The sequence below is a fragment of the Populus nigra genome, chromosome 17 (assembly GCF_951802175.1).
Source record: "Populus nigra chromosome 17, ddPopNigr1.1, whole genome shotgun sequence".
Lineage (NCBI taxonomy): Eukaryota > Viridiplantae > Streptophyta > Magnoliopsida > Malpighiales > Salicaceae > Populus > Populus nigra.
In genome coordinates this window covers 5,759,993-5,832,081 of record NC_084868.1, presented here as the reverse complement: position 1 = coordinate 5,832,081, position 72,089 = coordinate 5,759,993, and the positions used below count along the sequence as shown (strand labels likewise).

General features: G+C 35.0%; 2 protein-coding genes across 9 annotated transcripts; one reads left to right on the top strand and one right to left on the bottom strand.

Annotated features, from left to right (window-relative positions):
* Window positions 1–48,596: 48,596 nt before the first annotated feature.
* LOC133677533 (transcription factor PCF1-like) lies at window positions 48,597–49,199 on the top strand. The gene has a single exon (XM_062099612.1). It carries the CDS (start codon window positions 48,597–48,599, stop codon window positions 49,197–49,199), a length of 603 nt encoding a protein of 200 aa, XP_061955596.1.
* An 819-nt stretch (window positions 49,200–50,018) lies between these two features.
* LOC133676416 (OVARIAN TUMOR DOMAIN-containing deubiquitinating enzyme 10) lies at window positions 50,019–55,575 on the bottom strand. Of its 8 annotated transcripts, none has more exons than XR_009835603.1 (12): window positions 55,188–55,357; window positions 54,605–54,971; window positions 54,353–54,513; window positions 53,070–53,143; window positions 52,804–52,858; window positions 52,370–52,444; window positions 52,176–52,249; window positions 52,022–52,088; window positions 51,663–51,747; window positions 50,836–50,892; window positions 50,434–50,565; window positions 50,019–50,293 (listed from the first exon to the last, which is right to left on the bottom strand). XR_009835603.1 is itself a non-coding variant. In XM_062098059.1 (12 exons), exons 3-12 carry the CDS (start codon window positions 54,930–54,932, stop codon window positions 50,507–50,509), a joined length of 1,035 nt encoding a protein of 344 aa, XP_061954043.1. In that variant the 5' UTR covers window positions 54,933–54,971; window positions 55,188–55,231; window positions 55,364–55,575; the 3' UTR covers window positions 50,019–50,506. The 8 variants fall into 8 exon arrangements, 6 of the variants coding, with proteins under 6 accessions (XP_061954043.1, XP_061954042.1, XP_061954038.1 ...); XR_009835602.1 differs by having other exon boundaries at window positions 50,445–50,565; XM_062098059.1 differs by adding an exon at window positions 55,364–55,575 and having other exon boundaries at window positions 50,019–50,565; window positions 55,188–55,231.
* Between the last annotated feature and the right edge of the window lie 16,514 nt (window positions 55,576–72,089).

The window sequence follows — 72,089 nt, the reverse complement described above, 5'->3', positions numbered from 1 at the left end:
TTGGGTTAAAATTTCAGGTCAATCGATGTTCGGAAAGGTATCGAAACACGGGTCAACAGAGGCTGTATGAATTTTGTTATTTACTTCCTTTTGACTTGTGGACTTCCCTATTTGGCTATGATTCTTTTCCTAAAAGGATGTGGCAGCTTATTTTGGGAATCTCCTAATTCTACAAAGATTTTTAATGGGCTGCAGCATAGTTTCCAAGTGTGGCAAGGATTCATAAATGTTTTAGAATCCTTTTCTTACAAGGATTCCTTGTTCATCCTAGCTACAAAAAAGAAAAGAAGACTTCAGAATAAATTCTACCTTCGTATCAGATTTTCTAGTCTATTTGGGGCTTCTTAATGGTGATAAATCTGATTCTAGCATATTTAGGATATTAATTTCGGATTTATTATTGTTACTATTATTTTCTTCTTAGTTTAGGGTTTATTTATATTATTTGGGTTTAATTGTAAGTGTGCATCATATAAGTCCACTTAAGGGGTCCATTAAAGTTTATTTTTAGTTTGAAGTCACTATAAATAAGGGCATAAGCAAATATGTAAGGGTAGACAATTCAGATTAATAAAACTTCTCGTTTGTCGCACTTTGTGTGTGTGTGTGTGTGTTGGTGAGATAATCTCCCTTCCGTTCTCTAACGAATCGAAAAATGACTTATTGAAGAACAACTGTCTTCGTGGCGTCATCAATATCTCCTTCGCGAATCAATATTCGTTGGGTGGGGGTTTTCCGTTTCCAATAGTGCTGGTGCCTAGGTACAAGTTATCTTTGTGTCACACTCCTATCAAACCTGATTTACTTGGCTTTCCGGGAATTGGTGTCTTTGGGAATTGGGTTGCGTGACCACGTGATTACGAGGTTCGCATCACCAAATATAATTAATCTATCAAATAACTCAAACCCTTCTTTCATTGTATGTCTAGGATGAATAAGGAATCCATATAAGAAAAGGATTCTGGAACATTAATGAATCGTTGCCACTCTTGGAAATTATGTTTCAGCTCATTAAAGATTCTTATGGAACTAAGAAATTCTCAAAACAAGCTGTCACAACCTTTTAGAAAAAAGGATCCTTGCTAAATAGAAAGTCCATAGGTCAACTCAAAACTGACCCAAAATAGTTCTTGAAAAATTAACCCTAATGGACCTCTTATGTGGACTTATATGAGGTCCACTCAAAACTGACCCAAAAATCCTAAACTGAAAAATCTATAACCTGATCCAAATAAGCCTTGGATCCTAGCTAAAAACAAAGCATTAATTAAGCCTAAACAAGTCTTGGGTTGTAGCTAACAAAATAAAATAAAGCCCGTAATATTAAATCTATGTTCTTCCATGAGAAGAAGAGGAGGAAATAAAATATTACAAAATTGATTCAAGGCTTCTATTGATAACCTTTCATGCGGCCCATTAATCATAGAAACAAAAGGAAAAGGTAGCCACCCATGCTGTTTCCAAGTTGTAGTAGCATTCTTTTGTTTCCTTTGTTGTCCTCACCTCATAACTCAAATAAAGTTGTATTGCGCCACTTTTACACATGGATAAGATGTACAAGGGCCTCCTCTTGATACTCCAATGGACCATTCAATTCTGACTTGGTCGAAACCTTAAAAATCAATGCATTCAATGTCTTTTTCAATGCCTTTGTCATGGACCGACTCATTGGACCATTTGGAAAATGTAATGGGTCCTTGCTGGTGTTTCTGGGCTAGTTCACATCATCCTCTCTCTCCTCAAAATTTTTTGACCTTGAATCAAAACCTGTGCCAAACAACGTAAGATCAGCAACATTGAAGTAACACTAACACTATACTCACTTGAAAGATCAATTTTGTATGTGTTTTCATTGATCCTCTCTAAAACCTGAAACGGACCATCACAACAAGGTGGTAATTTTGATTTCCTTTGGTTATAAAATCATTCCTTACACATGTGCACCCAAACCCAATCACCGGGTTGTAAAACATCTTGTTTATGTCCCTTATTTGCTTTAGAAGCGTACAGTCTGTTCTTTTCTCTATTTCATTGGCATGATTATGCTTGGTGTTGGGCTGATCCTCATCACTCCAAGTACGAAATCAATCTGAGGCTCTATCCCTCTCAATGGTGGTAATCCGCTAGGAGTATCGTCGGTGAACACATCATCAAACTCCTACCACAAAGAAATAGCAACACTAGGCACAATATGATCAAGATCATTAGTATTAAAGTAAGCCTCTTTGTACACAAGTAAAATCTTTGGCTTGTTAGTGAAAAATACAAATCTGACCTCACCCTCTCTAATATAAAAATTAGGTTGTTTCTTTAGTTTTTCCACACATTTCTTATCACCTTTCCTGTCTTCTTCACTCCACTTGTCTTACCCCCACTCTTGGCCAGATTTGAGTGTTTTTGAGTAGTGGTTGAATGGTCTGATTTGTTTGAGTGTTGGCCGAATATTTGTTTGTGTTTGGATGGGAGGCTGAATGGGTTGTAATGGTGTTTTGGGTTCCAGCCAAATCTGATGGTCTTCTTTCCCCTTGTTCCTCATCCTGATTTTCTCACCCCATAACCTCATGCTCACTTTTTAGCTTAATTTGATCATCTGAAGCGAACCTCGTGATCACGTGGTCACGCAACTCACAATCAAGATTGAGATCTGATTCTGAAAAGCCAAAATAGGTCTGATAAGAGTGTGACACAATTGAAACCTACCCCAAGGCACCAACACTATTGAATTGAGTAGAATGACGCCACGAAGCCAGTTAATCTTCGATAAGTCAGATTCAGTTCGTTCAAGAACTGAAGAATGCAAGAATCACTCTCACACGTTAAAACTGAAAAATTTAGAAGTAATTATCATCCAAGCTGCCAAAAATTTGGCTTACATGAGTTTAAATAGTTCTTGAAAAGTTAACCCTAATGGACCCCTTATGTAGACTTAAATGAAGTCCACCCAAAACTGACCCAAAACCTTAAACTGAAAAGCCCATAACTTTATCAAAACAAGCCTTGGATCCTAACTGAAAAAAAAAGTATTAATTAAGCCCAAACAAGCCTTGAGCTCTAGCTAACAAAATAAAACAAAGCCCATAATATTAAATCCATGTTCTGTCATGAGAAGAAGAGAAGTAAAATATTATAGAACTACTTACCAAAAAAATAAAATATTATAGAACTGATTCAAGTCTTATTTATACTGAACAAGTCTGGAGAGGAGGACTAAAAAACCCTAAATTAGAGAGAGAGAGAGAGAGAGAGAGAGAGAGAGGAAAGAGAGAGAGTGTGGTGTTGTCGGAGCTACATCTACTCCGTCCACCGTTGGATTGTTCTCATTTCTGACTATGTTGTTCCTTCCAATCTTCTATCAACATTGACCGAACGGATATGTTATCCATTTTATAATCCTAAAATGGGGCAAAAGGATGAGATAGTTTGGTTGGATTCACCAAATCACAGATTCTCGATCAAAGTAGCTTGGGAACAACTAAGACATCATCGTCAGATGGTTGAATGGCATGACATTGTGTGGTTCAAGAATGCTGTTCCAAGACATTCATTTCTTCTATGGATGGCTGTCCAACAGAAACTCACAACTCAAGATAAACTTCATCGGTTTGGTATACATGGTCCCAATAGATGCTCGCTCTGTCTCCGCAACAATGAGGATCACAACCACTTGTTCTTTGAATGCTCCTATACTAAAGCGATCTGGTGGGATGTTTGTGACAGATGCGACATTCCAAGAATGACAAAAGGCTGGGATGAATGGATTCGATGGGCCACTGTCTCTTGGCATGGCAAGAGTTTCGTCAATTTTTCTCGTAAACTGAGTTTTGCAGCTACAGTGTATCATGTATGGCAAGAACGGAATGCAAGGATCTTTGCTGGAATGTCTAGAACTTCGAATTTGGTCTTTAATCAAATCGAATGTATCATTCGTGATAAGCTTGATTTGATGAGGAATGTCGCACCAACAAATGAAAACAAAAGGATCCAACGAGCTTGGAGGGTGAATACCATAGATTCTTAATTTGTTAGTTAGCTGGTTGTATTGGTTTCCCTAACGAATCCAGTGAGGTTTCAGTGTTATGGTCGGTGGCTAGCTTGTAGCCATCTGTTGTTTTATGTTTCTGTTATCATTGTAAATCTGGGGTATGCCCCTTATAATGTTTGTATCTTCTTCTTTTAATACATACGTCAACTTACCAAAAAAAAAAAGATATTGATCTCGCAATATTTCTACTATTCTGCATTTTCAGTTCTGGAACTATGGAGAAGTGGTGAAGTTGCAGCATAGTGAATGGATTTTCTTTATGATTTCTCTTATGGCTGTCATAGACATGAAGGCTTTGCCATATGTGAAGATTAAATCACAGTTCTTTGAAAAAGTTTCATTTTTCTTGCTAGTTTGAAAGTGGTTTGTCGTAGCTTGATCTCATTTGTTCACCGTTGGATCGTTACCATTTTTTAGTATGTTGTTCTTCGTAATCTACTCTATATCTTGACCGAACAGATTATTGTTACAATCAGTGATCTGGGAGATATTGGCCTCGTAATTCTGTAATTCTCTTATTCCTTCATGAACTAATTTGCATCTTGTTGTGTATGAGTTAGGTTGCTGTTATTTCTGAGCTTAGGTTGCTTTTTGGCCTTAGTTTATCTTATTAGAATTTTGCTCTCTCTAGTATTTGTATGCTACCATAATGTCTCTATGTTCTTCTGTGGAAAATGTTCCAATGGTTAGCTCTAACATTGAACAACACAATCAAGTTAAGTCTGGACATACATTAAGATTAGAACTGCAAGATTTGTTGAATAGCCATGGGATGAGGATTTCTCAGTTTCAAGCTGATTCTGATGCTAGTATAGAGAAACACTCTACTGTCCAAGCTTCTAATGTTGTTCCAGAAATGAACCATGTGTTGGGTTCTAAAATTGATGAGGTGAAGGTAGGGTCCATCAACAAGGGTCTTGCTACCCTCATTGTCATCAACATCAGAACCCTTCAAAGCATTTAAAAAATTCAATTTGGGTCTAAGTTTTAGTTGTTCTTGTTGATGAGACCCTACCTTCACCTTATCAACTTTAGAACCCAACACATGGTTCATTTCTGGAACAACATTAGAAGCTTGGACAGTAGAGTGTTTCTCTATGCTAACATCAAAATCAGCTTGAAACTGAGAAATCCTCATCCCATGGCTATTCAACATATCTTGCAGTTCTAATCTTAATGTATGTCCAGACTTAACTTGATTGTGTTGTTCAATGTTACAGCTAACCATTGGAACACTTTCCACAGAAGAAAATAGAGACATTATGGTAGCATACAAATACTACAGAGAACAAAATTCTAAGAAGATAAACTGAGTCCAAGAAGCAACCTAAGCTCAATATAACAACAACCTAATCTCATAAACAACAAGATGCAAATTAGTTCATGAAGAAAGAAGAGAATTACAGAATTACGAGGCCAATATCTCCCAGCACAGTGATTGTAACAATGATCAGTTCGGTCAAGATGTAGAGTAGGTTCCGAAGAACAACATACTCAAAAATGATAACCATCCAACGATGAACAAAGAAGATCAAGCTACGACAAACCAATCTAGAACTAGCAAGAAAAATGAAACTTTTTCCAAAGAACTGTGATTTAATCTTCACATATAGCAAAGGCCTTCATGTCTATGACAGCCATAAGAGAAATCATGAAGAAAATCCATTCACTATGCTACAACTTCACCACTTCTCCATAGTTCCAGAACTAAAAATGCAGAATAGTAAAAATATTGTGAGATTAATATCTCTTAGCCCGTTGATTGGATAACAGATCTGTTCGGTCAATGTTGAGAGAAGGTTGGAAGGAACACCATAGTCAGAAATGAGAAGAATCCAACGGTGCACGGAGTAGATGTAGCTCTGACAGCACCACTCTCTCTCTCTTTCTCTTTTTTTTTTGGTAAGTTGACGTATGTATTAAAAGAAGAAGATACAAACATTATAAGGGGCATACCCCAGATTTACAATGATAACATAAACATAAAACAACATATGGCTACAGGCTAGCCACCGATCAAAAACTGAAACATCACTAGATTCGTTAGGGAAACCAATACAACCAGCTAACTAACAAATTAAGAATCTATGGTATTCACCCTCCAAGCTCGTTGGATCCTTTTGTTTTTATTTGTTGGTGCGACATTCCTCATCAAATCAAGCTTATCACGAATGATACATTCGATTTGATTAAAGACCAAATTCGAAGTTCTAGACATTCCAGCAAAGATCCTTGCATTCCGTTCTTGCCATACATGATACACTGTAGCTGCAAAACTCAGTTTACGAGAAAAATTGACGAAACTCTTGCCATGCCAAGAGACAGTGGCCCATCGAATCCATTCATCCCAGCCTTTTGTCATTCTTGGAATGTCGCATCTGTCACAAACATCCCACCAGATCGCTTTAGTATAGGAGCATTCAAAGAACAAGTGGTTGTGATCCTCATTGTTGCGGAGGCAGAGCGAGCATCTATTGGGACCATGTATACCAAACCGATGAAGTTTATCTTGAGTTGTGAGTTTCTGTTGGACAGCCATCCATAGAAGAAATGAATGTCTTGGAACAGCATTCTTGAACCACACAATGTCATGCCATTCAACCATCTGACGATGACGTCTTAGTTGTTCCCAAGCTACTTTGATCGAGAATCTGTAATTTGGCGAATCCAACCAAACTATCTCATCCTTTTGCCCCATCTTAGGATTAGAATTGGAAGGAATAGCTTCTATAATGGGGTGCCAGCCAATAGCTTGGGTGGTAGGAGTTTTCCATTCTGAGTTATGAATTAGCACATTCACCTTCGCGTTCTTGGCCATACCTGAATCATAGATGAATCTTTCCCCGTAAGAATCCGCGAGTGGGCTGTGAGGATGCCAATTGTCAAACCATAGAGAGGTTGTCATTCCATCTCCTATGATGTACTTCATCTTCGGCCATGCTAAGGATCTGAGCTTTAGAATCTTTCCCCAAGCCCAAGAGCAATTCTGTGGCGTCTTGATTGTCCAGAAATTCCTACCTCACAACAGATTGGATCTGATCCAAGTAGACCATATTGAGCCATCTGAGTCATTGCACAGGTTCCAAATGTGTTTCAACAAAGCAATCTTGTTCCATTCTGTTATCCGTTTTATTCCTAGCCCCCCCTCCTTTTTTGGAAGACATACCTGATCCCAAGCCACTTTAGCCCCAGTAGTTCTCATATCTGAACCTGACCAAAGAAAGGATTTCATAATTTGCTCCACATTTTTAATTACTTGCCCAGGTAAGAGAAAGAGAGATGCCCAATAGACTTGTATGGAAAATAAAACTGAATTAATCAGTTGTACCCGTCCTGCATACGAGAGTGTTCTACAAGTCCAATGTCGAACTTTAGAGGTGATTCGTTCCACGAGGCCCTTACAATAAACAGCCTTTAGTCTGGACGAGAGAAGAGGTACTCCCAAATATTTCATAGGGAGCTCCCCCTCTCTAAACCCAAGAATATGAATAATTTGCTCCTTCTCAGCATTTAACACACCGCTCAAGAAGATGTCACTTTTGTTTGGATTTGGATACAGACCTGATAGGTCTTGAAACTTTGTGAGCACAGTTCTGATCATACAAATTGAGTTTACATCCCCGTTGCTAAAAATCAAGATGCAGAGTAGGTTCCGAAGAACAACATACTCAAATATGGTAACGATCCAACGGTGAACAAAGGAGATCAAGCTACGACAAACCACTCTGAAACTAGCAAGAAAAATGAAACTTTTCCAAAGAACTGTGATTTAATCTTCACATATGGCAAAGGCCTTCATGTCTATGACAGCCATAAGAGAAATCATGAAGAAAATCCATTCAATACGCTGCAATTTCACCACTTCTCTATAGTTCCAGAACTGAAAATGCAGAATATTAGAAATATTACGAGATCAATATCTCTTATCTCGTTGATTGGATAACAAATCCGTTCGGTCAATGTTGAGAGAAGGTTGGAAGGAACAACATAGTAAAAAATGAGAACAATCCAACGGTGGACGGAGTAGATGTAGCTCCGATAGCACCACACACACACTCTCTCTCTTTTCTCTCTCTCTCTCACTCCCATACAGCCCCTTAATCCTAGAAGCAAAAGGAAAAGGTGGACCAAATAAGGTTGTGTTGGACCCCTTTTGAACATGGATAAGATGTACAAGGGTCTCCTTTTAATACTCTAATGGACCTTTCAATTCTGACTTGGCTGAAACATTCAAAACCAATGCATTCAATACCTCTTTCAATGCCTTTGTCTTGGACCGAGTCATTAGACCATTTGGAACATGTAATGGGTCCTTGCTGGTGTTTCTGGGCTAGTCCACACCAGCTTGTTTGGACTTAATTAATACTTTATTTTCATCTAGAATCTAAGGCTTGTTTGGATTAGGTTATGGGTTTTTGAGTTTAGGGTTTTTGAGTTAGTTTTGTATATGGGTTAGTTCGGCCCACAAGGATAGATCCATTAGAGTTAATTTTTCAGAACTATTTAGAAACATGCACCCACAAGGATGAATATTACTTCTAAATTATTTTAGTTTTAACTTGTGAGAGTGATTCTTGCATTCTTCAGTTGTGGGATGAACTGAGTCTGACTTATCGAAGACTAACTAGCTTCGTGGCGTCATTCTACTTCATTCCAAAAATGTTAGTGTCTTAGGACAAGTTTCCATTATGTCACACTCCTATTAAACCAATTTCAGCTTTCAGGGATTAGATCTCAATCTTGGTTGTGGTTTGCATGACCGCGTGATCACGAGGTTCGCATCAGAAAGACAAAAGAATGGGGGGACTAAATTGAAAATGTATGAACAAATGAAGGATAAAAATAAAAAGGGGAAAACCCGTCAATCCTAAGATAAAAATAAGCCAGTCTGAAGTCTTTTTGTCTTATTGTGTTTATTTTATTTTATATGGATAATTAATGAAAAAGATTTTCCTGTTTTATACCTGTCAATTTAGTTTCCTTCAAAGTTGTTTTGCCATCCTTAGTTGGTCCATATCAGACTGCTTTTATCTCAGGACGGCGAATCAGTGACAACATTCTTTTGTCTCAAGAACTAATGAAAGGCTATCATAAATCTACGGGACCTGCTCGTTGTGCTATGAAAGTTGATCTGATGAAGGCTTATGACTCGGTGCGGTGGGATTTCGTTGACGCCATGTTAATAAAAATGGGATTCCCTAGAACAGTCATTGATTGGATCATGGTTTGTGTTACATCATGTCAATTCTCTATCAACGTCAATGGTGAGCTTGCAGGTTACTTTCAAGCGGGAAGAGGGCTGAGACAAGGGGATCCATTGTCGCCATATTTGTTTGTCCTATGTATGGAAATCCTTTCGGGGCTATTCTGCAAGATGAGTGCCAACCAAAAATTCAAGTTCCACTGGAGATGCAAGAAGGACAAAATTTCTCATCTTTGTTTTGCTGACGACTTGATGATTTTTAGCAACGGGGATGTAAAGTCAATTCGTATGATCAGAACGGTGCTCACAAAGTTTCAAGACCTATCAGGTCTGTATCCAAATCCAAACAAAAGTGACATCTTCTTGAGCGGTGTGTTAAATGCTGAGAAGGAGCAAATTATTCATATTCTTGGGTTTAGAGAGGGGGAGCTCCCTATGAAATATTTGGGAGTACCTCTTCTCTCATCCAGACTAAAGGCTGTTTATTGTAAGGGCCTCGTGGATCGAATCACCTCTAAAGTTCGACATTGGACTTGTCGAACACTCTCGTATGCAGGACGGGTACAACTGATTAATTCAGTCTTATTTTCCATACAAGTCTATTGGGCATCTCTCTTTCTCTTACCTGGGCAAGTAATTAAAAATGTGGAGCAAATTATGAAATCCTTTCTTTGGTCAGGTTCAGATATGAGAACTACTGGGGCTAAAGTGGCTTGGGATCAGGTATGTCTTCCAAAAAAGGAGGGGGGGCTAGGAATAAAACGGATAACAGAATGGAACAAGATTACTTTGTTGAAACACATTTGGAACCTATGCAATGACTCAGATGGCTCAATATGGTCTACTTGGATCAGATCCAATCTGTTGCGAGGTAGGAATTTCTGGACAATCAAGACACCACAGAATTGCTCTTGGGCTTGGGGAAAGATTCTAAAGCTCAGATCCTTAGCATGGCCGAAGATGAAGTACATCATAGGAGATGGAATGACAACCTCTCTATGGTTTGACAATTGGCATCCTCACAGCCCACTCGCGGATTCTTACGGGGAAAGATTCATCTATGATTCAGGTATGGCCAAGAACGCGAAGGTGAATGTGCTAATTCATAACTCAGAATGGAAAACTCCTACCACCCAAGCTATTGGCTGGCACCCCATTATAGAAGCTATTCCTTCCAATTCTAATCCTAAAATGGGGCAAAAGGATGAGATAGTTTGGTTGGATTCAACAAATCACAGATTCTCGATCAAAGTAGCTTGGGAACAACTAAGACGTCATCGTCAGATGGTTGAATGGCATGACATTGTGTGGTTCAAGAATGCTGTTCCAAGACATTCATTTCTTCTATGGATGGCTGTCCAACAGAAACTCACAACTCAAGATAAACTTCATCGGTTTGGTATACATGGTCCCAATAGATGCTCGCTCTGTCTCCGCAACAATGAGGATCACAACCACTTGTTCTTTGAATGCTCCTATACTAAAGCGATCTGGTGGGATGTTTGTGACAGATGCGACATTCCAAGAATGACAAAAGGCTGGGATGAATGGATTCGATGGGCCACTGTCTCTTGGCATGGCAAGAGTTTCGTCAATTTTTCTCGTAAACTGAGTTTTGCAGCTACAGTGTATCATGTATGGCAAGAACGGAATGCAAGGATCTTTGCTGGAATGTCTAGAACTTCGAATTTGGTCTTTAATCAAATCGAATGTATCATTCGTGATAAGCTTGATTTGATGAGGAATGTCGCACCAACAAATGAAAACAAAAGGATCCAACGAGCTTGGAGGGTGAATACCATAGATTCTTAATTTGTTAGTTAGCTGGTTGTATTGGTTTCCCTAACGAATCCAGTGAGGTTTCAGTGTTATGGTCGGTGGCTAGCTTGTAGCCATCTGTTGTTTTATGTTTCTGTTATCATTGTAAATCTGGGGTATGCCCCTTATAATGTTTGTATCTTCTTCTTTTAATACATATGTCAACTTACCAAAAAAAAAAAATTTAGTTTCCTTCCTAAACTAGGAGAATCATTAATTAACATTCCTAGCTTCGAAAATCAGATGTAGCAACCCCCCTAACATCCTTTGTTGAGAAGGAAACTTCCTCCTTTGTTGATAAATATTCTCCTAAATAATAGGAAAAATAATGAACGAAATTTCCTTGAATTCTAGGAGAATATTTTGCTGATTTAAGTCCTTGGAGAATTAGGAAATCATCCTCAAACAAATATGATCTAATCCCAACATCTTAATTAACCCAAACCAACTTTGGACCCCATGTGACCTATACCCATATTCATTAGTAGGGACCAAATCAAACACAAAATACACTCCAAATAAACTTTCTTTGCTGCCCAAAAAATATTCCATGCATAGCCTGTCCTGATGTGGTCGAATTACCCACCAAAATAATCGGGTTGAACCCATCATCCATAAGAACCTCAATTTGACCGAATGCATCCCTAGGTTAAAACTCATCATTAAAAACCCAAGGCTGAACCATATACTGAACCGTATCAACAATCAATCTCAAACACATAACAAAATGCTATAAGGAAATCCAATGCTGAACCTGAACTACATCAACTAGGGTAATTAATTTGTGTGGCCGCGATATCTCAACAAGTCATCAACCTTATATTTGAATGTATTATATAATTTGTCATAAGAGAAACATTGAAAGTCACAAATAAAAACTTAGATGCCATATCAGCTAGTGCGTATTTCAATATGTATATGATGTAATCAATGTTAAAAAAATTATGGACAAGCATATTGTTCTCTTTCCTTTTCGGACAAGCATGTATTTTATGGTAGTTCTTAAATTTGTAATGCTATTTTAGTTGCAATGATGAGCACAAGTATTGTCAAATGAGTTGAGGTATTATTGAACTTGAGTTGAATGTTATGAGCAAGGGTATTAAAAGTGCTAATAGATATAATGACTCATTTCCCTCATGAAAAAACATGAGCATAAATTTTCTTGACGACTAATAATTCTTATAATGCTAATATGTTGCAGGTCTATGTCACGAAGTGGGCTAACGTTGATTATGTTGTTTCACTATTTATAATTTTGTTAGGTACGTACCATGAGTACTGGAAATTATGTTAATAACTTCACCTTGAAATGTATTAAATAGTATGATTGTATTTCTAGTATTTGGTTATTGAATCTTTTTTTTTATATGTGTGTGTGTGCGCGCGCGCGCCCATTTCACGTATGCCTTAAGTAAGTGAAAAATGGAAAAAATATAAGATGAATTATAAGAAGTAATGTGAAAAAATCAAATGGAGAAATAATTGAACTGGTGGGTAGCTAAAGGCTACTACGAGTATATAATATAGTTCTTTGATATTGTGTTATTTAGGAGAATAAGAAAAGAATTGAGGAAATGTACAAGTTATAGGGGAAACTCTATTGTAAATCTAGTAAACCATAATGGAATGTATTGTTAGACAAATTGCATAAAAATTTTTTTACCCCATTGTACTCCGACATTATGGTTAGAAACCATGTAAATTTTAGGTCGTTACAGGGACAATGATTAGCAAAAACCATTTGACAAAATCAAAAGGTAAATATTTACAAAACCAGCCATTAATAGTGCCTTCTATACTAGGAAGACCTTTGATCCTATATTTGACCATGATAGAAATGAGCATGAGATGCATGTTGGGCCAACATGACGAGTCAGGGAGGAAAGAGCAAGCTATCTATTACTTGAGAAAGAAGTTCAATGATTATGAATCCCGATATACTGTCATCAACAGGGCTATGTTATGCCTTGGTTTTGAGTGTAAAAAGGCTTAGGAAGAATACGTTATATATACTATATGAGCTGATTGATCTCAAAACAAGATTTGCTCAAATACATATGTGAAAAGCTTTGCTTTTCAAGTCAAATAGTAAGATGACAAGTGTTTTTAACTAGATACAACATTGTTTATATAATAAGAAAGGCTATAAAATGAAGCGTGATGATTGCTGACCATTAGGCAAATCATGTTGTGAATTTTGACCTTCCCTAAATCATGCTGTGGAAGATTATGAGCCACTGAATTTTGACCTTCCCGATGAGGATATTCTAACATTTAAAGATGATAGTGAGATGAACGACTGGTGGACCATGTATTTTGATGGAACAGTGAATATACTAAGAAAAGGGGCCGGAGCAAATGATAATCTACCTAGAAAAAAAGAATTACCTTATTTTAGTAAGGTTGGCATTTGAATGCACCAATAATACGGCCAAGTATGAAACCTGCATCATCGGTCTAGAAGTTGCTTTAGAGCTAAAAGTTAGGAAACTTGATATTTACAGAGATTCACAACTAATTATCTACCAAGTGAAGGGAGAATGACAAACCAAAGATGAGAAGATGAAACCTATCAGGATTATCTCATAAAGTTAGCTAATGAGTTCAAGGGAATAAAACTCACTCACGTGAGTAGAGATAAGAATCAGTTTGCTGACACTTTGGTAACACTAGCTTCAATGACACAAATCAATATTGGGAGTAGGATGCAACTAATATGCATCGAAATTAGAAATCTCCAAGCTCACTATTGTTCACTAGAAGAGTCACCAAATGAAAACCATGGTACGGTGACATCAAAAGGCTTATCCAACACTAGAAATATCCTCTAGGAGCCTCCAAGGTGGATGAAAAGAATTTAAGAAGAATGGTCATGGATTATTACTTGGATGGAGATGACCTGTATAAAAGGTTGTTTGACATGACTTTGCTTAGGTGTCTGAAGCAGAAGGAGGCTATACAAGCATTAGAGGAAATCCATGCCACTCATGCTAATAGGCATGCGATGGCAAGGCAAATGCAAAGATCTAGGTACTTCTGGTGGAACATGGTGAGGGGTTGTGTAGACTATGTCAGAAAATGCCACAAGTTTCAGATACATAGTGACAGGGTAAATGCACCTTAAGCATATTTGTTTGATATGACTTTCCCTTAACCTTTTGACACATGGGGATTAGATATTATTAGACTAATCAATCTGAAGGCCAATAATAGGCATATAGTCATCTTGGTGCCCATCGACTACTTGACTAAATTTGTAGAGGTCATCTCTTACACATATGTGATACAAAAGGTAGTTAAGAGGTTTATTGAGAAAGATATGATTTGTCATTATGGCATTCCAATAAGATTGATAACTAATAACGCTTAGAATATTAATGGGAAGCTGATTGTTGAGCTCTACACTAGGTGAAAAACTAAGCATCTTAATTCTTCTCCCTGCAGACCCAATATGAATGGGGCAGTCGAGACAACCAATAAAAATATCAAGACGATCATCCAGAAGATGGTGGCCACCTATAAGGATTGACATGATATGCTTCCATACATATTTCAAGCATACCATATCGTAGTCAGAACTTCTACGAGTGCAACCCTTTACTCTCTTGTATACAGGATGGAAGCAATGATACATTTAGAAGTGGAGATTTCATTATTAAGGGTTCTAACAGTTGTAGAGCTAGAAGAATCATAATGGCCAAAGCTAAAATTTGAGTAGAATTTGATCAGTGAAAAGAGACTGACAATCATCTTTCACTACCACTAGTTGTACCAAAGCAGAGTGGCTAAAGCATACAACAAGAAGGTTAGGCCAATAGTATTTAAAAAGGGAGACTTGATATTAAAAAAGATCTTGCTGACATCGGGTGAAGATCAGAGTAAATAAGCACCGAACTACGAAGGACCTTAGATGGTAAGAAGGCTTTTTCCAAAAGAGTTCTAATTTAAACTAAGATGGACAGAGATGATCTGTCTAAACTTATAAACTCTGACATTGTAAAGAAGCATTATTCCTGATGTACTTTGCCCATTAAATCAATAAAAATCAATAAGAATTCTCTTTCTTAATTTTTTTTTTGCATGATCTCATAAACTTAAAAGACCTTGTTTTTATGTTTTTACAAAGGTTTTTTGGGAAATCAAACTTATTAGTACAAATACTGAGGTTAAATTGGTGTTTGTTTTTAATAAGTGAGTTTTAGAAATTTAAGTGATCTTCTAGTGACTTGATCATACACTTACAAACCCCCCCCTAAAAAAAATCAAACACCACAAAATGACATTAAAGTTGAGTTTAATTGAATGAATAATGATTTATAATCACAATGAAAAACAATTTTGCATGGCTAAAATAAAGAAAAGTAAAGTTTATCGATCCTAAACGCATGCGTTTAAAATGAGAAAATGTTATTTCTATAATCCTTTCACATCATTCAAAAAATCCTTAGTAGTCTTCTTTGAGCCTAGTAAGTTTTTCTTAATAAATCAACCCTAACTAGGATTACACGCCACACTAGAGGCAAGTAAGAGGGTTAGGAAAGTATTTTGACTGCAAGAGTATACAAAATAATCCTTGATGATCAAAGGTGCCCAAACAAAGTTGGGGGCATAAAGAAATTCGAAGAATTCAGAAAGGTTAAGCATGTCGCAAAAAATAAAGAAAACAAAGATATGAAATCCAAGCTCAACGCCGAGGGCATGACTAGACCATTTTGCAAAACCAATCATAAAGTTTAAGAACCCCTTAATCAAAAGAAGGTTTGAGAACGAGCTCTAGTGATCCTTAGTCTTGAAATCTCTTAAACATCTTTTAAGCTTATAAATATCCTTTTCTTTCATGGCCAAGAGCTAAAGCTACATGCCTAGTAAAGCCTTTTTTTCTAATGAAAGGCAAACAATCTAGATTGGTAAGAAATGCTTTCCCATGCAAAACGAGCTATTCAAGAAACTTCAGTTATGCTTCATTATTCATGCAAGTAAAATGAACACTTTAAAAATCTTTCCTTTCTCTGAAACTCTCAAGTTCAAGCCCAAACCTTTCTAACCAATAAGAAAGATAACAGAAGGTCCACAAAGGAATTCAACTTTAATGAAACCCCGTCCATGGGAATTACTTAAATTCTTTTCAAAATAATTTTGTTTTAAATTAACCTCAAAATTGCTTTCGTGTTTTGATTTGGCTTTGAAATTTCAAAGATTTCTTGTGAAAGCAAGCTCTCGTAAAACAATGAAATACTACACACGACATCATCCCTATGAAAATCCAAGGAAACAAAACAAGATAAAATACTTGGGGGCAAGATCAAACTGGGAGCAACTTAAGAAATACAATAGGGCTAGCTCCATGATTACTCTTTTTAGAAAATGAAGAATAGGAAGCAAAGTTGACAATCTTTGAGATAAAGGTTTTTCAGACAATGAGTATGTTGATATCATTTGAGATCGTCAAATGAGCATCCCTCCCTAGAGGTCAAGATCACAAGTTATGACTCAGGTAAGAGAAATAAAAAAAGCCATGAAAGCTTGCTACAAGAATCAATGCTTTGAAAAAAGAGAAGTCCATTACAAAAAGGGAGTTGTATTTCTCATGTAAGAATACATGCATATTAATCGCAACTTGTATTTTGACTTTTGTAGGAAATCCTAGGAAAATCCTTGATGGACTTGAATTTTTCAACAAAATCCTTGATAGACCCAGCAAAATGATAAGCCCGGCAAGGCTCCAACTATTTAGAAATCAACAAAATTTTTAGAGACAACATCTTTGATATTTTTTTAGAGCGCTTTCTATCCTTTACAACCAGATAATGTGTTTTTAGCCCCCTCTCTTTTCTTCCGAGTGAGCTTTTTAGCCCTCGCGTACTAGATATAGCATTTTCTAGCCCTACCATTTTCTTTCTAAGTACACTTTCAAGCCCTCACTTTTAATGGTTTTGGAAGGATTGATCTATTCATGATCTGGTAAATCAACAATCTCTCATCTTTTCTTCTTTACAAGCTTATTATCAAAAGTTTCTTATAAGACTTAATATTATAAGTATTGTAAAGAGAGGGAAACTATCATATGCAATTTTTTTGTTCTCCTTAAAATTATTCTTTTCTTTGAAAATTAAAAATAAAATAAAAAAGAATTGGCAACTTGGCAAGAACAAGCCGATAAAGGTTTCAAATGCATGCAGAACCAAGCTGGAGTTTTGGACAAAATTGGGTGCCTAATTGTACTCAACACTGAAAAGATGATGCAAATTCAAGATCAAATTAAATTATTATAGGGGATTTAATTATATTTTTTGATGAGGATCAGCCCAACATTAAGCGTAATCATGCCAACGATCCATTGGAGGTGCCAATTGGGCCAATTACAAGAGCCAGGGCAAATAAGCTTAAAGAAGCATTGAATGGGCTTGTTCAGAATATATGGAGCAAAATTCAAGCTAATCAAAGACATCAAAGGGGGCAGCAACACAAATTTTTCAAATCAGATTTCTCCTAGTTTATTTGAGACTTTTTTTTTTGGTAAGTTGACGTATGTATTAAAAGAAGAAGATACAAACATTATAAGGGGCATACCCCAGATTTACAATGATAACAAAAACATAAAACAACAGATGGCTATAGGCTAGCCACCGACCATAAACTGAAACCTCACTAGATTCGTTAGGGAAACCAATACAACCAGCTAACTAACAAATTAAGAATCTATGTTATTCACCCTCCAAGCTCGTTGGATCCTTTTGTTTTCATTTGTTGGTGCAACATTCCTCATCAAATCAAGCTTATCACGAATGATACATTCGATTTGATTAAAGACCAAATTCGAAGTTCTAGACATTCCAGCAAAGATCCTTGCATTCCGTTCTTGCCATACATGATACACTATAGCTGCAAAACTCAGTCTACTAGAAAAATTGACGAAACTCTTGCCATGCCAAGAGACAGTGGCCCATCGAATCCATTCATCCCAGCCTTTTGTCATTCTTGGAATGTCGCATCTGTCACAAACATCCCACCAGATCGCTTTAGTATAGGAGCATTCAAAGAACAAGTGGTTGTGATCCTCATTGTTGCGGAGACAGAGGGAGCATCTATTGGGACCATGTATACCAAACCGATGAAGTTTATCTTGAGTTGTGAGTTTCTGTTGGACAGCCATCCATAGAAGAAATGAATGTCTTGGAACAGCATTCTTGAACCACACAATGTCATGCCATTCAACCATCTGACGATGACGTCTTAGTTGTTCCCAAGCTACTTTGATCGAGAATCTGTGATTTGGCGAATCCAACCAAACTATCTCATCCTTTTGCCCCATCTTAGGATTAGAATTGGAAGGAATAGCTTCTATAATTGGGTGCCAGCCAATAGCTTGGGTGGTAGGAGTTTTGCATTCTGAGTTATGAATTAGCACATTCACCTTCGCGTTCTTAGCCATACCTGAATCATAGATGAATCTTTCCCCGTAAGAATCTGCGAGTGGGCTGTGAGGATGCCAATTGTCAAACCATAGAGAGGTTGTCATTCCATCTCCTATGATGTACTTCATCTTCGGCCATGCTAAGGATCTGAGCTTTAGAATCTTTCCCCAAGCCCAAGAGCAATTCTGTGGCGTCTTGATTGTCCAGAAATTCCTACCTCGCAACAGATTGGATCTGATCCAATTAGACCAGATTGAGCCATCTGAGTCATTGCACAGGTTCCAAATGTGTTTCAACAAAGCAATCTTGTTCCATTCTGTTATCCTTTTTATTCCTAGCCCCCCCTCCTTTTTTGGAAGACATACCTGATCCCAAGCCACTTTAGCCCCAGTAGTTCTCATATCTGAACTTGACCAAAGAAAGGATTTCATAATTTGCTCCACATTTTTAATTACTTGCCCAGGTAAGAGAAAGAGAGATGCCCAATAGACTTGTATGGAAAATAAAACTGAATTAATCAGTTGTACCCGTCCTGCATACGAGAGTGTTCTACAAGTCCAATGTCTAACTTTAGAGGTGATTCGATCCACGAGGCCCTTACAATAAACAGCCTTTAGTCTGGACGAGAGAAGAGGTACTCCCAAATATTTCATAGGGAGCTCCCCCTCTCTAAACCCAAGAATATGAATAATTTGCTCCCTCTCAGCATTTAACACACCGCTCAAGAAGAAGTCATTTTTGTTTGGATTTGGATACAGACCTGATAGGTCTTGAAACTTTGTGAGCACAGTTCTAATCATACGAATTGAGTTTACATCCCCGTTGCTAAAAATCATCAAGTCGTCAGCAAAACAAATGTAACGACTCGGATTTCTAAGCCCAACAATAGTAAATTTTTTTTTTTATATATATATTTAATGCACCTGGTGCCGGTAATCAAAGAACTTGAATCCTTACATCATCAAAATACAACCCATACAATCAACAGTTCATTCAAAAGCGAATCTTACACAAACACATAATATTAGTGTTGCATGATTTGAAATTCATATTAAAAATATATATACATGGACATGAGTTTGCATTCTTATACTACTAATAGCCATCACAAAATTTTAAACAAAAAGGGTCTAATAAAAGTTATACATTCAGTACATTGATCCCTACAAAATACATTGTGAGTTCGAATGCATCTACTTAATTCTTTGCAAAAGTAGGTTCCCATGTATCGGGTATCCTAGACATCTTGTTGGTGTGACGTCCCTGCAGCAGTACAAAACATTTAAGAGAAAACAAATACTTAATAATAATAATAATATTGGTAACTAACGGCCTAGCAATTAAATAAGCATTAACATTTATAATTTCTTCATGTATTTGATGTAACAATTAGTAGTACATATAGATACACAAGTTTTCAAATGCCATTCGCCGAAACTAGTCGTTTATTTGTCCCGGCTATCCATCCGGATTCCATAGCAATAGCTGCGTCACTGCCAATCCTAAAATCGGCAGCCGAAACTACATCGCTGCCGATCAAGGAATCGGCAGCGAAACTGGGTCGCTGCCAAATTCTGTATCGGCAGCGAAGACTGCATCGCTGCCGATCCAATATCGGCAGCGGAAACTGCGTCGCTGCCGATTTCGGTATCGGCAGCGGAAACTAGGTCGCTGCCGATTTCTGTATCGGCAGCGAATACTGTGTCGCTGCCGATCCAGAATCGGCAGCGGAACTGCGTCGCTGCCGATTTCTGTATCGGCAGCGGAAACTAGGTCGCTGCCGATTTCTGTATCGGCAGCGAATACTGTGTCGCTGCCGATCCAGAATCGGCAGCGGAACTGCGTCACTGCCGATTTCTGTATCGGCAGCGGAAACTAGGTCGCTGCCGATTTCTGTATCGGCAGCGAATACTGGGTCGCTGCCGATCCAGAATCAGCAGCGGAACTGCGTCGCTGCCGATCCACAATCGGCAGCGAAATCATCCCTTTTTAACCCGGCCATCCATTCGGACGCCATTAGCCAAAGCTAATCATTCTTTGTCCCGGTCATCCGTTTGGATGCCATTAGCCGAAGCTAATCACTCTTTTGTCCCGGCCATCCGTTTGGATGCCATTAGCCGAAGCTAATCACTCTTTTATCAACAATTAAGCGTTCGACAATTTAATATCGGTTCTAACAATATGGTAGTACTCAAGTTAAAATGTTCTAAGGATCAACGTATGAAAAAGAAAGGTGCAAGTCACCTACCTGTTCCACCTGTGGGTCGTTCCTGTCTTGATGATGGTCCAATCCCGACTGCACCACCTGAGACATCAATGGTCACAAATCAGCACAGTTGTATTTATTTTATTTTTGAATCACATTCATCATCACACTTATTTCAATAGTTCACATGTTCACATTAAAGTGTTCCCTATTTTACACCATCATATCATGAAATTGTTATTAGCATTTAAGTCATTCCTGCCTAGGAGGCTTATTGTAGGAATCGGCAGCGAGAACCGGTTCGCTGCGGGCTGCCCAATTCGGCAGCGAGAACTGGTTCGCTGCGGGCTGCCAGTTCGGCAGCGAGAACTGCACCGCTGTTGGCGCCACAGTTTCGCTGCACAACGCACAACTCGGCAGCGAGAACTGGTTCGCTGCGGGCTGCCAGTTCGGCAGCGAGAACTGCACCGCTGTTGGCGCCACAGTTTCGCTGCACAACGCACAACTCGGCAGCGAATATCACTTCGCTGCAGGAGGTTCAGCTGCGGCAGCGAAACAGAATTTCGCTGCGCAACACACAACTCGGCAGCGAATATTACTTCGCTGCAGGAGGTTCAGCTGCGGCAGCGAAACAGAATTTCGCTGCGCAACACACAACTCGGCAGCGAATATTAATTCGCTGCAGCAGGTTCAGCTGCGGCAGCGAGACAGAATTTCGCTGCGCAACACACAACTCGGTAGCGAATATTAATTCGCTGCAGCGGGTTCAGTTGCGGCAGCGAAACAGAATTTCGCTGCGCAACCCATAATCGGGAGCATCAATTTCAGCACAATCATCACAGCAGAACACATTAATTCCAGCAACAACATCACAGCAGAACACATTAATTCCAGCAACAACATCACAGCAGAACACATTAATTCCAGCAACAATCATCACAGCAGAACACATTAATTCCAGCAACAACATCACAGCAGAACACATTAATTCCCCCTAGTTAAAGCCGGCCCTCTACCATGATTTGTTAGATGTTCTGAAATTGACTTTATTTCACTTTTGTTTGCTTGTTCTCTTGGTTAATTTCAGCTTCCTTCACAGCTGGCTTAGGTCTTAGATCAATTCTTTTCTTAGGGTTTTTTTCTTCTTCTTTATTTTCGTTTTTTGATCTTACGGGGGAGAGGAAGAGAGTTTCATGACCCATACCTTCTGAATTTAACTAAGTTTGAGGAAGGTTTGACACTATTCAGCTGCTGGTTCTCCTTCTTTTTTTTTTTTTCCGGCTCTCCTTTGCCTCTCCTCTATGCAGCTGCCCACTCCTCTCTCAAGGTCTCATCTCTCCCTCACAAGTTCACAAAGTAATCTCTACTGGTCTGATTTACGTTTCTGTTGTGAAAGGGGAAGGGAAGAACGACATGCAGCTGCTGGATTTGGAAGGAGATGGGTCATTCTCTCTCCCCTCTTTGTATTTATACTACCCATCCAATGAAATGGGTTGTTTGGGGGTTGGTTTAGGTGTGTCCTTATCCTTGTTTGGTTTATCTAAAACCAGTTTTACCCCTCCCTCCCAGCTCTGCGTCACTGTTCATTGAGAAATCGGCAGCGAAAACTGCATCGCTGCCGATTTCTGCATCGGCAGCAAAAACTGTGTCGCTGCCGATTTCTGCATCGGCAGCAAAAACTGTGTCGCTGCCGATCCAGAATCGGCAGCGAAACTGCGTCGCTGCCGATTTCTGCATCAGCAGCGAAAACTGCATCCATCATCATCCCTCTCTCTCTCTCTCTCTCTATATATATATATATATATTCCTTTGGGTGTTTACAACAAAGATGAGAAATTTTGTCCTTCTTGCATCTCCAGTGGAACTTGAATTCTTGGTTGGCACTCATCTTGCAGAATAGCCCCGAAAGGATTTCCATACATAGGACAAACAAATATGGGGACAATGGATCCCCTTGTCTCAGCCCTCTTCCCCTTGATTATTTGGGACTTTTTAAGGGTGATGAATCTGATTTTAGCATATTTTAGATGGTAATTTGCAGATTTTTATTATTTTCTCTTCAAGGTCTTTGGGTTATAATTACTTATTTAGGTCACTTGTAAGTGGGCTTCATATAAGTCCACATGAGGGGGGTCAGTTAACGTTTCTTTAAGTGTAGAGTCAATATAAATAAAGGCATAACTAAACATTTAAGGTTTTGCAATTTGCAGACCAATAAACTTTTTTGTCGCACTTGTTGTGTGTTGGTGGGATAATCTCCCTTCCTTGGTTCTCTAAAAAACTAAAATGACTTATCGAATAACAATTGGCTTTGTGGCGTCATACTTATACTTCTCGTTTGTGAATCAATATTCATTGGGTGGGGATTTTTCGTTTTCAATAGTGTTAGTGTCTAGGTACAAGTTATCTTTGCATCACACTCCTATCAAACTTGATTTACTTGGCTTTCTAGGAATTGGTTTGTTTGCGTGACAACGTGATCACAAGGTTCGCGTCATTTTTAATAAGCCAATTTGATTTAATCATGGACCTCATTAAATATTTGATTAAGTTTAAGAATTAATTTGGATAAAATCAAAAGATTTTAATTAGGTGCAAAGAGACTTAATTATACTTTTAATGGGTCAAATTAATTTTATTAGAAACTTAATTGGTGAAAAATTAAGTTTGGAAATTTTTTTTTTGGTAAGTTGACGTATGTATTAAAAGAAGAAGATACAAACATTATAAGGGGCATACCCCAGATTTACAATGATAACAGAAACATAAAACAACATATGGCTACAGGCTAGCCACCGACCATAAAACTGAATCCTCACTAGATTCGTTAGGGAAACCAATACAACCAGCTAACTAACAAATTAAGAATCTATGGTATTCACCCTCCAAGCTCGTTGGATCCTTTTGTTTTCATTTGTTGGTGCGACATTCCTCATCAAATCAAGCTTATCACGAATGATACATTCGATTTGATTAAAGACCAAATTCGAAGTTCTAGACATTCCAGCAAAGATCCTTGCATTCCGTTCTTGCCATACATGATACACTGTAGCTGCAAAACTCAGTTTACGAGAAAAATTCACGAAACTCTTGCCATGACAAGAGACAGTGCCCCATCGAATCCATTCATCCCAGCCTTTTTTCATTCTTGGAATGTCACATCTGTCACAAACATCCCACCAGATCGCTTTAGTATAGGAGCATTCAAAGAACAAGTGGTTGTGATCCTCATTATTGCGGACCAAGGACCAAGTTGAAAAACTCACTTAAACCAGGGGGTATTTTTGAAGCTTTGTAGGGGTGAAATTGAATTGATTATTGAAATTATAATTCAATTAAGGACCAAATTGAATAAATTAGAAGATTAGAGGATAAAATTACAAAGGGGATTAAAAGACCTAATTCAAGCCAAAACACACAAAAAAATATTGTTTCATTTAAATGAAATAGTGTGTTTTGGCTATGTTTTGACAAAAACGGCATCATTTTGGTCAATAAAAAGTCAAAAAATAAAAGTTAGATGATGCGTCATCTAGTCACTACTCATTATCTTCAACCTCCACCTGATGGGAACAAAAAATGGCAACTTGAATGCCACCTTTCAACCTCTCTCATATCTTCACCATCCAAGGAAAAAAATTATACGACCCTCATGACCTGCCATTGCACCCAAACCTAAGCAAAAAAAATTTTCCTTGAAATCCCTAAACCTACTGCAAAGTTAATCCAAAGATGTTAACTCGATCAAGCTTTGCAACCCATGATGGTGCCTTTTGGCCAATTAATGGAATCTTTCCCGTTTGAATCAAGGGCCAAGATTCATGCCCAATAAAGACCAAATGTCTCTCTTTCATCCTCTATAAATAAGGATGAATTTTGTACAAAAATAAAAGAGAAATTGGGAGAGAAAGAGAGCAAAAAAACCAGCCATATAAACATCATTTTTCCAACTACCTAACCAACCATCTTTCTCCACCTCCAGTGACCACCGTGAGCCACCAACAACAAGCCAATATTCCATCCTCGTCTAGGTAATATCATTCTCTTCTGTTGATTTGTGTATGAGCTTAAAAAAAGGAAAGAAAACATTTTAACATGTATGTTAAACCACCACTAGGACAACTCAATGGTGGCAAAAGAATAGGTTGGACCCCATTCCAACCCAACCATGGGTCCAACACACATTATTAAAAAAAGGATTGTTGGGCTATCTATCGGCCTAACAAATCAGGTTGGGTTGGGCCTGAGCTTAGCCCATACTTAAAGGTGTGTTTGGCCCACCTTATTTTTCCTTTAAGAAATAAGGCCTTATTTAGGTTCTTAGGGCGTGTTTTCCAAACACACCATTAAGACATTTTTAATGCCTTTGACTTTAGGCTAATGGTATGCTTGCCAAACACGCTCTAAGCCTTTTCCTTTAGTTTTAATTTGTCTTTATTTGTGTGTCTAGCCAAACAAACCTTTAAAAATTCAAGAAACAATTTAGGACCATTTTGAAATTATTCGTAGGTCCTTCACATGTTTTTCCAATAGTTTTTTTTCCTAATATCATACTATAGATTTACATTGTAAGATATAGATCCGGTATTAGAAATACCCGATTTTTGTCCGTAACTTTCAAAAAATTTCCCTTATTACAGAAAACATAAAAATATGTTTTTTTTTAAGAATTTCATTTAATATTGAATTTTATACTTACATTATAAAATACCGACCAAGTAATAAATATATTTTATTTTCTCCAAAATTCCAAAAAAAATATTTGATTTTCTCTAAAAAATTTAAAATTTCCTCGTTTCAAAAACATAAAAAAATATATTTTATTTTTGTGTAGGTGGCCAAATTCTAAGTATTTTTCATGTATATTTTCTATAAAAACAAAATCGTATTTTTATCATGCAAAATAGATATCGTAACCAGTTTGTGATTATCCATTAGGATTTGATCAAAATACCAAAAATCCCACAACAATTAATTTGTTTAACAATATTCAGAGTATTAGGATTTAGATGTAGACTTCAATATCTGGGGGTATAAATTACATTGTAAAGTATATCCTTAGGTAATAAAGATACAAAAATAGAAAGTAAATGTGATACTAAAAATTAGACTTTAGAATGGATATTATTTAACCCGATAAGATAGAGACTTTCTCACGAAAAGAGATTTGTCTTAAACCTTAGATTAGACCAACAAATAGAAACATGTCTTAGATTAACAATCAATCAGCAATGCGTAGCTTACCATAGGTAGGGTGTATTAGGGGTGATGTGTCTTCCTCTTACACAACAAGTTCCCATACTCAGGGTCTCATGGACTATTAGGTTTTGTAGTGACCACAATAATAGGTAACGACTCATGAATCATCTAAGCATAACTTTATGATTAAACCCAAAAACATCATTCAATTTCAAGAGGCAGCTCCGCCATTCGACATCTTGCATGTCACGACAATAGCCTACATTACATACATTTAAAAGACATTTCTAATCAAGGATAATTTGTTTATTACATTGGTAAATTTTAGATTCTAAATAGAGAAGAAAAATATTTTTCAAGTGAAATCATAACATGTTTGTGTGTTGTATATCATCATTTATGACCTTGAATCATAGCCAAAATCGACACAACAAAATGCAAAATGCCTTCTCTTTTAATAAAATCAAAACTTCTCTTCTAGAATTCAATATTTTTTCTTTACAAAATAACTTCCTATTTGTCAAAAAATCTGTTCAAAGTCATTCCTAAAAAAATAACCAGAAATTTAGGATGACCTTTTTATCACAAACCCATTTTCACATATGCCAATAAAAATATATAAAGTTGCATCTTAACATATGAGTGACATTTTTGGGATTTTAACCAAAGAAACCTACATGTCTATTTGTTGAACGTACTTCCAATTTTATATCGTAATGATTTCATTTTAACGATTGTCCTTACATGAGGACAATCACTAAAATCTTCCATTTGGTCATAAAACAAGAAAGATGATTTCATGAAAAATATTTAACAAAATTCTCTTTGATTGAATTTGTAAAGTTCTTGAAAAAATCGCAATGATGATGCATGCATACCTCAATATTGTTATTGGCTAGATCAGTTGAGGGCGTTTTTGTTTAAAGAAACCCATTACAATAGTAATAGTTAGATGATTATTTGAAGAATTCCATCAAAAAGCTGAAAAATAATAGAGGTGACAACTTCTTCTTGGTGATGTTTAAAAATAAATAATAATAGGAAACTATAATACTTGGGGGCAACAATGATAAATAAAAAAAATTCAATGTGAACCAAACTAGTATGATGGCTAAACCATGCTTATTTAGAAAGATAAACTCATGGCAAACAGTAAAGATATTAGGATCACTTATACAATTCTTCAAGCAAGTCAGAGCCTAGTTATTAACATTTTTAAATTTTAAGGTCTTCAAATATAAAGACAACATAAAAAGGAATATTGGGCTTTCAATATGTGTAAGTTGTGCTTGACAAATAAATCAAAATAAGTTACTATTACAATTAAGTCTGTAATTAGAAAATTTCAAGCTATGTCATCATAAAATTTTCAAGTCTTGCAATTAGGAAGTTCAACTTTGTCATTAGAAAGTTTAACTCTGCCCTCATGAAATGTAAGCCATGCGATTAGAAAATCTCAAGTCATATCATTAGGAAGTTCAAGTTGAGTCTGCAATTAAGATATCTTTTGGGTTGAATCCCATTGGCATGCAAGTAAAACTAAACTCTACAACTAAGTTTATTTCTTTAACTATTTGATAGGAGGGTAGTCACCTCCTAATGAGACTATTTATTTGATTACTTGATATGAGGGTAGTTGTTTCTCAATGAGACTATGTTTTATTTGGTTTTTAGGGTAGTAACCTTCGAAAAAAACTATTTATTTGATTTTTAAGGGTAGTCATCTTTTAATGACACTATTTATTTGATTTTAAGATTGGTCACCTAATAATATGGATCCATTTAGACTTTTCGTCGAAGCTAGTCACCTAATAATTGGTTATCTAATAACATTGACCTAATTTTATGAAAATTGGTCACCTGATAGCATAGATCCATTTAGATTTTTTTATGAAAGTTGGTCACATAATAAAAGCCATTTACATTTTATTAATTATTACTTTTTTGTTAACCACTCTGGTTTGGTCATAAAAAAGCATTTTCCAATATTATCTTTCTTTACAAACTTACCATAAAATTCAAAGAAAAATAAATTTTCCAAAGAGGAGGCAATTTTTATAACCTATTTTTCCAACGTCTTTGTAACATAAATATTGCAAAGAAGAGGCAATTATTATAACCTCTTTTTTTAACCTCCAATTATTCTATGTATAATTTAGTTTTTGAAATTTAGTATAATTAAAAGGAAGGGAATGAAAGATAGAGTTTAGGGAGTGAAACAAGAAGAAAAAAGTATAAGGGACTAAGGTGATTAGGGACTCAAAAAAATAATGGGAGAATATGCAAAAGAGGAAAAGGAAAATAAATTAAGGATAAAAAAAGGGATATTATTGAAAAAGATCATACATATTAAAAAGAAGAAATTTTGTTAATTGAGAATCCATGATAAAAAAAAAAACGATATAATTGCCTAACATTATTTTTCCAATTTAGATTTTCTTGTTTTGCAAATCATCCTAGATAATATCAATAGGAGGCATTCTTAACACAAAGAAGAGGGAGGATGGACACACAAATACTCTTGCAAAATAAACTCGTAAAAAACTTGTTATAAGGAAAAAAACAATATTAATCTATAAAATCCAGCAGCAACAGTGACCTTCTCGATGTTGGATCTCTTAACACAATGAGAGGTGGTTGACACCACCCATACCAACCAGAATAAGAAGAAAAAGAAGTCATGCTCACCACGATCTTTTCCACACGCCACCCTGCCCCTCTAACATGTGGAACATAGCTTCGAAAGCTAGATTGTCTGTGAAACCCCATAAATTTATAATTTAAATATACGGATGACTCAGTGTAAACTATGTAAAACCCTAACAAAAAACTTCACCATGATGAATTGAATAGTAAGAAATAAAATAGAAATGGTGGTAAATTGTAAACCCTAAATCAAATTTATAATATTAATAAAATTATTGATAATTTAGAACAAAAAATGAGATGGGTTAGTTAAAATAAAATAAAATGAAATAGTATTGAACTATTAGAAAAGCAATTTTAGAGATAGATTTTTCGCATTGTATTTTAAAAGTGGATTGAGAAAAGGCATTTGGTTGAACGAAAAATGTACCCAAACTTGATATAAAGGTGTTTTAGTAAACATAGATAGATTTGCTATATAAATAGAAAATTATTTAGAAAATACCTATGATGGGCAAATGAGAGAGAGAGAGAGAGAGTACTTTAAGAGTAGAAACTCAAACGACCATATCTTCGTATTTCATCTTTGGATCAGGTTGGTTTTTGGATATATTATACTCCTCACCACCCTCTAACATCTATCCGTTGGGATCTGAAGGTTCTAGTTTTGTTTGATAGATATAGCCCTCACAACACTTCAAGGAAAACTCGCCTACAGGTCAGTCACGGTTGCTAGCTGTTTCATCCTCCGTCCACCGTTGGATCTTGCTCAATTTTGGATATATTGATCATATTAATGAGCTTTTCATTCTGAATGGTGAAGATCGGGATTACAGATTCCAACAAGTTATTCATCAGTTAACAATAAATTGTTCATTTTTAGATCAGTTTGGTTTGGTTTCGATCTATGAAGATTTATCGGTTAACATGATCTGATGTTTTGGTATGTGGGCAGACATAATGATTGTTAACTTCACCATTTGGATTTTATTAGCTAAAATTGAGTTAGGAGAAACTTTAACCTTACTCAAATGTTTGTTTAAATTAGGTTAGCAAGAATGAAACAAATGGAAAGAGTGGTGGCTTGATTTATGTTTAACCATTAAAAGTATCCTAATTATGATTTAAATTGAAGAATACCTTTGGTGTGTTTTCTTAGGCATGTTCGACCATATTATTGATAGTAGGAAAAGTGAGATATTGGTTATCCAATCCATGTATTGAGACTGAATAGTTTGGTCACCCACCTTTCAGCTGAGGTTAGGGCACCCAAATAATACAATTTTAGATTGGGTTCTTCACAAAGGTTGTAGGTATGAATGTTATCTTTCAAACAAAACTAACCTCGTATAATTTAAAGTTATAGGACTCTAGATTTGGACTGAAAATGGAAGAAGGGTTGAACTGTTTGGTACTGGACAGATTATGTGGAGTATTATAATGGATAATTTCAGGGGTGTTAAGGGCAAAATTGGGCTTTCTATCCTATAGTAGAGTTGTAGAACCGTGTCTTAACTTTCTATGGAGTTAGTCCACACTTAAAACCGAAGTCTATAACTTTACTTATACATAAATGGTAAGCAATGTTCTCCAATGAAAACTGATCTAGGAAGTGTAATGAGGTAGTTGAAGGAAATAATCGGAAAATAAAATTAAAACATAGCGATGAATTTATGTGAATGAGATTGCAATAGTATGAATGCATATTGTGATAAAATTATAAGAGGGTACTGATTATATCTCTTGATTCTCAAACAGAAGAGATGTTTGGAGTAGGGTCATCAGTAGTTGAAGGGACTCGGTCAGTTGGGGAAATAGGTAGGTACATCGCACTGTCTTTTCAATTTATGTACACTTATTGATAAATTTGAAAATTTATTATTTTATTGCTTTTATAATATTGAAATGAATATGAATACCTTGCGTACATTGATGTGTATCAACTAGTTAAGAAATAATTAGAATGAATACTAGTACCTTACGTACGTTGATATGTATCATACTTGTGATGATGTTATTGGAATGAATAAGAGTATATATTGCGTACAACTGTATAAATCGATTAAGTAGGGTGATCAAGGTTATGTGAATGATGCTTAGTGACCGTAGCGTCGGTAACTAAGGTTATATGTGAATGATACTTGGCAACCGTGGTTACAATGTACATGATGTCAATAAGAAAAATGAAAGGGGATCAGTACAAATGAAAGGTTGAGAAGACATTGATTAGCTATTCGAGTTTGAATAACTAATGATATCAATGGGGTTCTATTGATATCGGCATTTCAGATGACATTGATTAGCTATCCAAGTTTGGATAGCTAATGGTATTGATGAGGTTTCATTGGTGCCAACATTCCTTAAATTGATTAGTCGATCCTGAATAATTGGGTGCTTAATGATGTTAGTAAAGATTTCTAACATCGGTATGGATACTCCTGGTTAAGGGAAAAAAGATATAAGTTGATTAACTATTCCGAGTCGGAAATAGAATGATATCAATGGGTCACATTGGTATCGACAACTATTTCTAGTGTGATTAGCTACTCCAAGTAAGAAGGCTAATGATTTCAAGGGTTCTTGACATCGACAACTTTGAAGGTAAACCAGATATGGATAAGAATTGATTAACTATTTCGGGGTATGAATAATTAATGATATCAATCGGTTGTATTGATAACAACATTTGAATAGAATTGATTAGTCTAGCTCAATATTTGGAGACTAATGATTCATTAGTATCGGCAATTACATTTCAAAAAATAGGCGAGAAAGTATTGGTTAGTTATTCTGAAAGAATGAGATAAGCTAATGATACCAAGAGAAATTATCTTGGTATCAAGTGATAATTGATTCATAAGGAGATAGTGTTCGAAACTATTGAGTTATGTTGAGATTTTTAAGATGAAATTATTCTCGGCAAATGGGATAGGATATTAGATGGATATTGATAATAGATGGAAAATGTATGTTGTAAAAGAGGTTTATACTTAATTTTATGTATCAAAAGAAATTCCATGGAAATTATTGTTTGTCATTGTTATTGTTTGTTACTACCTTTTTATATTTATATATAAATATTAATTTCTATTTCCAAGTCTATCAGGGTCGCGCCAGGAGTGATCTTAGTTTAGTTATCTTTTGCTTTCTGACATGTAATTATTTGTAAATTAAGAGACGTATCTCCTAAAACTTGAAATTTAATATTAACTAGTAAATTTAAATGTATGACTTTAATCTAATGTTTGTAATTCTAAGTATCTATTTAACCATGTATGTTTATAGTTGAAATTGAACACTTCACTTAAATTACATTATATGATGTTATTATGTAAGATATAGTTTAGATGATGATATTATGTAAAAATTGAATTATGTATTGTTATTTTATGAACTTGAATTGTATGATGTTATTGAATAAGATGTGTTGTATTGATGGTGATGAATTGAGTTGAGATCTAAGATGATTGGATCGGGTTGTGAAATGAAATTGGAAGTTTAATATAATTTTTTCAATAACTTGGAATCTCCTAATATAAGGGAAACTCTGCCAAAATTTTGGTAGAAATTTCGGTTGAACCTGTTTAAAAAACAAATTTACTGAAATTTCCAATGTATCGTGAAAAAATGATGTAAAAAATCAGGGTTATTACACTGTTATTGCGCATGTACTATATACACGTTGACATTGTTACCTTCCATCACTATTTTTTTTCTTGTACTAGCCTCTCTCATCCAATTTCAATTGACTCTAACAACTCATAACAGTCAATTTCAATCCCTATATATGATTTATTTACTTAATCAAATAATTTTGTGATTTGTTTGTTAAATTTCAAATCATAAATGTGTTTTGATATTGTTTTTTAATAAATTCATGATTTATTCATGATTTTTTTTGTTCTTTTCATGTTAGATTATGCTTGTTTATATTAATTGAGTTGGGTGAAATATTTTTGGTTTTTTATAATGGATATACTTTGACTAATAATTAATTCAAGGTGGTTTAATGTAAATTGGATAATTAAAAATCAAAACTCATGATTCAACTTTGTGATACGACCCAAGCAAGGTCATATTCGGATTTTGACGTAAAATTTTCTATCATCCAGTTTTACACTATTGATCATAACTTCAAATCCAACCGTTAGATCAAACTAAATATTTACTAGAAGATTCCAAAGGTATTTTTCTATGTTGAGGTAAAGTTTTAGGTGAATCAAAGTTCGGAAAAGACTTGAAATATAGGTCAGAACAAGCTATATGAATTTTGTTATTTACTTTCTTTTGACCTGTAGACTTTCTATTTAGCAAGGGTCCTTTTTCTAAAAGGATGTGGCAGCTTGTTTTGGAAATTTTCTAGTTCCAAAAGAATCTTTAATGAGATGAAACATAATTTTCAAGAGTGTCAATGATTCATTAATGTTCCAGAATCCTTTTCTTATAAGGATTCCTTATTCATCCTAGCTACACAAGGAAAGAAGGACTAGAGCTATTTAATGATAAATTAATTATTTTTATTCTTTTCTTTCATGTTTGGGCTTAATTAAAACTTTGTTTTGAGCTGGAATCCAAGGCTTGTTTAGATAAGGTTATGAGCTTTTCAATTTAGGGTTTTTGGGTCAGTTTTGTATGTGGATCACTTTAGCTCACAAGGGTAGATCCATTAGGGTTAATTTTTCAAGAACTACTGAAACTCATGTAACCAAATTTTCAGGAGCCATTGATGAATATTACTTCTAAATTTTTCATTTTTAACATGTGAGAGTGATTCTTGTATTTTTCAGATCTTAAACAAATTGAATGGCTCTATGGGCATCATTTTACTTCATTCTAAAAGTGTTAGTGCCTTGGGGCAGATTTTCATTGTGTCATACTCCTATCACATCTATTTTGGCTTTCCGGGATCAAATGTTAATCTTGATTATGGGTTACGTTACCACATAATCACGATGTTTGCATCAATTCAAGTCTTCGTTAATTATTATTTTGAATATCGTTTCCATAATAATAAGAAACAAAGAGGATTAGGCTTTGTGGTCAAGCCAAAATCCCAAATCAATATCCTAGAAAGTTTTACCTCTAATAAACATATGTATTTAGTTTAGGTGAAATAAATCATGTATGTATAATAGGTATTTTTATCATTAAAATTAAACAACAATATAACTTACCTTAGATGTTTTAGGGTGATTTTTATTTTTCCTTTAGAATAACCAACCACCTTACCCAAAAGTCTTTGATGTCCAGTTAGGGTTCATAGTAATCATGAATCCAGGTGGTGACATGGTTGATGGCTGTCCAACAGAAACTCACAACTCAAGATAAACTTCATCGGTTTGGTATACATGGTCCCAATAGATGCTCACTCTGTCTCCGCAACAATGAGGATCACAACCACTTGTTCTTTGAATGCTCCTATACTAAAGCGATCTGGTGGGATGTTTGTGACAGATACGACATTCCAAGAATGACAAAAGGCTGGGATGAATGGATTCGATGGGGCACTGTCTCTTGGCATGGCAAGAGTTTCGTCAATTTTTCTCGTAAACTGAGTTTTGCAGCTACAGTGTATCATGTATGGCAAGAACGGAATGCAAGGATCTTTGCTGGAATGTCTAGAACTTCGAATTTGGTCTTTAATCAAATCGAATGTATCATTCGTGATAAGCTTGATTTGATGAGGAATGTCGCACCAACAAATAAAAACAAAAGCATCCAACGAGCTTGGAGGGTGAATACCATAGATTCTTAATTTGTTAGTTAGCTGGTTGTATTGGTTTCCCTAACGTGAGTTTTCAGTTTTATGGTCGGTGGCTAGCCTGTAGCCATCTGTTGTTTTATGTTTCTGTTATCATTGTAAATCTAGGGTATGCCCCTTATAATGTTTGTATCTTCTTCTTTTAATACATACGTCAACTTACCAAAAAAAAAATCATATTTGATCAATTCAAACATGATAAGCATATTTTCACATACACAAAATTTATTTTTTAACTTGTTCTCATTAGATACTATACTAAAAACACAATAAATTACTATAGCAGTATGTTTTTCACCTCTAAATTTTATTTTTCAATTCCATCCTTCCATGCCCAATTTTAGAACCAATTTGTCAAAATTTATTAAGGATGAGAAAAATTAAAAGAAAAGGTACCAAAGTGAAAAATAAAGCAAAACACCATGGAAAATATAAAATTTGAAGAATGTTGTAAAAATATGTATCAAGAAGCATATAATAATATAATTAATAAAGAGTAAATAGAATATATAAGAACAATAGAGATTAGGGGGATGAAGAGGGAACACTTTTATTTCATACGAATTTGTAGTTATATGTATGTGTCTACCATTCTCTTAACAATGCTCCTATTTATAGACACATGTACATAAATACTTGTAAACTCAAAGGTCATAAGAAGATGTAGATTCAAATGAATTTGGAGAGATTCAAATGAGCTTTATGATGATGAATGAACATAATAAAGAAGGGTGTATGAAGGCATCTAGACATCCACATATAATGTATGATTTTATAACACTCCCCCTTGGATGTCTATTATACAGCCTTACGCATTGAAAACTGCCTCTTAAAAACCTTACTAGGAAAACCCAATGGGATAAAACCTAGGCCAAGGAAAAAAGAGTGCAGTGCGTATTAACTCCCCCTCATGAATATATCATCTCAAGTCGTTAAGCTGTCAAATTCCAATATTGCACCGCAATCCTTAAAACATTGTAGTTGGTAATGCTTTAGTAAACAAATCTGCTAGATTATCTTTCGAGTAAATTTGTTAAACATCAATGTCACCACACTTTTCAAGGTCATTTGTGAAGAAGAATTTTGGTGAGATGTGTTTTATTCTATCTCCTTTGATGTATCCTTCCTTTAATTGAGTTCATGGATTGCAAGTATTTAAGCATGATTAGATGAAGTGACAACTAATGTTTGCTTTGTAGATCTCCATGTTATAGTAATTTGTTCGAGATTGACCTTTATTTAGATTAGATAAAAATCATGCATCATTACACCCAACTAATTCATGATTAGGATTATTTTAATAAAATAAGCCCATGTCCGTATTACCTCATAGATAACAAAAAAATGTGTTTAATTTCATTTCAATATCTCCAGGTAGGAGAAGAACTATATCTTGCTAGCAAGCTCACAGAGAATGCTATATCAGGTCGCGTATTATTAGCAAGATACATTAGCACACCAATTACAATGAGGTATGGTACTTCAGGACTAAATAATTCTTCGTTATCCTCATAAGGTCTACAAGGGTCCTTTTTCACATCAAGCAACCAAACAACCATTTATATACTTAGTGGATGTGTTTTATCCAAATAAAATCTTTTAAGAACATTCTTTGTGTAAGTTGACTGATGAATGAGAATTTCATCTGTTAAATGCTTGATCTGCAAGCCGAGATAAAATTTTGGTTTTCCCAAATATTTCATCTCATACTCTTTCTTCAAATAATTTATTGTCTTTGGTATCTCTTCATCAGTTCCAATAATATTTAAATCATCAACATACACAACAACAATAATAAAATTAGATTCTGACTTCTTTATAAAAACACATGGGCATATAGGATCATTATTATACCCTTCTCTCAATAAATATTCACTAAGACGATTATATCACATGCGTCCTCATTGCTTTAATCCATATAAGGACCTTTGTAACGTGATTGAGTACTTTTTGGGGATTTGAATTAGCTTCGAGGATTTCAAATCCTTTAGGGATTTTCATATAAACATCATTATCAATTGTCCCAAATAAATAGGTTGTGACTAGTTGCATCTACTACAGGAGAATATGTTTCATTATAATCAATGCCAAGTTTTTATGAAAACCCTTGTGCCACAAGTCGTGCTTTATATCTTACGATTTCATTTTTCTCATTTGTATCCAACTAGCTTTACACCTTCAAGTGTATGAACTACAGGTCCAAAAACTTACAAGTAAATTTAATTATGTTTGGATTGCTTCTTTCTATTTTGGCCAATCATTTTTACGTCGACATTCTTCAACAGATTTAGACTCAAGATCCTCTTTTTCATTAATGATATCAAGCGATATATTATATGAAAAAATATTGTCGATAATTATTTCATTCGATTCCATCTTCTTCTTTTTTTGTAGAGACATAATTTATCGAGATCTCCTTATCTTTACTATTTTCAGGTACTTGAACCTCTTCTAGGGTTTTATGGTAAGTCTATCTCCTCATTTTCTTTCTCAATAATGCCAATTTGATTATTTGCTCATTTTCTTTTTCAAAAATTTAGTCTTTTAAACCAGTTCCTCCACCACGCTTCTAGTGTGCTATACACTCATTTGCTATAATTTTAGTGGATTGTCCTGCTTGGACTTCAATCTGGGCTGGAGCATTTACAGTTGGCATATGAGATTTGGTTACTCTTTCTGAGTCAGTGAATGCATTCGGTATTTGTTTTGCAATGTCTTGTTTTGTACGAGGATACAAAACGAAGCATCTTTTGAACTTCTTGTTCATATTGTTTTGTACGAGGATCAAAATTCAATAATGACAATGCATTCCACGTAATATCTTTCCAGCTGTTTAATTTCTCCCTCTAATACTAGAAACATAGTCTCATTAAAATGACAATCGACAAATCGTGCCATAAATGAATCACTTGTTAAGGGCTCAAGATATTTAATTATTGATGGGGATTCAAACCCAATATATATTCCCAGTCTCCTTTGAGGATCCATCTTTGTATGTTGTGGCATATAAATTAGAACATATACCACACAACCAAATATTATTAGATGGAAAATGTTTGGCTCATGGTCGAAAGCCAATTGTAATAGGAAGAATTTGTGATACGTTGTTGACCTAATGTGTATAAGTGTTGCATGTAAAACAACGTACCTCCAAGCAGAGACAAGAAGTTTTGTTCTCATAAGTAATGGTCTTGCAATTAACTGGAGGCATTTAATAAGTGATTCAGCAAGAACATTCTGAGTATGAACATGGGCAACAAGATGTTCAATGTTTATCCCAAGTAACATGCAATAATCATTAAATGCTTGGGATGTGAATTCACTAGCATTGTCAAGACAAATAGTCTTGATTATATAATCTGGAAATTGTGCTCGTAATCTAATAATTTGAGTAAGTAATCTCGTAAATGTCAGGTTACGAGTTGATATTAAACAATAAAATATCTAAATGATCCACATGTGGGTGAATGGGCCCACAAATATCACCTTGAAATACGTTCTAGAAATCTTGGGGATTTAGTCCCAACTTTAGCTAGTGATGGTTTAATGACCAATTTGCCTTGAGAACAAGCAGCACACAAAAATTCCTTGAATTGAAGAATTTTCTAATTCTTCAATGGATGACTATGTGAATTCTCGATAATTCTTTGCATCATTATTGATCTAGGATAGTCTAATACTTGTGTAATACAAACATGAAGATAAAACGAATAATTTTTCCAATATTTGCTCTCTGGTGGAGACATTTGATACGATGTAAAGATATTTTATATCATTGTCATTGATAGTCTCAATATGGTACCCATTAAGTCGTATATCTTCAAAACTTCGTAGATTTCTCCTTGATTTAGTAGAGAACAAAGCATTATCAATAATAAACCTTGTTTCATTATGAAGCATTACATTAGCTCTTCTGGAGCCTTCAATAAAGTATGTTGAACCTTATATTGTATTCACTTTTGCTTTCATCATTCTCATGTTTGAAAAATATTGCATATGCCTGAGAATGGCATGTGTTGTTGCACTATTTGCTAGGAATATATCTCCACCATTGATATTGGACTTATTTACAGCATGACATGAATCCATGTTTTCTTCATGAAAATAAATAAATATATAATAAGTTCATAATAAGACATAATTATTATAACACATTTTTTGTTCATTAAATAAGCCAACATGAAAGGAAGAAAACAAAATACATTGAAATATATTAGCATAAAGGAAAAACACTGAAAAGATAAATATAATTTTAAATTTTGACATCGTTATATTAACTAATTATTATCATTCCAAGAAATATTAATTTCTCATCAGTTTACTCAAAAAAATCTGTAATGTCAAGATGTGTCATATCCAAAGGAAAAATATCATCATTACCTTGATGTAGGTGAGAAAAATTTATTTCTATGTTCTTCTCCTTTCCTTTTAACGAGGACTAATATAAATTAATAAGATGTTTGGTCGTATGATAGGTACGAGACCAATGTCCTTTCATTTCATATCGATAATAGGCATTTTCTACCTTCTTGGTATCTCCGTTATGTATATTCTTCCCCCTTTCTTGTTTCTCCTCATTCTGTGAGGGTTTGTAAGAATTTGATGAATTACGACCATTATAGTTGTGGTAATTAAACCATCTTCTCTTATGACCACATCCTCGGCCTCTATTACGACCATAACCATAATTATTATTATTATATATCGTAGCATTCACTTCAGGGAATGGAGCTGAAACAATTGGTTGTGATTCATGATTTTTCATTAAAAGCTCATTATTTTGTTCAGCCACAAGGAGACATGAAATCAGTCAAAATATTTCTTAAAACCTTGTTCTTTATATTGTTGTTGTAGGAGCATGTTCGAGGCATGAAAAGTAGAGAATGTTTTTTCTAACATATTATCATCGGTGATATTGTCTCCACATAGTTTTAATTTAGAACTGATATTAAACATTGCAGAATTATATTCACTTACTGATTTAAAATCCTGCAATCATAAATGTATCCAATCATAACAAGCTTTTTGGATAATAACTAACTTTTGATGGTTATATCTTTCTTTCAAATTTTGCCAAAGAATAAGGGGATCTTTGATTGTGAGATACTCTATCTTCAACTCCTCATGGAGATGACACCGTAAGAAAATCATGGCTTTTGCCTTGTTTTGACTAGATGCTTCATTATCATCTTTAATGGTGTCTCCAAGACCTATTGGCATCCAGGTGAATTTTAGCATCAAGAATCCATGATAAATGATTTTTGCCTGTAATATCAAGTGCCACAAACTCAAGTTCGGCAAGGTTTGCCATTGTTACTTCATAAAAAAAATATCAATATCATTAGAAATTTAGTTATATATATAGTCTCCAAGACCTATTGGCATCCAGGTGAATTTTAGCATCAAGAATCCATGATAAATGATTTTTGCCTGTAATATCAAGTGCCACAAACTCAAGTTTGGCAAGGTTTGCCATTGTTACTTCATAAAAAGAATATCTTTTTTTTTGGTAAGTTGACGTATGTATTAAAAGAAGAAGATACAAACATTATAAGGGGCATACCCCAGATTTACAATGATAACAGAAACATAAAACAACAGATGGCTACAAGCTAGCCACCGACCATAACACTGAAACCTCACTGGATTTGTTAGGGAAACCAAAACAACCAGCTAACTAACAAATTAAGAATCTATGGTATTCACCCTCCAAGCTCGTTGGATCCTTTTGTTTTCATTTGTTGGTGCGACATTCCTCATCAAATCAAGCTTATCACGAATGATACATTCGATTTGATTAAAGACCAAATTCGAAGTTCTAGACATTCCAGCAAAGATCCTTGCATTCCGTTCTTGCCATACATGATACACTGTAGCTGCAAAACTCAGTTTACGAGAAAAATTGACGAAACTCTTGCCATGCCAAGAGACAGTGGCCCATCGAATCCATTCATCCCAGCCTTTTGTCATTCTTGGAATGTCGCATCTGTCACAAACATCCCACCAGATCGCTTTAGTATTGGAGCATTCAAAGAACAAGTGGTTGTGATCCTCATTGTTGCGGAGACAGAGCGAGCATCTATTGGGACCATGTATACCAAACCGATGAAGTTTATCTTGAGTTGTGAGTTTCTGTTGGACAGCCATCCATAGAAGAAATGAATGTCTCGGAACAGCATTCTTGAACCACACAATGTCATGCCATTCAACCATCTGACGATGACGTCTTAGTTGTTCCCAAGCTACTTTGATCGAGAATCTGTAATTTGGCGAATCCAACCAAACTATCTCATCCTTTTGCCCCATCTTAGGATTAGAATTGGAAGGAATAGCTTCTATAATGGGGTGCCAACCAATAGCTTGGGTGGTAGGAGTTTTCCATTCTGAGTTATGAATTAGCACATTCACCTTCGCGTTCTTGGCCATACCTGAATCATAGATGAATCTTTCCACGTAAGAATCCGCGAGTGGGCTGTGAGGATGCCAATTGTCAAACCATAGAGAGGTTGTCATTCCATCTCCTATGATGTACTTCATCTTCGGCCATGCTAAGGATCTCAGCTTTAGAATCTTTCCCCAAGCCCAAGAGCAATTCTGTGGTGTCTTGATTGTCCAGAAATTCCTACCTCGCAACAGATTGGATCTGATCCAAGTAGACCATATTGAGCCATCTGAGTCATTGCACAGGTTCCAAATGTGTTTCAACAAAGCAATCTTGTTCCATTCTGTTATCCGTTTTATTCCTAGCCCCCCCTCCTTTTTTGGAAGACATACCTGATCCCAAGCCACTTTAGCCCCAGTAGTTCTCATATCTGAACCTGACCAAAGAAAGGATTTCATAATTTGCTCCACATTTTTAATTACTTGCCCAGGTAAGAGAAAGAGAGATGCCCAATAGACTTGTATGGAAAATAAGACTGAATTAATCAGTTGTACCCGTCCTGCATACGAGAGTGTTCGACAAGTCCAATGTCGAACTTTAGAGGTGATTCGATCCACGAGGCCCTTACAATAAACAGCCTTTAGTCTGGATGAGAGAAGAGGTACTCCCAAATATTTCATAGGGAGCTCCCCCTCTCTAAACCCAAGAATATGAATAATTTGCTCCTTCTCAGCATTTAACACACCGCTCAAGAAGATGTCACTTTTGTTTGGATTTGGATACAGACCTGATAGGTCTTGAAACTTTGTGAGCACCGTTCTGATCATACGAATTGACTTTACATCCCCGTTGCTAAAAATCATCAAGTCGTCAGCAAAACAAAGATGAGAAATTTTGTCCTTCTTGCATCTCCAGTGGAACTTGAATTCTTGGTTGGCACTCATCTTGCAGAATAGCCCCGAAAGGATTTCCATACATAGGACAAACAAATATGGCGACAATGGATCCCCTTGTCTCAGCCCTCTTCCCCCTTGAAAGTAACCTGCAAGCTCACCATTGACGTTGATAGAGAATTGACATGATGTAACACAAACCATGATCCAATCAATGACTGTTCTAGGGAATCCCATTTTTATTAACATGGCGTCAACGAAATCCCACCGCACCGAGTCATAAGCCTTCATCAGATCAACTTTCATAGCACAACGAGCAGGTCCCGTAGATTTATGATAGCCTTTCATTAGTTCCTGAGACAAAAGAATGTTATCACTGATTCGCCGTCCTGAGATAAAAGCAGTCTGATATGGACCAACTAAGGATGGCAAAACAACTTTGATTCTCCTAGCTAGAATCTTAGCGATGCATTTGTACACTGTATTGCAGCAAGATATAGGACGAAAATCATTCAACCTTGTAGGATTAGCAACTTTAGGAATAAGAGAAATGGATGTAGCATTCATTTCTTTAAGCATTCTACGAGTCTGAAAGAAGGATCTAACAGCGTTGATTACATCTTCCCCAACTATGTGCCACATTCTTTTGAAGAAACCTGCGTTAAAGCCATCCGGACCAGGGGCTTTGTTGTTCTTCAAACTAAACATAGCATGCTTAATCTCCTCCCTTGTTACATCTTGTGCGAGTAGATGCTGTTGCGTTGAAGACAGTTTCAAGTTAATTGCCGAGTCCATCACTTCCTCATTCAGAACCCTAGGCATCTGATCCACTCCTAACACACGATGGAAGTATGCAATTACTTCTGATTTGACTGCCTCGTGTCCTTCGACAACCTCTCCATCCTCCCTTGTAAGTGATAGAAGCTTATTTCTATTCTGTCTTCCATTTACTGATTTGTGAAAGTAGCTAGTATTCTGATCCCCCAAGCTAAGCCATTGTATCCTTGCCTTCTGTTTGAAAAAACTCTCTTCAGCCCTGACGGTAGAAGCGTATAGACGAACAACATCCCTTTCTCGCATGCGCAAAATTGGATTCTCATGCGCTGTATGCAGAGCCTGTTGAGCCTTATCCATTTCGTTTTTTGCATCTTTAACTCTATCTGAAATGTTATACATATGCCTGATTGTAATATGAATGATCATGCGACATCAGATGTGTGCAATGCTGGTTGTCATGAAGATGAAAATCCTTCCTCTCCTCTTGTCTTGAAGAGTTTACGAGAAGACATGAAACAGGAGCAAGGGGCTGCAAGTACTGCTTTAGATCAAGATATGGACGCAATGGGAGGTGATACAGATGGGGAACCAACCGATATCATGACAACCCCTCAAACCCTGAATTCCACCGAAAGGGAAACTGTTAATCAGTTAGCTATTAAGGCTAGAGACTCTCTAGAGAAAAAGAAAAGGGGTTCAAAAGCCTCTTCAAAGAAGAATCAGAAATCTAGCTCCTCTCCAGGAGGCACGTCAAGGTAATCTTTGTGTTGTTGTTTGTACTCCTCTCTATTTTCCTATGATTATTGGATGTTGGAATATTAGAGGTTTGAATGATCCTATAAAGCATTCAGAATTGCGTAGACTCATCCATCAAGAGAGGATAGCTTTTTTTGGTTTGGTTGAAACTCGAGTTAAAGACAAGAATAAAGATAATGTTTCTAAACTTCTTCTGCGTTCTTGGTCCTTCTTGTATAATTATGATTTCTCTTGTCGTGGTCGTATTTGGGTTTGTTGGAATGCTGATACGGTGAAGGTGGATGTTGTTGGAATGTCAGACCAGGCTATTCATGTTTCTGTCACTATATTAGCTACCAAAATCAGTTTCAATACTTCAATTATTTATGGAGACAACAATGCTTCATTACGTGAGGCATTATGGGCTGATATAGTGAGTCGTAGTGATGGATGGGAGTCAACCCCGTGGATTCTTATGGGTGACTTTAATGTTATCCGCAACCAGTCGGACAGGTTAGGAGGGTCTACTACGTGGGCTGGTACCATGGACAGATTGGATACATGTATTCGAGAAGCGAAAGTAGATGATGATCTTCGGTATTCAGGAATGCATTATACTTGGTCGAACCAATGTCCTGAGAATCTGATCATGCGGAAACTAGATAGAGTACTTGTTAATGAGAAGTGGAATCTGAACTTTCCATTATCGGAAGCGAGATTTTTGCCTTCGGGTATGTCAGACCATTCTCCTATGGTGGTAAAGGTTATTGGCAATGATCAGAACATAAAGAAACCATTCAGATTCTTCGATATGTGGATGGATCATGACGAGTTCATGCCCTTGGTGAAGAAGGTATGGGATCAGAATTCGGGGGGTTGTCCAATGTATCAGCTGTGTTGCAAATTAAGAAAGCTAAAGCAGGAATTGAAACTTTTCAATATGGCTCACATAAAAAGAATATCAATATCATTAGAAATTTGGTTATATATATATATATATATAACTTGGAATATAAAGATAGATTTTAAAACATAGAAAATATTGATAAAATATAAACATAACACGAAGATCAGTATCTGACTTTGTTACACTTGAAAATAATCTTAAGATTTTGTCACATGTTTCCATCTTATATACTTGATCTCAAAACAGAATGCATAACATACAACAACAATAGAAAAACATACCTTATACTTCTTATCAACAAACCAAATATGATTATCTACTTCAAGACGAAAACAAGGAGAAATTCATGCTTCTACTTCTTACCAAATATGATTGTCTGCTTCAAGATGAAAGCGAGGAGCAATTCGTGTTGATGACGTGTTGTAAAACTATATATCAAGAAGCATACAATAATAAAAACAATATAATTAATAAAGAGTAAATAGAATATAAGAACATCAAGAAGAACATTACGTCAACTTACCAAAAAAAAAAGAATATATAAGAACAATGGAGATTAGAGGGGATGAAGATGGAGTATTTTTATTTCATATAAATTTGTAGTTATATGTATGTGTCTACCATTCTCTTAATAATGCTCTTATTTATAAGCATAGGTATATAAATACTTGTAAACTTAAAGGTCATAAGAAAATGTAGATTCAAATGAACTTGATAATGATGAATAAACATAATAAAGAAGGGGTGTAGGAAAACATCTAAACATCCATATACAATGCATGATTTTATAACAAAGAAAAAGTTATTTTTAATCCTGAAGCTTTCCGTCTTCTTTCTATACAATTCCTATATTTTTTATAATTTTAATTTTGATAAAAAAAATAATTTTCTTAACATTTCAATCCCTGAAATGAAAGAAGAAAGAGAAAGTTATCGTATTCTGGTTGAAGAGTGAGAAAATTGTAGGTTGACACCAAATTAGACCACAAAAAAATCATTTTTTGTGTCAACAAGTTTCATTTAATGAGAGTAATTCAATGGTGATGAATTTTTTTCTATAAACATGGAAGAGAGGGTAAATATAGGCTTGCGAACTTTTTTCAATTCGAGTTAATTTTTTATTTTTTTCACCTATTTTTTGATTAATTAATGCCATAAATAGATTTACTTAAACTTCTAAAGTTTTTTTCAGTCAAGAAATAATTGAAAAATAATTTTTTAAATCACAAAACCATAGCACTAATTTTCTAGCTACTATCACGGTGGCCATATTTAGTATCGGAAAACAACTCGTCATCTGACATAAAAGGCAATGCATTGTTTGCCTCTTTTTGTTTCAAAAAATAATAATTACTTTATTAATTAATTGGGCATAAATGACTAAGTTGATGTATGCTGTTAATTTTTTCCGTGGCTCACTTCTTAAGTTTTACAAATTATTAAAAATTAAAAAATCGTTGGATATTACTTTATTAAATAAATTGTATGAATAAAATTTTATAGGATAGAGATAAAATCAGTCAGATAACTTATATTTGCAATAAAATAAAGCATTCGATACGATCCAAGTAAGGTCAGATTCAGATTTTGGCGTAAAATTTTCTATTTTCCAGTTTTACACTATTGAGCATAACTCTAAATCCAACTGTTGGATCGAGCTAAAATTTGACATGAAACTTTTAGAGGTAAGGTAAAGTTTCAGATGAATCGGAGTTTAAGAAGAACATGCGATATAAGTCAAAACAGGCTGTACGAATTTTGTTATTTACTTCCTTTTGACTTATGGACTTCCTATTTGGCAAGGATCCTTTTCCTATAAAGATGTGACAATTTATTTTGGAAATCTCCTAGTTCCACAAAGATCTATAATAGACTGCAACATATTTTCCAAGTGTTGAAAGGATTTATAAATATTTCATAATCCTTTTCTTAAAAGAATTCCTTATTCATCCTAGTTACAACAAGGAAAGAAGACTTCAAAATTAATTCTACCTTCATATCAGATTTTCTAGTCTATTTGGGACTTTTTAATGGTGACAAATCTGATTCTAGCATATTTAGGATAATAATTTTTGGATTTTTATTATTTTCTTCTTAGTCTTTAGGTTATTATTACTTATTTGGATCAATTGTAAGTGGACTTCATATAAGTCCACCTAAGAGGGGTCCATTAGGGTTTATTTAAGTCTAGAGTTAGTATAAATAAAGGCATAACCAGACATGTAAATTAGATTAATAAAACTTCTTGTTTATCACACTTTGTGTGTGTGCGTGTGTTGGTGAGATAATCTCTCTTCTATGGTTCTTTAAAGAACTGAAAAACGACTTATCAAAGAACAATTGTCTTCGTGGCGTCATCCTTATACTTCTCGTTTGCGAATCAATATTCGTTGGGTAAGGATTTTCATTTTCAATAGTGCTGGTGCCTAGGTGATGCGAACCTCGCGATCATGTGGTCACGCAACCCACACGCAAAGAAACCAATTCCCGGAAAGCCAAGTAAATCAGGTTTGATAGGAGTGTGACACAAAGATAACTTGTACCTAGGCACCAGCACTATTGAAAACAGAGACCCCTACCCAACGAATATTGATTCGCGAACGAGAAGTATAAGGATGACGCCACGAAGACAGTTGTTCTTCGATAAATCGTTTTCAGTTCTTTAGAGAACCAAGAAAGGGAGATTATCCCACCAACACACAATAAGTGCAGCAATGAAGTTTATTGATCTGAAAATTGCGTAACCTTACATGTTTGGTTATGCCTTTATTTATACTGACTCTAGACTTAAGAAAACCCTAATGGACCCCCCATAGGTGGACTTATATGAAGCCCACTTACAATTGACCCAAATAAGTAATAATAACCCAAAAACTAAGAAGAAAATAATAAAAATAATAAAATTCCAAAAATTATCATGCTAAATATGCTAGAATCAGATTTGTCACCCTTAAGAAGTCCCAAATAAACTAGGACAAATCTGATTTGGAAAATTTGTGTTGCTGCCCCCCCTTGATGTCCTTGATAAGCTTAGATTTCCTTGTTTAACTTTGACAAATAAGAAAACAAATTTCCTTCTTTGTTGCTGATTTAATTACTTTCCTTTCTAAGTTAGGAAAAGCATTAAATAGTCCTCCTCTCTTTAGGAATAAGATATGGCCAACTTCCTTACTTAATTAGGAGAATCAATTGCTGACTTTTTATCCTTGTAGCATTAGGAAAAACAAGCCTAACAAGGCTGGTATTGGGCCGGACACATCCCCATGTTCCACACGAATTGGGCTCTTCTTGGACCTGAACTAGATGGATTAAAGGCTACCCTTCATGCTCCTTAAATGTCTTAAGCCCATCTAGGTCCATTTTGCTCCATATGTTCTGAACAAGCCCATTCAATGCTTCTTTAAGCTTCTTTGCCCTAGCTCTTGTGATTGACCCAATTGGCACCTCCAATGGGTCATTGGCATGATTACGCTTGGTGTTGGGCTGATCGGTATCACTAGGTATAAGTTATCTTTATGTCACACTCCTATCAAACCTGATTTACTTGATTTTCCGGGAATTAGTGTCTTTATATGTGGATTGCATAATCACGAGGTTCGCATCAACATCAACCTCTTGAAATGTTTTTTAGAGATTCTACAACCTGTGATAATTATTATCCTGATCTTAAATAGTAATAAAAAGGTAAAATGCAAATAACAATTGGTAATAAAAAAAAGGTTTATAATTACTAAATTTTTTTTTATAAAACATCAACATGCAAGCCCACATGAACTTTCTTAAAAAGATACATGTGTCCAAATGGTTTTTTTCAGCAGAAATTATGTTGAATTTTTTATTTTTTAAATTTTATTCTTTACTATTTGATTAATTCTGAATTAATCTTTATAATTTATTTCTATTTACTTTTTATAGAGTTATTATGATCTTAAATAAACATCCAATATTTAGTTGATACTTAATTTTACAAACATCTATTTTTATGATCGTATAATTAAATAAAAAAATATTAGCAAAGACCATGATCTTAGTCATGGATTTGGTGTATTAAACCGTAAAGTTTAGATCAATCTAATATATTATTTTAATATTTTTTCTATAAAAAATATCATATTATATTTTTTTAAGATCAAACTATTTTTTTAAAATTAAACTGTTTTTACCAATCATTTTAAGTTGTTTTTATACTTGCTTAAAATGATAGTATAAAAAAAATTCATAATCTAGATAAATGTTTTTATATTTTGAAAAATCTTAATCCAATAGCAGAGCAGTGGGTGCTTTTATTCCTTTGAACATATTTCTTTATTCATGTCTCTCTCACGTGAGATTTTGAGAATTTCTATGTGCTTATCCCATACATCTAAGACATGTCTAAGTGTCCCCCATCCCAGATAAGGTGTGACTTGTTTGTGGGCTCCGCCAACTATGACCCCGCATTATAAGAAATTCCCTTCTCCTTTGGAGGGTCAATAGAGTCAAACCACAGACATATTCAGAGTCACCTTTGTTTGTTAATTTGTTTCCCTTCTTCTTTCGCTTGCACAAACCCTAGCTTCAATCTCTCCTCAAATCACTCCACAAAAACCCATTATTCACCCCTACCCTCATGGCTTCTGAAACCGTTCTCTACAACTTCTCCTCCACCTCAAACAGCCAACACCAACAGCCAAGCCCTAACAACAACAACTCTGTGGTCCCCTCACCCACAACTGGTGGGTCCCAATCTAAGCTGACCCACCCTCGCAAATCAACTACCTCTCAATCCAAAGACCGCCACACCAAAGTCCATGGCCGTGGCAGGCGGGTCCGGATGCCCGCTTTAACAGCGGCCCGTGTCTTCCAGCTCACCCGTGAGCTCGGCCACCGCTCCGATGGCGAGACCATCGAGTGGCTCCTTCGCCACGCTGAGGCATCCATCATCGCTTCCACCGGAACCGGCACTATCCCCTCCATCCCCATCTCCACCACCGTCGGGTCCACCCCGATTTCCTCCTCTTCTCCTTCTGCTTCTGCTTCCTGCAAGGTCCACCCCGTCAACTGTATAGGGCCCGATATGTTCTCTCTGTTGACGGCACCCAGCAGCCGGCTTGACTTGGATTACAGGCACATGCCGTTTACTGCTTTGTTGCTGCAGCCGATGGCGGCGACTGTGGCAGTGGATGCGGAGGAGGGTCGTCAGCAGGAGTTAACTGGGGAGCATAAGATGTAGAATGGGTGCAAAGTCACTGCTAATTAGCATCAAAACACACACAGGTAGTAGCAATGGATAGGGTTATGTACTACTACTAACGTCAAGTAAGGCTTATGGTTTTAGGGTGGGGAGGCCTATTGTTTTTGTGTTTAATTAATTAAAACACAAGTCAGCCTTCTTTTTCCTGTTTCTCTTGCGGGGCTAGAACTTGGAACTGGAAAGGAAGAAGCAGCTGTACATTATTTGTAGTACTTGTTAGAATCCAATAACAAGTGTGTTGACTGCTCTAGATTTGTAGACTGGAGTGGACCATTGTTTCCTTGTTGGTTGTAATGTAGACTGTTCTCTCTTTTCCTACCACATTGTCAACACTAATAGATTCTTTCTGAGGTTTTTCACCTGGTAAAGGTTCGCTACCAACCCTGCTTTAAGTTTCCTTCTCCAATATGATTTTGATCAGCGAATGTGTAGAAAATAGAAATGTTCTTTGCTAATATTCCCTGGATTTGGAGCTTTAAAAACTAAGTGAATCCACGGGATTAGCTGGAGCGAGACTCTTCGTAGTGATTTCCAAATTCGTTGATGTGGACATGACGAGATTGATTAAGAAAAAAAGAGAGCAAGAGCACTAGTAGTCCATTCTCCTAAATTCAAGATGATTTGATGGGGATTCCCTGACAGAGAGAACTTGTGAAAACATATTCAAAGTTCAAACCCTATCGCCCATAAAAATGCAAGACTCACCATCCCCATCCTTGTGGGCCACTAACTAGATCCATTTCACCTGGTAAGATAAATATACCACAATTCTATGACGTAAGATAAATCAAGCCACGCTTGAGTCTTAATCATCTACAATCATATATTATAAAGGGAACAAAACGTAATCAAATCAATAATAATGTCTTATTTCACTGTATCAGAGCATTTCTTACACCAACTTTAGAATTTTGACTGTCACGAACCATGAAGTCTTCTCAGGAAAAGTAGAATCACACTATCGATACACGTGAACTGCCCCAACCAAACAACTTATCTAAAGCTCCACCGAAATATCCATCTTGCTGTCTCCTTGCATCAAAAGAATAAACGATGTACTTCTTTGATTTTCCCTGTTATTTAAGAGATTTGGCATGCAATTTTAGAGCATGCAAAATTTAGAGGAATAAAAGTTTTTCAAGAAAAATAAAATACACTTGTAGAATAACGATCCAAACAAGTTTCGCTTAAGAATTATAGAAAAAGAAAATACAAGTTCCACACCGAGGAGGCTGCATGTGCATGTCTAAGACTATGGAGCGTCCTCAAGATTACCAGCAATTTATCTAGTGCTTATTCCCGAAACTCCACCACCTCTTCTTCTTTCTGAATTCACTAGATGTATCTGTAACGCAAGACGAGATGAATTATTCTCGCTGCCATGTTATGCAAAGTTCCAAATTAGACTTTGCACATAAAACCATAATTATTGTCACGTCATTGAAGGAGAAAATGATAAAAACCCAAAGTTAGGCTTGCCAAAAATTCGGTTCAACTATCTGTCACAAGAAGCTCAGTTCTGTTTATCATCAAATATGGCCAAAAGCATCCCATTTCTTAATTTTTAACTCATACCCTTTGCCCGACAAAAGCATAACAAAGAAACAATAATTACCTCCTTGAAAATAGATGGAGTTGTAATGTACCTCAGCCCAAAAGCTCAAGAAAATGACTGCAGAAGGAACCAGAAATCCTTCATCAAAACACAACCTTAAAACTAACATCATTGCGATACTATTATTGTTTGAAAAAGAAGGGGAACATAGTCAGAATTGCAGACTGGGAAGATGCCATATCAGTTGCCATCAATCATTTAAGATCAATTACATTGTATGTGGATTACTTATCACAACACACATTATGATCAATTTCAGTGTTTCTACTTTGGTGCTTCTGCATATAACGAGAGAGAGAGAGAGAGAGAGAGGAAGCGATTCTAGCAATCGGATAAGAGTTCGCACTTCTATTCTTCTGCATGAAGAATTATTAGCTACCCCCAGAGCAAATAACTGCAGTGGATTAGTGAGAACAATAAAGGTGGGACCCATGAGAGGTCATCAATGTAGGTCCTACTTTCAAGTGAGTGGGAGAGTAGTGCTTTTGAAGCACCTAACAATAATCTCTCTTTATAGTAGTACACGAGAAAAGCAATTCACTAATCGTTGAAGGTTATGAAAAGCATGGAGGAAAAACGTCAGATACAGAAGGTTCAACAAAACAAAAAACTCCTTTTTTTTTACATTTTATCAGGCAGTGGTAAGAATATCAAGCTTGCAATCAAACAATCAATATTTATTACCATAACTGATTATCAACAATATATTATAGAAACTTGAAAAAAATATGATCATGGAAACAAGATCCTAAAAAGGAAGGGTGACGGTTAAGATAAAGGAAAAGTAACTTAAATTTTTCAGGACAACAGAAACAAACCCAATTTACCTCCTTTTGGCTTTTGGCTGACAGGAAGAATCTCTATGTAACATGTGTCCTTGAAAGAAGTCATAACGAGTATTTTCACACCATACTACAATAAAATACCCAAGGGTATAAGCCATGGAAAAATTGCAGAGACTTGACATTTGTCTTACAAAATAAAACTCAGCATAAAGCTCTAAGAAAGAACATTGCTATGGTGAAACTGAGGAATAGGGGTAGGGTTTCACCAGATTCAAGTAAACTATAATGAGAACACAACTCAAACAGCACCCCACCCCCCCTTCAAAAAAAAAAAAAAACATAGAGAGAGAGAGAGAGAAGGAAAGAAAGAAAGAAAGAAAGACCCGTAGTCATATCCATACCGAATCCGCGGCTGCTTGCAATGTCACATGATCACCCCACTCACCACTCCTGGAATCATCATCCAAACTCAAAGGGGGTATTTGCATATTAGAATAACCACACAAGATTCTTTAAAGTTTATGAAACAGAAAAAGCAAAGAGTTCTGTTATTACCTTGACATTTTCCTCAAATATTCACCATACTCCATGGGAACATATCCCTCATATATCTCTGGGTGAGATTTAAGCTGGTGATTACAGATCAATGTAACAAAAATGTATCAAGATCAATGAGATGTAGATATTTACATTACAACTCAACAAACTCAACTGCAACCACTAATAATATGGTAGAGAATACAACAAACCTGATACACAACCTGTCGTCTTACAGTTTTGTGGCGATCAGGTGTATTATATATTTGATCGGATAAAGCACGGAACTGGAGAATGAGAAAGTTTTAAAAAGTAAATATTAGCATGTCATCATTTATTTGTCAATAAGCACTTTGTCAAGCAGGATCAACACAGCAACAATACTCGTAAGGGTTTTTTCAATATGCCTAAGGGCATTTGTAAATATCAATCCATGGATGGTTTTGATATCCATAATTAGCAGCTACAAATTACGTATAGCACTTTACTCAATTATGGAAGTGAAGACCTCACATTTATTGGTATTGATGTGTACCTTTAGGGGCCATCTTCAAGAAAACCCTAATAATGATCTATTCAAGAAAACATGTCATAGAGAAACTCATGGTGAAGATACTAAAAAAGAAACAGAAGGGGAAAAACTAACCTGACAGTTTCCATCTCCTTGAACCTTAAGTTCATCAAAGCCAAATAACTGCAGTCTGGTTTAGTGAGAACAATAATTTAATAGCATACAGTATATTCCAAGGTGAAAGGGAAAGAAAAAGAAAGAGAGTTTGAAAAGGAAAAATGATAGCCACGTTACAGTAATAATCATAATAGAAAGCATTAACTTAACTAACTCCAAATATGACAAAAGGGGGAAAAATAGAAATTTCTTTATCTGCAGCAATAAATATCTGTGCACAGTACCTGTTCAGAAGCCTTTCATGATCCGAGGTTGCTTCATCAATTGACGGTATTTCTCCATTAATTCTAGGAACATGCTGTGCAGAAGAAAGGAAATTTTGGCAGGTGATAAGCAAAACCAACAGTATGGGACATGTTAGCAAGCACATGCATGGATGCACCCACTCTATTTTTCACCAAGCTAGTTCTACCCGAGTTGTACAAGAAAACTACAAATGATAAAGATTGTCAACAGGAAGTATCATTTGATAAACAACCCCAGGATATTGCGATACAAATGAGAACCACTAGATGCTAACATGTAATTGCTATGATGCACATTACCCTGAACTTAATCAGATACCATCTGAGTTGCACAATAGAAGACCAACATTACCAACCATGCTTAATTGTGTTCAAACACGTGTAAATTTCCTCTCACAATAAAGAAGTACAGATTGCATTGGTTGTCATGGCAGCCTGTCCAGAGATAGTTACTAAAGTATGCACTATTTTGTCTGACGTTCAGTGCTGGAAACATTAAACTGTAAAACACTCAATTATCCTGAACTTGAAAGTAAAAGTTTCAAAAATGCCACTCAGAAAGCATTACTAGATATATGATGCAGTGTCATTAGAGGAGTGAGAGTCCAGAAGCGTAACAAAGATGCACCCCAACTCTGTCTGCCATCCGTACTTGAATATATGGCTAAAAAGAACACTAGCTACTTTTCCTGAATTAACTAACTACTTTAATGCCATCACATTGACATTAAAACGGTAATTGGTGACCATGTTCAGTTCACTTGGGATTGAGAATAGAATGAGCATCCTATTCCATTCCTTGTTAGATGTAGTTTGCTTTCTCAATAATAGGAATTAAAACTCCACAAGAAAGGAGATATTTTATATTCAGTGGAAAACATTACTTCTTTTACATGTTATTTGGTAGTACTACAACCCTAAGACAAGTAAAATTAATTAAATAAAGTTAAAATTAAATTTCATTTGGAATAATATCCCCCATTCCTGAAAAACATAAAACATGACTGAAGCCTCTCACTCTCCCCGACCAACAGAAATAAAAGACCATGATGATCTAAAGCAGCTGAACTTACACGGATTACATGTTATTTGGTAGTACTACAACCCTAAGACAAGTAAAATTAATTAAATAAAGTTAAAATTAAATTTCATTTGGAATAATATCCCCCATTCCTGAAAAACATAAAACATGACTGAAGCCTCTCACTCTCCCCGACCAACAGAAATAAAAGACCATGATGATCTAAAGCAGCTGAACTTACACGGATTGGGATCAACTGATTCAACCTCTTGCCTACTTCATCATCCAGCTCATAATCATCATTAGATTCTGGTGAGTAGGAATACTCTTCTCCATTAGCAGGACTTGAGCATGAACTAGAGGGTACTGCATCATCTGATTCTTCATGACTACATTCATTGTCTGCACATAGAACAACAGCAAGTGCAACCAACATAAGAAATTTGGAGCCGCAAAAATGAAAAGAAGCAAAAGGATCAGCTTAATCATAAACCTGAACAGTAGTTCCTAGTGGGTGTACATTGCCAAGGATGCTCATCAACGGAAGTGTGTAAATGTTCTTCTCCACCATGTGAATATTCAGTAGCTTCAGTAACGGCAAGCTGCGAAAACTCTTCTTGCAAGGTGCGCGCAATCATCTCATCGCTCTCTACATGGCTGCAATCCGAAATATCATAATGATCCCGCACATAATGTCCATGATATCCATCATCACTCTGTATGATGGCATCACCATAGTACCCAGAATAATAGGGTGGGTCCCCATCAAGAAGACGAAGACCCCATTGAATAACATCCGAATCTTGCTCGTAAATAACCATCTCTCTACCAAACCAATCTCCCCTGCTCAAAAACGAAACCTGAATTCAAATTTATACCATCCCTCTTTGCAAAATAACTCAAAATCATTTAAAACACAAATCTTTTAATTAACTTTTTTTTTGTCTATTTTAGCAGACAATAAGATTCGAACATAATAACATGATTATCTTAAAAAAAAAAAAAGGAAATCACAGCAAATCATCAAACATTAAATCGAATCAAAACAGCAAATCATCAAACATTAAAGTACGAACCTGATTAAGAGAAGGGAAAGACACACACGGAGACAGACAAGTTTCTGTGAAGTGCAATAGAGGAGACAGCCAGAGAACAAGCGAAGGAGAGAGAGGAGTATCAAACATTTGATTTGAACAACATAAAGTAAATAAATAAATAGGAAAGAAGCGCATTTTTATGTGTTTATACATACTGTTAGCCGCGACTGTTCAATGTCGAACCTTTTTCTCGAATCAAGTACTGTATGGTGTAGATCAATGGTCTGGATTTCCTTCCAGTGGAAGTCTTTTTTTTTTTTTTTACTCTTCAACGGGCATTTTCTTTACCATTTGATCAGTAGGGGAGGGATCACAGTGCATATATTGTACGGTTCAGATTCACTTTTTAATAAAATTATTATAAATCCCTCTTATTCCGATGTACAAAAGATAGATTTCATCTGTGTAGAGGCATATGACAATTATATATACCTAAACATGAGAAAATAAAAAAATAATAATCAAAGATGAATCATACAAGTGAAAACTGGAAAAATGGATAAAGAATTATTTGTCTTGTAGATTGATTTTTTGAATGGTCTTGGTATAATTTGGCTGCTATGCCCATTGAATGAGTAATGGTCATAGTAATGAATTCTGTTACCTTTCCTTGTCAAGAATTTTGTATCACTTATGATATTATGTATTTGAATTCGGTTATTTTTGTTTAGTTAATGTATCGACATAGTAAAATAAAGATAAAAATGTATTTAATTAAAAAAACAGAGATAAAAATACATATATTTTTATTGTAATTTTGAAATTAATTTGTGTTCCTCTATTTGAAATATCTCTATTCTTTTATTTTAAGATGAAAAATATTTGGCTTTAAATGACAGTTACTGTATACATACAAATTTCATTTTATTCATTAAAAAAGGCTTAAAAAGATTATGGATTATAAAATATTGAGTAGTCTTCCCCAATCTCATCACAAAACTCGATTTAAAAAAATTATCTGATACATAATAAGTTTGAGTCCTCATAATATAATTAGATACTTTTATTATATAACAGTAAGTGTGCGCACGTGTAGTGCACTAATTGTGCTAATTAATCTTTGAATGGGGATAAAAAAAAATTGCACTAATCATACAACGTATGCCCACCAATTTTGAATTATTTGGAGATAGAAAATAACAATGATTGGCATTTGTTGGGTTACATGACAAATCTATCATTTATTTAATCTAAATAGCAACTAAGATCTCATGAAAAATCAATATCCATTATTTGCCTACTGTATTTAATGTTGAAAAAATAACGGTGCCTTAATTCTAATTTAAGAATGATAAGAAATTTATTGTTATTTGTTGTATGCCTAATGAAACAAGTTGTATTTTCATATTATTATTAAGAATTTGGGTTCTCTTTCCTTGAACCAATATGGTTTTTTTTTTTTTTAAGGAGTGTAAGTTTGAAATATTTGATTCCAAATAGCACTTCATTTTAACTTTGATGTATTTTTAGGATAAATTAAGAACTTGCTTAAATCAATTTTTGTATTAAGTGAGGACGACACTAAAGATCAAAAGAAGGAATAAACATTCTTTACCACATCACCTATTTCTAAGCATATGAATCACCGATTTTTAATTAAGTTTATGACTTGGAGATTGAGTTTGAAATATGATAGCAACGTTGGACCGGGTGTGGCAAGATTTTTCCAATTGCTGAAGTCATTGATCCCCTAATCCAACCATTAGCTAAAAGAACAAAATCAAAATCCTAATTTTCTTTTCGTAAATTTCCCTGATTTTGTTGTCTAGAACAGTTGAGATTTCTAGGGAAACAACTAACCAACCATGGACAAATTCTCTCATATTTAATTGGAAAACGATTAACAATATCCACCTTGATACGCATAAACTTAGTGTCATTAACAATTTGGGAAATTTTCTTAATACAAAGACATTTTTATTTGATGATAAATTGATAATTACACCATTTTCTTTCTTAGCACAAGCCCTAACAAAAATTGGTTTCTTTTTTTAAATCAAGAAATAATCATTTAATGATTTTTCTTTTAAGATTACTAGTTAATGGCATTTGATAGCTTTTAGTTGGTAAAATACATCTGTGTCATAGATTCAGTTATAGTTTTCTTCTCAAATTAAATCAAAATGCCAAAATGGTTTTCTTAAAAAGAAAATATGCATCCATGGATTAGTCTCAAATATGGAATTAAATTATGTTCCAATTGATTTAGAAAATTGAATCTTACTTATTGATTGTTACTTAGAATCTTCAATAAAAAGATTACATCGTTATTCATTATATAAGGGTACAAAAGGGGTTTTATACATATAAAAAAAATTAGTTGATTTGAAATATTTCATCCATTTTAATTTATAATACATAATATCTTGATTTGAGTAAACACTTGAAAACAACTTATAATAAAATTGGATAAGATTCAGAAGAATTCTTTAAGAATTTTTATTTAGAGGTTGTTTGTATTGTGTTTTAAAAATATATTTTACTTTAAAAAATATATTAAATTGATGTTTTTTTTGTATTTTTTAATAGTTTTAATGTGTTGAAGTTAAAATTAAAAAAATATATGAGAAAATATTATTTTAGTATATTTTTAAGTAAAAATAATTTTAAAAAATATTATATACCACAATATTAAATACACATTTAATATTTTTTTAATTAATTATTGGAGACCTGAAAATAATTTTTTGAATAAACAAAAACAATGTAATAAATCCAATAATTTATAGGAAATAACTTTAAAAGAAAAACAGCTCCCCTTACTTTTGTATGATCTTATTCCAAATCAAAGGTTTTCTTTTTCTTCCTCTTTTCATTTTTTTTTTAAACCTTTCATGTGAATGAATACCATGCTTTTTCCTGACCCAGCACGCAAAATCCTCCAATTAACACAGCAAGAAGCTATCACACGAATGACCTTCACTTTTGGGCCGCACTTTTAAGGCCGGGAGAGTTATTATGATGGTTTTTAAAAATATAATAATGAATATATTTTAAAGTGTTTTTTATTTATATAATATATTAAAATAATATTTTTTTATTTTTTTTTTAAATTATTTTTAATATCAATGTATTAAAATAATCTAAAAATACTTGTATTTTAAACTAACACAAGTCAAGTTACAAGAGTTGAAAATGTGTAATGGACCAATGGCTTTCTTCAAACTTGAGTAACACCTCATTTAGAACAAATACCTGTGTTAAAAGAAAAACTTGTACTCTATATGAAACTTTCTTTGTTTGCTGTCATTTTTCACTTTCGGATGGATAATACTTTAACCTGAAGCATTGAGGAAAATGTATTCTGTTGAATTCCTTTTAGTTGAGATGGGAAAGAAAGCTTTAACCAAAGAGCTAGGGATCCCACGTTTTGATCATCAATCTCAAGCTGTCAGTAGGCGCGCTTTCTTCTAAAAGGGAGGCCTCCTGTATAAAAGTCATAACTACTAATCCCAAAAGTCATAAAGGATCAAGCGAATATCAAGGCTTTAGTTTGTTGAGTTAAAATTTGCCCTTGTATTTTAGTTTATTTGATATATAATATTTTTTTTATTTACAGTGTTAAAATTATTATGAGATGATTTTTTACATGTAAAATAAATAAAAATAAGTCTTTATAAATTAAGAACAATTTATTTTAGCTTCTATAAAATCATAGTTTGAAACGTAATTCTACAAAAAGCAAAAGTTATTTCATTAACTAAACAATTTTTTTCTATTTGATTGGGTAAAATATAAAAGTTATCATAATATTAAATAATTTCTAAGTATTGTTAGTGAACAATAATTTTCTTTCATGTGATCATTCAAGGTTTAAATCCTAAAAGAAATCATAAAAAAATATTTTCACACACACACATAAAATTTTTGTTGGAAACCATATAAAAATATGGTGTGTATTAATTAACCAATCATCTTTAAACATGTAATTTATAACTTTTTTATACACACCATATTTAAAGATGATTGGTTAATTAATACACACCATATTTTTATATGGATTCCAATGAAAACTTTCTTTATATATATATGAATTTTAACTTAGGCTCTATTTGTTTCTATACATTTTGCCTCAATTATATATTTAAAGATAATTGGTTAATCAATACACACCATATTTTTATTTTTATATGGATTCAAATGAAATCTTTCTTTTAAAACTCTAGTTAATAAAAAAATATAATTTATAACTTTTTTAAAAAATTATTTTTATAATCATAATAGTAAAAACTACAACAATACTTATAGTCTTTCCATAAAAAAGCACTCATAATATCTTTACACGAAGATAGCAATAAGCTGAATTGAGGTGATCTTTTGTGTAGCGGCAATATGCTCATAACCATTATTTACACTCTGATTAGAGCCCTATTTATTTTATAGAAAGTAGTTTTTAAAAATCACTTTTCAAACTTTTTTTATTTGTTTACTATTAGAAAAGTTGATCAACAAAAAATATTTTTTAGTTAAAGAAAAATTTGGTTTGATTTTCAAGAAAATATTTTTCTTTTATTTTGGATAGAAAACACTTTCTAAATATTGTGAAAAAATTAGAAATGTCATATTATTTATTGATTATATTAAATTTGGTCCTCAAACTTTTGATTACTATATATTTTATTTTGAATCTTTTCTTTTCTTCAATTTCATCACTTAGAATTTAATTTTTATATCCAACTTTGGTCTTTACTTTTTTATTGTTATATTTTTTCTTATTTTTTTTAATTGAAATTTTTTTATCTATCATATTTGATCTTTATTCTTTTGATTTCTATTTATTTTATTTGAAATAATTTATAAAATTTTAATAATTATTTTTTAATTTCATCATCTTTGAACTTTTTTATCTGTCAGATTTGGTCTTCATTATTTTGATTGTTATTTATTTTATTTGAGATAATTTTTATGAAATTAATTTTTTTTCAATTTCATTCTTATTCAACTTTTTAATTTGTAAGATTTGTTTCTCATTCTTGTAATAATTTTTTAAAAAAAAACATTAATAAGTTATTTTTCAATTTATTTTCCATGACACTATTAAACATTGAAAAATAATTCACTTTCCAAATAAATCACTTAAAAAAAACTACTTTCTAGTAAAAAAAAAAGACCTAATTTATAAATGGGTTGAAAGGCTATTTTTCTTTATGAGCCTGAGATCCCCAATTCAGCATGAATACAAACACCCTCCGTTTAAAAAAACTTCCTATTTAAATTTCAAGGTGCACTTATCAACTCAAAAAATCTCATATGCCAAAATGACATCCTAATAAAGGAATGCAAGGAATATCATATATGGAATAATCTTATTTTCTAAGTCAATCTCATTTAAAATATTAACATTAAATGCGGTTTAATGATATGTAATTATGTTACTGCTACTTAATAAATCTTTAATAATTATTTATATCATGTACTTCAAAAACAAATATACATCAACTATCTAATATATATCATATACCACTTAGAATATGTACCACGTTCCCAAAATATTCAAAATTTTTTTTGCTAAAATTTAATATGTTTTGTATGTTTTAAATCGTTTTGATGTGCCAATATCAAAAATAATTTTTTTTTTAAAAAAAAATCATTTACATGCATTTCGGCACGAAAAGTTATTTGAAAAGCAACCGCAACCACACTGCCAAATACTCTCTTAATATACATGTAATAATTAACAACGGACACTAACTAAATTTTCATTTTTAATTAATAATTAATAATTTTCATTTTCTTATTATTATATATTCACAATTATAAAAGCTAATGTGAAATGTAAAGTTTGGATAATTAGGTATTTGTTACATGTTTATAACAATTATATAAATGAAAAAGCTCGGTATAAGATTAAGGATATTTGTTAAAAAATTAGTGAATCATAGGTTCAAAACAATTTGGTGAAATAATACAGTTTGACCATGTGACGCATCAGAAGCGAGACATGTACTAAATATCACTATTCATAAGGACGACAAGATAATTTCTGCGTTTCTGAAGTGCGACATAGTCAAACTTCAATCTTCTGTCTAAATCGGTCGATTAGTTGGATGTAGTTGTATTAATAGGTCAATCGTTTCACACAAAAACCATAATTTTTTGAATCTTTTCTTTCACATATGTTTCATGAGTCAAAATATACTTATTTGTGCAACTTGTTGACTTAAAAATAGATTCCAATTGAACAGTCATTGATTGGATCATGGTTTGTGTTACATCATGTCAATTCTCTATCAACGTCAATGGTGAGCTTGCAGGTTACTTTCAAGGGGGAAGAGGACTGAGACAAGGGGATCCATTGTCCCCATATTTGTTTGTCCTATGTATGGAAATCCTTTCGTGGCTATTATGCAAGATGAGTGCCAACCAAGAATTCAAGTTCCATTGGAGATGCAAGAAGGATAAAATTTCTCATCTTTGTTTTGCTGACGACTTGATGAATTTTAGCAACGGGGATGTAAACTCAATTCGTATGATCAGAACTGTGCTCACAAAGTTTCAAGACCTATCAGGTCTGCATCCAAATCCAAACAAAAGTGACATCTTCTTGAGCGGTGTGTTAAATGCTGAGAAGGAGCAAATTATTCATATTCTTGGGTTTAGAGAGGGGGAGCTCCCTATGAAATATTTGAGAGTACCTCTTCTCTCGTCCAGACTAAAAGCTGTTTATTGTAAGGGCCTCGTGGATCGAATCACCTCTAAAGTTCGACATTGGACTTGTAGAACACTCTCGTATGCATGACGGGTACAACTGATTAATTCAGTTTTATTTTCCATATAAGTCTATTGGGCATCTCTCTTTCTCTTACATGGGCAAGTAATTAAAAATGTGGAGCAAATTATGAAATCCTTTCTTTGGTCAGGTTCAGATATGAGAACTACTGGGGCTAAAGTGGCTTGGGATCAAGTATGTCTTCCAAAAAAGGAGGGGGGGCTAGGAATAAAACGGATAACAAAATGGAACAAGATTGCTTTATTGAAACACATTTGGAACCTGTGCAATGACTCAGATGGCTCAATGTGGTCTACTTGGATCATATCCAATCTGTTACGAGGTAGGAATTTCTGGACAATCAAGACGCCACAGAATTGCTCTTGGGCTTGGGGAAAGATTCTAAAGCTTAGATCCTTAGCATGGCCGAAGATGAAGTATATCATTGGAGATGGAATGAAAACCTCTCTATGGTTTGACAATTGGCATCCTCACAGCCCACTCGCGGATTCTTACGGGGAAAGATTCATCTATGATTCAGGTATGGCCAAGAACGCGAAGGTGAATGTGCTAATTCATAACTCAGAATGGAAAACTCCTACCACCCAAGCTATTGGCTGGCACCCCATTATAGAAGCTATTCCTTCCAATTCTAATCCTAAGATGGGGCAAAAGGATGAGATAGTTTGGTTGGATTCGCCAAATCACAGATTCTCGATCAAAGTAGCTTGGGAACAACTAAGACATCATCGTCAGATGGTTGAATGGCATGACATTGTGTGGTTCAAGAATGTTGTTCCAAGACATTCATTTCTTCTATGGATGGTTGTCCAACAGAAACTCACAACTCAAGATAAACTTCATCTATTTGGTATACATGGTCCCAATAGATGCTCACTCTGTCTCTGCAATAATGAGGATCACAACCACTTGTTCTTTGAATGCTCCTATACTAAAGTGATCTGGTGGGATGTTTGTGACAGATGTGACATTCCAAGAATGAAAAAAGGCTGGGATGAATGGATTCGATGGGGCACTGTCTCTTGGCATGGCAAGAGTTTCGTTAATTTTTCTCGTAAACTGAGTTTTGCAGCTACAGTGTATCATGTATGGCAAGAACGGAATGCAAGGATCTTTGCTGGAATGTCTAGAACTTCGAATTTGGTCTTTAATCAAATCGAATGTATCATTCGTGATAAGCTTGATTTGATGAGGAATGTCGCACCAACAAATGAAAACAAAAGGATCCAACGAGCTTGGAGGGTGAATACCATAGATTCTTAATTTGTTAGTTAGCTGGTTGTATTGGTTTCCCTAACGAATCTAGTGAGGTTTCAGTTTTATGGTCGGTGGCTAACCTGTAGCCATATGTTGTTTTATGTTTCTGTTATCATTGTAAATCTGGGGTATGCCCCTTATAATGTTTGTATCTTCTTCTTTTAATACATACGTCAACTTACCAAAAAAAAAAATAGATTCCAATTAAAATCTCAAAAAATTATTGTTCACATAGTAGTGGGTGATTTCGAGCAGTCAGGGGCGAATCTGTCATAACTAAATGATGGTCTATCACAAACAGATTAGATGGATGGCCTAGCAAATAAATTTATGGATCAATTGGATAGGTCTAGGCCTAAGAGAAAGTCTAATCGTGCCAGTCCAGAATAACAACTCAAGAGGATCGTAACTTTTGATCTAACCATTGGATTAGAATCAAATTTTTACAGAAGATTCTAGAGGTTGTTTTCCTTGAAGTAGCCATTACGTCTCTACATAGACCATCAGATCTTTAGATATAAAAAAATCTCACAAAGGCCCCCTGGTTTTGACAGTTTTGAGATTTTCCTTGTTATTTTTAAAACAGGTTGATTGGTTTCACTAACCATTATGAACTGGTCATTCGGTTGAGTTAGAAATGACACAATTTGACCATGTCATAAAAGCGCGACATGATTTGATATGATCCAAGTCAATTGGAGCTCGGGAAGGCATCTCAATACAGGTCAACAGAGGCTGTATGAATTTTGTTATTTACTTCCTTTTGACTTGTGGACTTCCTATTTGGCTAGGATTCTTTTCCTAAAAGGATGTGGTAGCTTATTTGGGAATCTCCTAATTCTCCAAAGATCACTGTGATCCCTACCTCAAGGAGAGGGTGGGGAATGTAGTTATGGGAGTCGGAGTGCGATTAGCCCGTTCATTAGAGCAAGGAGAGGCGGGTTGACTCTTGTCTTGAGGTCACGGGTTGCATTGGTAGCCAGAGACAGGTGGTTATGAGTTTCATCCCTTAGTGCTTAGAGAGAGGGTGAAGAATGGAGCCCTAAAGGATGAGAAGCTCGTTGTGACCGATATTTGTCTTTGTTTTGGCTGCCTGTATCGCTAGTTAGAAAGGTCTAGTAAGGTAATGTCTGAATCCTTAGGCACTTAGAGTGATTCGAAATGATCTTTGGAGAATTAAGAGATTCCCAAATAAGCTGCCACATCCTTTTAGAAAAAGAATCGTAGCCAAATAGGAAGTCCACAAGTCAAAAGGAAGTAAATAACAAAATTCATACAACCTTTGTTGACCTGTATTGAGATGCCTTCCCGAGCTCCGATTGACTTGGATCATATCATGATTAAACTAAGTTATTTCATCAATTGTTTTTTGAATTTATATCAATTCACTATTTTTTTTAATTTTAAGTGTTAATTGGGCAATTTATCCCAAGATCAGCATTCCAGATAAAGTCAGGGTGAGCCTAGTGTCAACACCAATTATCTAGTACTTTCCCCCATAATATTTGACAACAATTATTTATTCTAAGAAAAAATCATATGTGCCCTTCTTGAAGTGGCTTATAGTTAACAAGATTAACAATGACAAAAGTAAGAATAACAATAATTTTACAAAATAAATAGTTCAAGAAATCAGTAAAATTAAACAAAACATACTCTTTACAAAACCCATCAGAGGGAGTCTACATGTGAACCTTGACAAAGTTTTTCATGCAGCCCACCAAACCACCAGGAGCAGTTTCGCTTCTACTAATAATTGTTGAATTCTGGGCCAACTATGCACTTTCTTATAACCAGGAATCTAAAGTTGCTCTTTCCTTTGGTGGTTTATATTAAAACTTAAATGTGTATATTAGAAGTTTTTCAACCAGCTTCGTTAATGACTAATAAATTTTTGAAGCCTTCCATCTTTAATAAGTTTTCCCTTATATAACACTCCACTTGCCAAAAAAAAAAAAACTACCATACTAAATTTGAATGAGTTCATTACAATTAGCATGTCCTAATTGTTGGAAAAGAAAGATGTTGTGGTAGCTAATTTTTAAAAACAAACACAAGAACAAAGCTAAAGAACAAGAAGAAGAATGAGAGGAATGATGTTTTTTATTAAAAGTTTTCTCAAAATATACACCTTTTTAGCTCTTCTTTATATCTCTTTATACTTGTGTATTATGCTTCTGATTACAAGTTTATTTATAGGCGTCAAGTCCTAGATAATTAGGAAATTAAACTATTCAAAGGAAATCCTAATCTAATAAGAAATCTAACATTCTAATTAAACAAGGATTCTAATAAACTAGTCTATTACAAATCCTTTTTCATCGAGGATTCCTACAAAAACTAAATTCCTCCTTTAGCTAATATTAAAACTCTTACAAACTCTAAACCCTATTAGCCTAAATCCTAATTGATATTGAACTTCAACACTCACTCTCAATATCAACTATCATCATTCTTCACAACTCCCGACATATCTCTCATCTTTGCAAAAACATTATATTTGAGTGGCTTTGTGAAAATATATGCGACTTGATCTTGAGTCTTCACATACTTGACTTTAACTTCTTTGTTTGTAATGCAATCTCTTAGATAATGAAATCTTGTGTCAATATACTTTTATCATGAAAACTAGATTTTTAGCTAATGCAATGGTTGATGAGTTATCCATATAAATCTTTGTAGGCTTTTTTTATGACATTCACAACTTCTTAAATAATCTTATTAGCCATATGGAATGACAAACACATGTTGTAGCATATTCAGCTTCACAAGTAAATAACGTGACAATAGATTGCTTCTTTGAATTCCATGTGAAAGTTGTGTCTCTTATGTAGAACACAAAACTTGTAGTGCTCTCTTTCTATCATCAATTTCTTCAACCCAATCACTATCACTATAACCCATAAGATCAAAGCTATTGGAATAGCCATATAATAAGCCAAAATCTATGGTACCTTTGATGTATCATAGAATTTGTTTCCAGGCTTTAAATTGAGTCACAATTGGTGTCTCCAAAAACCTACTCACAAGTCCTACTCCATAAAAAAATTACCTGGAAGAATGCATGTTAAATATCTCAAACTCCTAACTAAGCTCTTGAATGTTGTAGAGTTTATCTTCTCCCCTTCATCATTTTTTGACATCTTCACTCCACACTCGACTGGAGTACTTACTTTTGCACAATCATTCATTTTGAATTTTTTGAAAATCTCCCTTGCAAACTTCTCTTAATTCACAAAGATTACATTCCTTGTTTGATCTCAATCCCTAAGTTAGTAGGACATGAAACCAATATTTGTCATCTCAAACTCCTTGATCATTGCTTGCTTGGAGTTTTCAGACATCTTTGGATTATTTCCTGTAAAGATTAAGTCATCCACATACGTTTATATAATAAGTGTATCACCATTCTCTTTGATTTTCACATGATAAGATATTTATGGGGCCACTTAACAAATCCATTCTTTAAAAAATAACCATCAATATGACTATACCAAGCCATTGGGGCTTGCTTCAATCCATACAAGGCTTTATTTAACTTTAAAACCTTATCTTCATGTCCCTTTACTTCATAACCTATAAGTTGTTCAATGTAGATTTCTTCCTCAAGAAAACCATTAAGAAAGGCTGATTTAACATTCATTTGATAGATTCTCCATCTATGTTTGGCAGTGGTGGCAATAATTAATCAAATGATCTCCAATCTAGCAACAGGAGCAAAAACCTCTTCATAGTCAATCTCATGCTTTTGATTAAAGCCTTTTATCATTAACATTGCCTTGTATCTCTCCACCTCTCCTTTAGCACTCTTTTTTTCTTTGTAGATCCACTTGAAACCTATTGACTTTTTTTCATTTGGTCTAGGAACTAATCTCCACATGTCATTCTTCTCAATTGATGCAATCTTCTCATCCATAGCAATTCTGCATTTTGCATCCTTAATTGCTTATTCAAACATTATAGTATTACATGTAGCAAAATGACAATATAGTGTTACATCATCAATAGGATAATTACCTCATATAAGTCATCAAGGCTCCTCATCCTTCTTGGTGGACTTGGTGAAGTGTCACTACTTGAGCTTTCACTAGAAGAAGAAGAAGTTAAGCTCATTGGTGTTTGTGGAGATGTGATTATATATTATGGATGATCTTTATATCTTTCCTCCTCTTCATCAAGAATTGGTGAAAAGTCAAATTTCTCACCATTATTTACCTTCTGATCCCATGCTCCTTCTTCATTGAACTCAACATCTCTACTAATCATCATCTTTTCTTCATTAGAATTGTAATGCTTGTATCATTTGGACTTTTGTTCATAGCCTATAAAGATCATCTTTGTTTTTTGGTAAGTTGACGTATGTATTAAAAGAAGAAGATACAAACATTATAAGGGGCATACCCCAGATTTACAATGATAACAGAAACATAAAACAATAGATGGCTACAGGCTAGCCACCGACCATAAAACTGAAACCTCACTAAATTCGTTAGGGAAACCAATACAACCAGCTAACTAACAAATTAAGAATCTATGGTATTCACCCTCCAAGCTCGTTGGATCCTTTTGTTTTTATTTGTTGGTACGACATTCCTCAACAAATCAAGCTTATCACGAATGATACATTCGATTTGATTAAAGACCAAATTCGAAGTTCTAGACATTCCAGCAAAGATCCTTGCATTCCGTTCTTGCCATACATGATACACTATAGCTGCAAAACTCAGTTTACGAGAAAAATTGACGAAACTCTTGCCATGCCAAGAGACAGTGGCCCATCGAATCCATTCATCCCAGCCTTTTGTCATTCTTGGAATGTCGCATTTGTCACAAACATCCCACCAGATCGCTTTAGTATAGGAGCATTCAAAGAACAAGTGGTTGTGATCCTCATTGTTACAGAGATAGAGTGAGCATCTATTGGGACCATGTATACCAAACTGATGAAGTTTATCTTGAGTTGTGAGTTTTTGTTGGACAGCCATCCACAGAAGAAATGAATGTCTTGGAACAGCATTCTCGAACCACACAATGTCATGCCATTCAACCATCTGACGATGACGTCTTAGTTGTTCCCAAGCTACTTTGATCGAGAATCTGTGATTTGGCGAATCCAACCAAACTATCTCATCCTTTTGCCCCATCTTAGGATTAGAATTGGAAGGAATAGCTTCTATAATGGGGTGCCAGCCAATAGCTTGGGTGGTAGGAGTTTTCCATTCTGAGTTATGAATTAGCACATTTACCTTCGCGTTCTTGGCCATACCCGAATCATAGATGGATCTTTCCCCGTAAGAATCCGCGAGTGGGCTGTGAGGATGCCAATTGTCAAACCATAGAGAGGTTGTCATTCCATCTCCTATGATGTACTTCATCTTCGGCCATGCTAAGGATCTGAGCTTTAGAATCTTTCCCCAAGCCCAAGAGCAATTCTGTGGCGTCTTGATTGTCCAGAAATTCCTACCTCGCAACAGATTGGATCTGATCCAAGTAGACCATATTGAGCCATCTGAGTCATTGCACAGGTTCCAAATGTGTTTCAATAAAGCAATCTTGTTCCATTCTATTATCCTTTTTATTCCTAACCCCCCTTTCTTTTTTGGAAGACATACCTGATCCCAAGCCACTTTAGCCCCAGTAGTTCTCATATCTGAACCTGACCAAAGAAAGGATTTCATAATTTGCTCCACATTTTTAATTACTTGCCCAGGTAAGAAAAGAGAGATGCCTAATAGACCTGTATGGAAAATAAGACTGAATTAATCAGTTGTACCCGTCCTGCATACGAGAGTGTTCTACAAGTCCAATGTCGAACTTTAGAGGTGATTCGATCCACGAGGCCCTTACAATAAATAGCCTTTAGTCTGGACGAGAGAAGAGGTACTCCCAAATATTTCATAGGGAGCTCCCCCTCTCTAAACCCAAGAATATGAATAATTTTTTCCCTCTCAGCATTTAACACACCGCTCAAGAAGATGTCACTTTTGTTTGGATTTGGATACAGACCTGATAGGTCTTGAAACTTTGTGAGCACAGTTCTGATCATACGAATTGAGTTTACATCCCCGTTGCTAAAAATCATCAAGTCGTCAGCAAAACAAAGATGAGAAATTTTGTCCTTCTTGCATCTCCAGTGGAACTTGAATTCTTGAACAACCATTCTCATTACAATTACTCACTTTAGATGCCAAGGGAGCATTCTCCCCACTCACAGAACCCTTGTTTCGTTTACCAACTACCTGCCACTGAAACTGATTCTGCTTGTTATCCGCAGATTTAGAGTTCATAGCTCCTAGATTCCTCTTACCCTCTACCACCACTTTAAGATTATCAATGTTATTAGTAGCATATAGCGCTGTGGTGTGTCCAAAGACATTGCAATTACTGCACTTCAACGGTATCCATTCGTATTCAGCTGAAATTGTTATGAATAACCCATTTGGACAACGAAGATCATATTCCTTAACCAACGTCTTCGAAGCATCTATCTTAACGCAAACTCTTGCGTAACTAAGCCTTTTACGCAACAATGTCATATGATCCGCATGAAGGGGGACTCCAATAGCACTCGCAACCTAAGCTCAGAAATAACAGCAACCTAACTCATAAACAACAAGATGCAGATTAGTTCATGAAGGAAGAAGAGAATTACAGAATTATAAGGCCAATATCTCCCAGCACACTGATTGTAACAATAATCCGTTCGGTCAAGATGTAGAGTAGGTTCTGAAGAAAAACATATTAAAAAATGGTAACGATCCAACGGTGAACAAAGGAGATCAAGCTACGACAAACCACTCTGAAACTAGTAAGAAAAATGAAACTTTTCCAAAGAACTTTGATTTAATCTTCACATATGGCAAAGGCCTTCATGTCTATGAAAACCATAAGAGAAATCATAAAGAAAATCCATTCACTATGCTGCAACTTCACCACTTCTCCATAGTTCCAGAACTGAAAATGCAGAATAGTAGAAATATTGTGAGATCAATATCTCTTACCTCGCTGATTAGATAACAAATCCGTTCGGTCAATGTTGAGAGAAGGTTGGAAGGAACAACATAGTCAGAAATGAGAACAATCCAACGGTGGACGGAGTAGATGTAGCTCCGACAGCACCACACTCTCTCTCTTTTCTCTCTCTCTCTCTCTCTCTCTAATTTAGGGTTCAGAACTTAAGATCATCCCTTTTGCTTTTGTCATATAGCTTGGTTCTTACTTGATCATTTACATGCACATAACTAATGCTTCCAAAAAATTCAAGTGAGAGACACTTGGTTTTCTTCTACTTCATGCTTCTTGTAGATGCGAACCTCGTGATCACGTGGTCACGCAACTCACACGCAAAGACACCAATTTCTAGAAAGCCAAGTAAATTAGGTTTGATAGGAGTGTGACCGATGTGGAACAGCCCAGAAATACCAACAAGGACCCATTACATGTTCCAAATGGTCCAATGACTCGGTCCAAGACAAAGGCATTGAAAGAGGCATTGAAGGCATTGGTTTTGAATGTTTCAACCAAGTCAGAATTGAAAGGTCCATTAGGGTATCAAGAGGAGATCCTAGTACATCTTATCCATGTGCAAGAGGGGTCCAACACAACCTTATTTGGGCCATGAGGTGAGGACAACAAAGGAAACAAAAGAATCCTTCTACAACTTGGAAACAACATGGGTGGCTACCTTTTCCTTTTGCTTCTAGGATTAAGGGGCTGCATGGAAGGCTATAAATAAACCTTGAATCAGTTCTATAATATTTTACTTCCTTCTCTTCTTCTCCTGACAGAACATGGATTTAATATTATAGGCTTTGTTTTATTTTGTTAGCTACAGCCCAAGGCTTGTTTGGGCTTAATTAATACTTTGTTTTCAGTTAGGATCCAAGGCTTGTTTGGATTAAGTTATGGGCTTTTCAGTTTAGGGTTTTAGGTCAGTTTTGAGTAGACCTCATTTAAGTCCACATAAGAGGTCCATTAGGGTTAACTTTTCAAGAACTATTTAAACTCATATAAGCCAAAATTTCGGCAGCTTTGATGATAATTACTTCTGAATTTTTCAGTTTTAACGAGTGAGAGTGATTCTTGCATTCTTCAGTTCTTGAACGAACTGAATCTGACTAATCAAAGATTAACTGGCTTCGTGGCATCATTCTACTCAATCTAATAGTGTTGGTGTCTTGGGGCAGGTTTCTATTGTGTCACACTCCTATCAGACCTATTTCGGCTTTCTAGGATCAGATCTCAATCTTGATTGTGGGTTGCGTGATCACGAGGTTCGCATTAGTGACACTAAGATAACTTGTACTTAGGCACTAGCACTATTGAAAACGGAAAACCTCCACCAAACGAATATTGATTCGCGAACAAGAAGTATAAGGATGACGCCACGAAGACAATTGTTCTTCGATAAGTTATTTTTCAGTTCTTTAGAGAACCATGGAAAGGAGATTATCTCACCAACACACACATACACATAAAGTGCAGCAAACAAGAAGTTTTATTAATCTAAATTATCTAACTTACATGTCTAGTTTGCCTTTATTTATACTAACTCTAGACTTAAATAAACCCTAACGAACCCCTCTTAGGTGGACTTAAATGAAGCCCACTTACAATTGACCTAAATAAGTAATAATAACCCAAAGACTAAGAAGAAAATAAAAAGAAAACAAATAAAATCCAAAAATTATCATCCTAAATATGCTAAAATCAGATTTGTCACCCTTAAGAAGTCCCAAATAAACTAGGAAAATCTGATCTGAAGGTAGAATTAATTCTGAAGTCTTCTTTCCTTGTTGTAGCTAGGATAAATAAGGAATCTTTGTAAAAAAAAGATTGTGAAACATTAATGAATTCTTGCCACACTTGAAAAATTATATTGCAGCCCATTAAAG

Bases quoted from the DNA above. Each gene is read 5' to 3' on its own strand.
- LOC133677533 (XM_062099612.1), top strand. From the start codon at position 48,597: ATGGCTTCTGAAACCGTTCTCTACAACTTCTCCTCCACCTCAAACAGC.
- LOC133676416 (XM_062098053.1), bottom strand. From the start codon at position 55,343: ATGCGCTTCTTTCCTATTTATTTATTTACTTTATGTTGTTCAAATCAA. The intron at 52,250-52,369 runs GTTTGTTGTATT...TGTAATCACCAG, and splicing joins GACGACAGGTTGTGTATCAG to CTTAAATCTCACCCAGAGAT. The intron at 52,089-52,175 runs GTAATAACAGAA...ACCCCCTTTGAG, and splicing joins TATTTGAGGAAAATGTCAAG to TTTGGATGATGATTCCAGGA.